The sequence below is a fragment of the Rhipicephalus microplus genome, chromosome 2 (assembly GCF_043290135.1).
Source record: "Rhipicephalus microplus isolate Deutch F79 chromosome 2, USDA_Rmic, whole genome shotgun sequence".
Lineage (NCBI taxonomy): Eukaryota > Metazoa > Arthropoda > Arachnida > Ixodida > Ixodidae > Rhipicephalus > Rhipicephalus microplus.
In genome coordinates this window covers 216,641,457-216,713,545 of record NC_134701.1, presented here as the reverse complement: position 1 = coordinate 216,713,545, position 72,089 = coordinate 216,641,457, and the positions used below count along the sequence as shown (strand labels likewise).

General features: G+C 44.0%; 2 protein-coding genes across 2 annotated transcripts; one reads left to right on the top strand and one right to left on the bottom strand.

Moving 5' to 3' along the window:
* Window positions 1-30,322: 30,322 nt before the first annotated feature.
* On the top strand, window positions 30,323-37,340 carry LOC142787161 (uncharacterized). The gene is made up of 3 exons (XM_075884734.1): window positions 30,323-30,331; window positions 35,107-35,314; window positions 36,901-37,340. Exons 1-3 carry the CDS (start codon window positions 30,323-30,325, stop codon window positions 37,290-37,292), a joined length of 609 nt encoding a protein of 202 aa, XP_075740849.1. The 3' UTR covers window positions 37,293-37,340.
* An 8,213-nt stretch (window positions 37,341-45,553) lies between these two features.
* LOC142793735 (uncharacterized) lies at window positions 45,554-63,894 on the bottom strand. Its single transcript, XM_075885807.1, has 7 exons — window positions 63,811-63,894; window positions 63,066-63,196; window positions 52,832-52,957; window positions 52,507-52,751; window positions 51,206-51,295; window positions 48,305-48,415; window positions 45,554-47,080 (listed from the first exon to the last, which is right to left on the bottom strand). The coding sequence occupies exons 1-7, from the start codon at window positions 63,892-63,894 to the stop codon at window positions 46,755-46,757; spliced, it is 1,113 nt and encodes a 370-aa protein (XP_075741922.1). The 3' UTR covers window positions 45,554-46,754.
* Window positions 63,895-72,089: the final 8,195 nt, after the last annotated feature.

Sequence of the window (72,089 nt, the reverse complement as noted above, 5' to 3'; positions counted from 1 at the left end):
AAATAGCCACTAAACGAAGTGAGAAAGTAATAACTGAGGATAATAAAACAGTGTGGACATACACGAATATAGTTAGATTGTTTGAGCTAGAGCTTGCTAAGGCACGTGACAATCACCCCGGAAAAGGAGACACAAACCGAAAAGTTGGTTGGATGAGGAACTTAAGAGAGCCATAGCAAAACGTCAGGAAGCCTCTAGGGAACACAGACGTGCTAAGCAGCGGGGTGAACTGACAGATGATGTTGAATGAAAATGGGAAACCTTTCTAAGCTGTAGAAGGGATGCATCCCTTCTGATCAATGAAAAGATTAAAAGAAAGGGAGCCTAGTGGCTGGCAGAAGTACATGAAAAAGATAGAAAAGCAGCTGCGAAATTTTGGAACCATCTAAACTCCCTAAGAAATGAGACGAGCCTAGAGCAGAGGTTTATAACTACAGCCCAAGAAACTAGGCTAGAAGGGGATGAAGCTACTGAATATATAAAAGCAAGGGTGACAGAAAAATGTCAACAAAGAAGTGCCTTATGAACCACAATAGACAAGGATGAATCAAGGGGCGCAATGGCTCCATTTTCACAACGAGAGTGGGAAACGGTTTGAATAAAGGGTTCCTAGTAGTACATCAACAGACCCAGATGGCATTCCACTTATGCTGATGAAGACATTAGGTCCGAAGTCTAAACAGGCTTTGAGAGAGGCAGTGAGCAAACTAATAATCGATAGTGAAGTTCCCGAGAGATGGAAACTTAGCAGGATGAGCACGATCTATAAAGGAAAGGGGGGAAAAGCTGACATAAACAACTACCGTCCTATAACAGTGACATCAGTGGTGTACAGGCTGGCGATGAAGATAATAAAGGAAAGACTGCAGGCATGGATAGAGAATGAGGGAGTGCTGGGGGAACTGCAGAATGGGTTTCGGAAACACAAGAGGTTGGACGACAATCTGTTCTCACTGACGCATTGCATCGAAATAGCAGAAAAAGAACACAGGCCCCTGTGGCAAGCATTTTTGGATATCAAGGGAGCGTACGATAGCGTGGTTCAAGAAGAATTGTGGGGAATACTAGACACACTAAGCGTGGAACATGTAGTCACTAATCTTTTAAAGGATATCTATAAAGGTAACAAGGTAGTTATAAAGTGGGAAAACAGGTATCCAAGCCTGCAGAGGTCAAACGGAGGCTTAGACAGTGGTGTCCCTTGTCACCCATATTATTCATGATGTACCTACAAGGATTAGAGGCCAAATTAGAGGGAAGTGGACTGGGATTCAACCTTTCTTTCGCCAAACAAGGAAAACTCATTGAACAGACACTACCAGCATTGATGTACGCAGATGATATAGTGATAATGGCCGACAAAAAGGAAGATTTGCAGAAATTGGTGGACATCTGCGGTAATGAGGGAGATAAGTTAGATTTCAGATTCAGTAAAGAAAAATCAGCAGTCATGATTTTTAATGACAATGAAGGTAGTGAGTTTAGAATACAGGAGGTCACGCTAGAGATAACAGATAAATACAAATATCTGGGCGTATGGATAAGCAAAGGGGCCGAGTACCTAAGGAAACACGAAATATATGGGACGATTAAAGCAACAGGAATGCAGCGGTAATGAAAAACAGGGCACTGTGGAATTACAATAGATATGATGTTGTCAGAGGAATATGGAAAGGGTCCATGGTTCCTGGTCTGACGTTCGGCCATGTGGTCTTGTGCATGAGATCAGAAGTTCCTGCAAGATTAGAAATTAAGCAACGTAGAATAGGTAGGCTTGCCTTAGGAGCTCACGGGAATACACCAAATCAGGGAGTACAAGGTGATATGGTATGGACATCATTTGAGGGCAGAGAAGCTAGCAGCAAGATAAAATTTGAGAAGCGATTGAGAGAAATGGGGGAGGGGCGTTGGGCTAGGAAGGTATTCAGCTACTTGTACATGAAGAATGTCGATACAAAATGGCGGTAGTGAACCAGACAATTGACTGGTGAATTCTTGGAAAACAGCAGGGGCCAAACCAAAAAGAATTATTGGTTAAGAAGAAGTTGAAGGAATCTGAGACCGATATGTGGAGAATGGGCATGATGAAGAAGTCCACACTAGAGATCTATCGAACTATTACGAAGGAAATTGCCAAGGAAAGGATCTATGATAATACTCGCGGTAGTTCTCTACTGTTTGAGGCCAGGACGGGAGTACTGCGAACCAAGACATATCGGGCCAAATACGAAGGTGTACACACAGTATGCAGTGCATGTGGAGAGGAAGAAGAAACTGCCGAGCACTTGATAATGTTCTGTAAAAGGCTTCACCTTATAGTTCAGGATGATGGCGCAGAGTTTTTCAAAGCACTGTGGTTTAGGAACCGGGAGGGCAAAATAGACTTTAAGCGGGTAGACTTAACTAGAAGGAGGTTATCTGGTTGGTGGCTAAAGTCAAGGCACGAGTGAAAATTAAACTCTTCACTTCAAAGTATGAATCCTCAAACTCACTTTTTGAAAAGAAAAATCTAGTTTTTGGTTCATTAAGTATTACGGCTTGGTGGCGCAAGCCACCGCCCGATCTAAAGGGTGCAGCCATATCCATTCATTCCTCCATCCATCCATCCATCCGTTTGTGTGCGCGTGTGTGTATGTAACAAAACACAAGAATAAGTTTGGCCAGCGCTGGAGAAACAACGTACGCGTTCCAAGAAATATTAGTTCACTGAATATTGATAGACGAGTGAAGAATCTCAACCGGAAGGGCTTACCGTAGTCGAACAAAATGGGTGTCGACAACACCAACATCCGCCTCCATTCGATCACTCTTGATCCCCTCAAACTGACATAATCCGGCGACTTTTCCTCACGGTTTTCTTTGCTGCTGGTTGCATATGTAATGAACACACAGAGCTACTCAGCTATGCAAAGTATGAGCGCGCCTGCTCGGAAATGACTTGAAAGCTTCCGCCCGCCATCGAGCCTGCGGAAATGGGGATCAGAAAGCACGTATCGATGGCACCAACTGCAGATCAATCCTCGGCCACAAGAAAACCTCACTGCCCAACAGCTCATGTTATACGATGCAACAGCCGGACTACGCATCGAATAAGTTATCATATGAACGCTTTCAGGCAATGCATTCATCGTCAACATTATATCACGCAAAAACAGGTACCCGGAAAGTACAGAATTGGGCCGGATGCTTCATGTGGTTATGCAGGAAACTTGTTGGTTCCTGCATGTAAATGAATACCTGCTCACGTTGTACACGATTGCACATTTTACCATGAATAGTACATACACTCTGGCATTAACGTGATACTGAAAAAGAATTGTTCCTCATGGATGACATTAACCTATCCCTACATACGACTCCAATGCCGAGGCCATCTTAATATTCAAAGTTGATTTATTGAACTCCCTGCGCTTCTGAAAGCTTTCTAAAGCTAACGTCATTCCGCACGGCCCCCAGGAAAATAAGCTTTTGGTATTTGCATGGTTTTACATATGTGATCGGCCAGTGTTTGACCAAACGACGATGTCTGGCGATTACGTCTCGTCATATAGTAACGTCATAATGACGTCGTCATGACACCACAATTTTCTGCGGTTTGTCCAATTATGATCAAGTGACAGAACGATATCAAGGGTGGTTAGTCGTCATGTTACAAAAAGGCCACGTGACCGTTGACACCTGGAATTTTTCACTCATTTTTACCCCTTATTTTTTTCTTTCTGTTGGCGCCAATGGCATTGTCGTGATGTGCTTTAAGGCTTCACCAAGTTTTGTAGATACAGACACCAATGATCAATTTTAACGTTCGAAGAGACATTTAGAGCTTTCACTTAAAAACAAAAAAAAACAAAGTGGAGATAAGGAGTGGTGAGAGCTTTCAGCATGCACTACTCAGGTGAACATTGATGGCAATGACTCCTTAGCCCAAATTCTTGAGTAAATCCATATTCTAGCATGCAGATTCAATCGCCCCGGTTTTGTTGTTACTTTTTTTCATTGGTTTTAAGTGAAGCCAGCAGCGTCTCAGTGGCTGAAGACTACCTAACAGGCCTGAAGGTTGCCTATAGTCTTTAGCGTCTATAGAAACCTGAATTATTAATGTTGTATGTTTACAGGCGTATTCATTACTACACTCCAATGAGAAGGCGTTCTACTCCTGCATGCCAGACAAAGTAAATTGTTTTATTTGCATTAGTCGTCAATGACTTCAAAAGTAATCTTTCAAGTATAATCTCGGAAGATTGCCTAGCTAGCACTATCCATGAAGAATTCATAATTTCTGCTGAAAGTTGTGAGCAGCCTTGATTTCTGGGAGGTGGTAATCGTTGAAGGCACAAGATGGTTTTGTAAGTACAAGGCCATCGATCTAGGATCAAGATACTACTATGTCATTTTTCAGTAAAGGTGTCTTCACTGTGACATTTCAAGACTGTGGCACTTAAAACTTGAGTTGTAAAAAAACAAAAAGCATACATGAAAGGGATACCTCAGGCAACAGGTCGTTTTAATGAAGGTGAATGCTGAAGCCAATATTTATCTTAAGGAGGGTATGACAGCTTTGTCACAACAATGCACCTACAAAAAACTCGTGGATCCTACGTGCAGTAGAAAATTGATAATATGCGAAGCACGAACGAGGGAGGTTGAATTGTCGCATGAAGATTAGCCCGACGTTACGAAGCGGACATAAATTAGGCCGTACATGTCTTTCGTATGTCATGATATTATGCTTGCGCATGGCATTTGCGCTCAGTCATCTATTCACTTCACGTAGTATCAAATTTAGTACATGTGATTGCAGCGAAACGGCCATGACCATGCTATAAGCGTAGCATGTAGTGATGTTTTACGTGACACATATGTCATAATTATCATGTTTGGACATGTCATTTACCGTCGTCGTCCATTCACGTCACGTAATAACAGAATTGGTATATGTAAAGCTAGAGAAACGGTCGCAAGTGGATCATGAGAGTGGTATGCTGTCATGTTTTTACAAGACACTCATGTCATAATTATCATGTTTGCTGCATTCTTATTGGGAACCGAAGCTCAAGCTTGCGGAGCAACGACAACGCCACACCTGGCCCTGTCGGCGTGCTCCGGAACTCTTGAGGTAAGACGCGGGAGAGGTCGCAGGCGAATCGGTGTGTTACGCCGATACGGGAGCGGGAGCGACATGCGCGCAACGCGTTCTGCAGTCGGTGCGGGAACCTAGGCGACGTACCATCAGCTCGGCGCGCTAAAACGAGACACTCGTTGTGTGAAGTTGCCTTTCCGCGATAGAAGAAGCGGCCCCACGCAAGCGCTGGCGAGGTCCAAAGTATTGTGTTGTGGGCTGCCACAGCAATGCAGACAACACGAAGGGACGCTGGCGACGTGTAAAGCTCTATCACTCTCCCCGCAAGTCAGAGCCAGGGAACACAGCCACGTTCGCGAGAGATAGAGCAAGCATGGCACGAGAGCTGAAAAAAAAAGCGAGACGAGCACTTCAATTTGACTCGTTGTGGTTAAATTTCAGCTTGCTGCTTCGCGGTGATAATAACGGGTCATGCGCCCACCGCACGGAAGACATGACTCTAAAACTTCTCAGACGTTTACTCGCATAACTGTATAACTTTAGTTTTTGATTAGCGCGCCGTAAACGTTTGCACATGACAGTACACGACTGCTACTGCTAGATACCACATCAAAACAACAATTATATGGTTTCCATAAACGTTAACACAGCACATCGATAGAGCACGCAGCTTCAAGTCGGCAGAATCAGACTCATCTCGAGGCATGCGACGTACACGGTAATATTATCTCGGAGCACCTGAGCAATATATTTCGCAGTGACTCGGGCGCCTTAGTCTTCTGTCGTCTGCGCCAAATCATAAACTTGACTAACGCGCTTTACTCCTTTTGTTAGCTTCGCTTCTCAGAAGTGCTTGTCCAGCTGAGAGACCTTTATGAAGCCGCACTGCAGGCGGTGCATTGGGAGGTGGCCCAAATGTAGCACGCGCTCTCTGCACGAGCACGTAGACGCGCGGCAGCGCATTGGAGGGAAGGGAAAACGCGCGCTATACATCCCTGGTTTCTACTTTTCTTCCAAAGATGCTGCTGCCTGTTCATAGTCACAGCGCCCCCATGCCTTTCTTTGGCTTTCTATACTTTCGTAATCCATTCACGTCACTTTGGCTTCCTATACTTTCGTCATCCATTCACGTCACGTAACTCCGAATGCGGTATATGTGAAGCTAGCGAAATGACCACGAGCAGAGACCACCAGGAGGTGCCAAGCTGTGAAGACATGTTCACACTGCGCTCCGCTTTCTCGAAGCTTTTCTAAGAGCAATTTCGTGCTAACTGATCTAACAATCTCATAGTCTGCTTTGTGAAGTTCTTCCGATTCCACGGATACCCAAAGCTTGGGCCAGGATCAACTTTATGAGAAGAAACTATCGCAAGCAAAATGGATGACCTTGTGGAGACGCTCACCTTAACAACCACGGCCGCCGTCGCGCGTCCCGGAAGGCACTCCGACGTGCGGAACACGACGGTGTTGTGTGTTTGTGGGAGCACGGACTAGCAGATTGTGAACTTTGGACACTTGCTTTGCTGCCACGGGACAGAGAATAAACTTTATTGAAGAATTAAAATTACGTGACTAATCCCGGGTGGAGCCCTCTTGTAGAGCCCCACTGGCCACAGCGGCTCGCCGGGCCTGGTCTAGGGTCACCAGTTGGCTCCCCAGTGCCAGCTCGTAAAGCCGTGCCTCCCAAGACCACGTTGTGAGTGTTTGTAGTGAGCGCACCAACCTAGATACTGCATTGGCTGGCCGCTCGGTACATTGGTAGGTTATGTGTGTAAGTGTGGCTGTGTGGTTACTACACCATGGGCATACCCCTGTTGTGTATATCTGTGGAAAAATTGCGTGTAGTTTTGATATGTGGGGGTATGTGTTCGTTTGGAGGCGGCGCCAATCCCGGGCTTGTTGGCTGCTTAAGTTCGGATGTGGAGGGGATTACGTGCGTCTTGTAAGGCGTTGGTTTTCCAATATCTGCCTGCTTGTTACACTTTGCTCTTCATGATGCCCTGTGAGGTGTCCTGAGGAGAGTCCTGCGTCTCGGCCAGTAAGTCCGCGAGCTACGCAGTTTGCCACCTCGTTCCCCCCCAGGCCGTCATGCCCTGGGCACCAAGTGACGCCATGTGCCTCCATCAACATGGACCCCAAAATATCAGTGACGCACCTTGGAAGTGTGCCTCTAAGGTATAAGCGACATGCAGCTTGTGAGTCTGTCAAAATATACGCTGAGCGCCCCCTTCTTTCGGCTTCTCTGATTGCCAAGGCTATGGCTGCTGCCTCGGCGGTGGCACTTGATCTGGAGCGTAGGGACGCGCAGGCCACGACTTTGCTTTGGTTAGTCACTGCCAATGCATATGCTTGTTTTCTGGAGCCTTGTGGTGGCGCGGGATGAAGACTGATGTCGGTAAAGTAAGCGTCTGGATCGCTACTTCTCTGCAGGAGTTTTCGTGCTCGCGCTTGACGGCGCTTTTTGTTGTAGAGCGGGTGCATGTTTTTTGGAACTGGTTCCACGATTATTTGATCACGTATTTGCTTGGGTACAATGACTGTCTCATCGCCACAATATTGAGGGGTGAGAGGGTATCCCAGCCTCTGTAGCAGTGTTCTTCCCTGGAGCGTAGTGGTGAGTCGTTCTCGCTGTGCGATTAGCGTGGCGGCGGCCAATTCTTCTTACGTATTATGCATGCCGAGTCCCATGAGTTTTTCTGTGCTTGTGCTGTTCGGAAGTCGCAATGCTGCTTTGTACGCAATTCTGATGAGTCTGTCAATCTGCTCTATTTCGGGCTTGCGTGTTGATTGAAAGGGAAGAGCGAACGTGACTCGGCTGAGAACGAAGGCATGTACAAGGCGTACCGTGTCGGCCTCTGTCATCCCATCATTACTTCGCGCAATTCTAGCTATAAGGGATGCAATACTCTTTACGGTGTGTTTGAGTTTGCCTATTGCAGTCTTTACGCTGTTGTTTTCTTGCACGTGCATGCCTAATATTCGAGCTACTGGGGTCCTGTTGATGATCTGACCGGCAATTTCTAGCTGCAGCGCGGGTGCACGGTTGGACCGAGTGCGTGGGGGTCTTATTTGCAAATATTCCGATTTGCTGGGTGCGAACGACATGCCTGCAGCAGTGAGGTAGCCTTGAATCATGTCTATAGCGGTTTGCAGTACATCTTGTCGTTCTCCATAGGAGCCCTTTGTTGCCCATAGCGTAATATCGTCCGTGTAAAAGGCACAGCCCAGGTTTGGTACAGTCTCCAGCTGGAGGACTAGTTTCCGGAGGCCGATATTGAATAAAAATGGAGTCAAGATGGAGCCCTGAGGTGTGCCTTTCAGTGGGAGGTCGTATGGTGATGATTTGGTACCAGCTATGCCAATCTGCGCCTTGCGATTTTCAAGAAAATCAGAGGCATAGTTGAATATGCGTTGTCCGCATCCTATGGCTGCAAGACCGTCTAGTATGGTAGAGTGCGCAATATTATCAAATGCTTTTTCGATGTCGAGTGCAACGAGTAGATTGTTGAGACTACCTGGCGCTGGGTTAAGCACTTCCTCTTTGAGCAGTAAGAAGATATCCTGGGTAGACACTCTGCCACGGGACAAAGATCGCAGGTGAGCGATGTTTACCTCACATTCTTGGCCTGGTTTGTGACACGACAAAATGCCGGCGGGAAAGCTCTGTCAGCCTAAGCGCTCCGACTAACTTGGCAGGAGCGGCGGTCACTTTTCCTTTGTTCTGCCAAGCATGCCTGGCCGGGGCTTATCGCCTTTTCTCGTCATATGGAAGTTGACGAAGCTTATCCCGGCCCTTCTCAGGCACCGGAATCACTCACCGCTGACACGGACGCGAGTGGCGTCTGGTCTCGGCAGGCAAAGGATGACGAACCAGCGTCTGTTGACGTGACTCTCGGAAACGAGACTGGCGACGTGACTTGTTCGGAACGCCATGGATGGACTGAGCATGCCTGGCATACCGTTTTATCGCGCAGGCAAAAGAAAAACCAGGTAAAAAAGCAGCAATTCCAGATGGAGAAGGCTGTGAAAGCGAACAAAGCGAGATGTGAAGGCTGTGTTAATCAAGAAGAAATAATAATAATAATAATAATAATAATAATAATAATAATAATAATAATAATAATAATAATAATAATAATAATAATAATAATAATAATAATAATAATAATAATAATAATAATAATAATAATAATAATAATAATAATAATAATAATATATTATTATTATTATTATTATTATTATTATTATTATTATTATTATTATTATTATTATTATTTCTTCTTGATTAACACAGCCTTCACATCTCGCTTTGTTCGCTTTCACAGCCTTCTCCATCTGGAATTGCTGCTTTTTTACCTGGTTTTTCTTTTGCCTGCGCGATAAAACGGTATGCCAGGCATGCTCAGTCCATCCATGGCGTTCCGAACAAGTCACGTCGCCAGTCTCGTTTATAATAATATATTAATATATTATATTATTATATTAATATATTATATTAATTAATATTATATTATAAATATTATATTAATATATTAATATATTAGTTAATAATAATAATAATAATAATAATATATTATTATTATTATTATTATTATTATTATTATTATTATTATTATTATTATTATTATTATTATTATTATTATTATTTAAGGGGGCTCTACTTGTTGCAACCACAATGTGATTATGAGGCACGTCATGGAGGGCTCCAGCGATTTCGACTATCTAGTGTTACGACTTACGTTGACATTGCACAGTACTGCACCGTACTGCACGGACCTCTCATTTCGCCTCCACAAAAATGCGACCGCTGTGGCCGAGATCGAACCTGTGGCCTTGGGGCAAGCAACCAAGCACACTAACGACTGAACCATAAAAGGGGACATTGCCTTAATAGGGAGACGGCGGAGTACCCTCAGTGAGCAACAAAAATCCGACCAGCCCCTTCCAGAGCAACTAATATGTTGACCACTACAGTTATAGAGAATAAGAATGCCTTTGTGTGTTCGCTATCAATAGGCCTCACGTTTCACGATGCATAGCGAGTGAGATCATGTCGAAAAGCTACATTTTATGATATACTGAGCTATAGCTTCCACTACCAGACAATGTGATCAGTATTGTAATGAGACTGTTTTATCATATTGTGTATATACGAAGACTTCATGTAACATACAAAACAAAAGTATACTATTGTTTTCTATGACGCATCATGTCGCCTTCGTGGTCGTCTCGAACTGAGGTGAGTCCACTTCTGTGGTTTATGCGAGTGAGTGGTCGCTCGCTGTTTCTACTCTTAGCCACTGGTATATTTGAAATGCCTGCTCAATCATCCCACCATATATATAAGAAGTAGTGGCTAGAAGGGGCGGCAACACGTCCCTAGTTCAGTTGTACCAGTTTTCGATGCAGTATGTTGTGTGTTTTTTTCACAGAGTGTTTGTCTTGCTTTGAGATTTCTTTTTAACTTTTGCTAATAGTGCGTTAAAAGAGCTTTGTTTCAGCCGAACCACTGCGCACCGACTTTCTCAAACTTTTAGAAAAGGACACATGCAGTCTTGGGACATCGTGATTCGGCGGCACTGGAAAGGTGCTGAGAAAAAAAAATAGAGCGCATGCTTTCTGTGTCAGGGACCACACAAACAAAAAATATACACATTCCTGTGTGCTACTGGTTAAGCCACCAAGCTCTGTTTTGGTGTTCTAGTAAACGTATGCTCAGTAAGCATATGATATCACGTTACGTTCTAATGTTATTGACGTGAACTGTCTATATTATAGTAACGATTTTTTTACCGCACATTAAAAATGAGCTTGTGCCTGTTCAATTGACACAGAAGTAAGTTGCATAGAAATAAAAAGCAGTCACATATTGTCCTCAGGCTGAAAGCAAGAGACCCTGCGAAGGAACTTCTTCAGCCAATGTGCAACGACGCTACGTGGTGCAGGGTTTTAGAAAGATGTTTCTTCTTTCCCGCTGTCATTAACATGTGTCGACTATGCTTTGGGGCACTTTACGCCTGTGTATACGGTGTATACGCCTGTATACTTGTGTAGACAAACAAATGCGGTTAGGCCTAATTTATCACCGCTGATGAGCCGCACGGAGAGGTGCAGTTTTTGTATTGTCTTCTTTCTCAGGCTGTCAGACTTTCGAGGCTTCTTACGGCTGCATCGTGCAGCCATCAATAATGCAATGCATGTTTCCTTTATTTGAAACAAAGAGCTTTTTCTGGTGTGCGTAAACGCGACCCAGTTTCATTCTAACTTCAAAGGTAGCTGAACTATATCACGGTTCCCAACTCAACTTTGCTGTGTGAGCCATCATCAGAGTACAACCGTCAACCAACATTTGACAAATTATGAAACGAGAACTATGAAGTTTGGCTGACTACATGGCTGGAAGCCTATTTGTGATACCTTCACCTAGTATTTTTTTCTTGCTTGAACGAAATACGAAGGCAAATATTTCACGCATTCCTGGTATAGCACAACGAACATAGAGCTGTTTTCTTTGTGTAAAATAAAAGAGGAAGTACAAATGCATATCTCAGCGACCAGCTTATACGGACAGTCTTGCAACCACGAGAATGCGGCAGCATTCTTGGGAGAGCTCGGTGAGCCATTACCTTCTACGAAGTCGTCTCTTCATCTTTCAAGATTGCGGTCGTTTATGTAACAGCGAAAGCAAGTCATTCGACTATTCTCTCTAGCTACCATAAAGAGTGGTAATAAGGAAAGAATATACAGCCGAATGCGTACAAAGCCTAACATTGTTTCAGCCGCACTTACAAGTCCGCCTGTAAGCAGGCGCGAAATGCACGCGTCTCAACTCGCACTGTTTTGTCAGTTGAAAAAAGAAGGGTTCAACATGGCCGTTTACTGTATTGGGTATAATGGGTTCAAAATCTGAACATGCTGCTGCCGCCATGCTGCCCTGGCGGCAGCAGCATGGCGCTGTAGACACAACCCATGTGCACATCCCGAGGTGCTGCGCTACGCGAGACATTCCTTTTTTGGGCAATCAGAGTCACCTGTCTCTATGACAGCACAAATACCACCTGCGCAGCGGCTTCTTACGCGTGATCGATCTGTTTTCTTGGCGCATTTTGAAGCAATGTCGTGTTCGGCCATGCGGACTAACTGTGATGAAACACCGCCAATGCTTAGAAGTTTGCCCCGTATTCCTCAAGAAGCTGCTGATTGCCTGCACATCCCTCCGTCGGCTGAAGAGGTAAAGGTGGCACTGAAATCGATGAAACGTGGAACGGCCCCAGGGCCGGACGGTTTACCTGTTGAGTTTTACTTGACATTTTGGGATGAGATTGGTGTTACATTTACCGCGGTAATCCGGCGATGCTACGAGGACGGTGTCTTTCCATCAAGTTTTCGAGATGGACGCATTGTGCTTATTCCAAAGGGTGATGCTTCCTCTGTTAATCCTGAAGATTGGAGACCTATCACGCTCCTCAACGTTGACTATAGGATATTCGCGGCGGTAGCCGTTCAACGTTTGAGGGGTCTGTTGAACACCCTAATAGGTCATCACCAGACTTCATCAGTGCTTGGACGAGAAATACACAGCTTGTCATATACGACACGGGATATCATAGCTTATACTTTGTCGCGATCTGCGCGTGGTATCCTTGTGTCTTTGGACCAGGAAAAAGCGTTTGACCGACTAGAGCACGCGTATATCTTTAATGTGCTCACAGCCTTCGGCTTTTCTCATTCGTTTGTGGAAATGATTAAAAATACGTACACTGGTCTGAAAAGCCCACTAGTTCTGGATGGTTGGGAAAGTGCTGCCTTTTCCATAACACGTGGGGTCCGTCAGGGATGTCCATTGTCTCCTGTGCTATTTGTCCTCAGCCTTGAGCCATACTTGCGTGCTCTTGACGCGGATTCACGTGTCCGGGGTCTTGCGCTTCCTGGTAGCGGTGTCGTGAAAGTCACAGCTTTCGCTGATGATATAACCTTGTACCTTTCAGATGAAGATAGCCTTTCACGCAGCCTGCATGTATTTTCCCAGTATGGCGACATTTCAGGTGCAGCGTTGAACATCTCCAAATCCCGGTATTTCTTCATTGGCTCTCCAAACTCCAGGCTTAGCGCCGGTGTTCCCATTCAGCCGGCCGCGTCCCTTCGTATTTTAGGTATTTCATACAACCACTACGGCATTTGCGAATCTGTTTGGTTAAACGCTCTCGAGGAAGTAAGACTGAAAATTGAGGATGCACAGGATTTTGACTTCCCGCTTCTTGAGCGGAGGTACCTTGCGCAGACTGTATTTTGCGGTCGCATTTGGTACCTTTCTCACGTCGTGCAACCATCTTTACGTATCGTGCGATCACTGCAGTCTGCTTTGTGTTCCTTTTTTTGGTCAGGCGGCACTGAGCTGGTCTCTCGCGCGGCACTAGGACAGCAGCGTGCTCAAGGAGGCTTTGCTTTCCCTTCAGTGTCCATACGCTGTCGGCTGCTGGCACTGCGTTTCCTTTTGCGCCTAGTGCAAGGGGAGGAATCTCCCGCACGAACGCTTGCATATTACTTTCTGGGTACTCACCTTCGCCATTTGATGCCTAATGCGCAACTTAACAGGGGGCCACAGTCAATAACACTTCCTGCGTTTTATGCAACAACTGTTGCATTTTTTCGCCATGTCAAGTCGAGCTGTCCTGGCATAGATGTTTTGAACAACCACATAGTTGAGACAACTGCTGCTTTGTTGCTTCCGTTGGTCCCGCCAGCCCGCCGTGCTCGCTCTAGACGGGTGTCTTGGAGCTCCTTAACGGCTTCTTTTCTGCCTGGACACCTTCGGGACTTCATGTGGCGCCTAGGATGGGGTGTACTTCCCACTCTCGACCGCCTCGAAAGGTGGAGAATAGTCCAGTCAGCAACGTGTCCGAACTGCTCCCTTCGGGAAACAAATCAGCATTTTCTGAGGCATTGTATCATTGCTCGCGTTTTTTGGAGAGCCGTACATGCTGGATTTCACTGCCTCAGAGTAAATCGGTTCGTTTCTTCTGGGCGTTGTTCGCGAGGCCGCTTCGCTTGTCTTCTCATTGTTGCCGGCGCTTTCTGCCTCTGGCGCAACCGCTGCGAGGCGGTTGCAGCGGGCCGCCGCCGCCGCGCGCTCTACCCGATCCTAGAACGATTGTACTCGGAGCTGCTGTCTGTTCTGTCGGAGGAGCTCTTCTTCCTCGGTGAAGAGGAATTTCTTCGGCACTGGTCTTGCCCTTTTGTGTCAGTCTATGACGGACGAGTGAAACTTGTCTTTCGGCCGGCCTGGTATTGGTAGGCTGATCTGTCGATGTGCCGGCAGAAATGGCATGCCAACATGTAAATATGCAAAATGTACATATTTATGTTTTATTTGTCTCTTGTTTACCTTGAAGTATTTTGTGGTTGTGTTTGTGTGAACCATCGAATGTACATGTTTTTTCAACGTCACCTCATATCCATGTTCATGTAAATGACGTCTGTCTTGTCATCATCGTTAGAGTATGTCTAAGACGGAAATGTTCTGTTGAGTGTTATTGACGTTTGTGGCAATAAATTTCTTCTAAACACGATTAGAAATCTCGGGCTCTGCGGCTCGTTTCTCTTCGTTGAACTGGGAGAAGGCGAAGAAAAGTTTCTTGTGAAGTTATACGAACATATACTTGGAACCCTGTACGCCAAGAGTCAGAATCGTCTTGTACGTAATAGATATTAGACCCAGATGAAGAAACAAGGCCTTGAACAGGATAGTTGGTGTATGTCTTGTATGGCTCTACTCTGTGTTATTCTTGTAGAACGAGTAGTCGCAATTTTTCACAGCGAAAATTCTATTTCAGAAAAGTGTACTTATTTTTTGAATATTCTCAAATCGCCTCGGGAATAGTTAACTACTCCAACGTTTGCAAACTTTGCAGATTGCATTATGATACCCTCAGGCCATTGCAGAGACGCACTTGTCCTACTCCTAAAGCTTTCAAGTCGCCAAACTCAATTTTTCATAATCGAGTTATATGTCTTCGAATTTTCATATGTGATGGCCTTCGTTCGTTGACTTACACGTGTCAATACGGTGTGACATTCAGTCAGACATTCATCCTTTTTTGTCAGCCTCCTAGAAAAGACCAACGTACATGATGTAATTTGTCATTGTATTAACTAAATATCAATGTCAAACATGAGCAGAAAGCTTCTCCTTGGACCACGTTATGAGAGAGTGCCCATTTAACGTGGGCTTCACTCCACACTGTATAATCAGCTGAGATGAAAATCTGCCATGGTTTCGCGTTTCGCATGCCAACTCCAGACCATCCAGAGAGCTCTTATATTGCAACCGAGTCATCATTTGTCGGCACCAACAGATCCGAAGTCGCCAAATAAACTGGGCATTTCTTTTGGCCTCTTCTAATCTTGTCCTGATGCATGCGTTTTTATATAACTCGAGCAACTACAATAACTTATTCATTTCTCTTTCATCCTGGTAGTTTTATTGGTAGCAGCACCGTTTACAGCAGCTTTTATTGATAACTACAGGCATAAGCAGACCTTTTACTCCGGGTTTCTCCAACACGCACCTGTATTCGATCGACTCAAGCTTGCAACTTCGTTTGCCATCCGGGCTCCCAAGATGCGCTGAAACTTTACTGTGTCGCATGAGGTTGAGCGTGGCATTTACGAATGCGTACTCCCCTCTCCTTGGAATGGCGAGCACTCCAGCATGCAACATCTGCGCCTGCGGGGAAAAGCTCTAGCACATTCTATGCCATTGCCCAGCATGCCAGTCTGAAGTACGTATTACGGAAGCTAAGCTCTGTCAGCTGGATTCACGGCCGCTTACAGAAAACAAGATCCTGGGACCTTGGCCGACGGTTTCCCATACACGCAAATCCACAAAAGCCCTCTTGTACTTTTTAAGGACCACCAGACTTCACGACCACTTGTGAAAGAACAGTGTGAGACCGTGCTGTGTAGTCTCAAGCTGACTATACATCTTTCTCTTTCTTACTCCGCTTCATTTCTATCTCTTTCCTTTCTATCATTCTCCATTTCCCCCACCCCAAGTGTAGGGTAGCCAACCGAGCCAAGCTTGGTTAACCTCCCTGCCTTTCTTCGCTATTTATCTCTCTCTCTCTCGAAAAACTCACAGTGAAATCTACTTCTTTATCGGCTACTTCCACATAAGACAAGCTCAACAAAGAAAAAAAGAAGCAAGGTAAATACAAGACTGTTGTCTGTTGATATTTTTTCTTAAACGATTATGTGCAGCAGAAGAGTATTTGCTGTGAAACATGAAGATATTCACATTCATTATATTGCGTCAACAATTATTATTGAGTATTGGGACGCGTCCCGCCAAACTTTACACGTGATGAACCAGCATGATGTTTGCGTTTAATTAGTAACGTCTACTGTCTACCGCGCATTGCTGATTTTATGTTTTGTGTTTCAATATAAAGCCTACCATAGGAGGTTTCCTACCTTGCCGTGGTGTCTCTGGAACGTGAGCAGAAATTTTAATACACAATTTTTTATCTACGTCCTGCCATCTTCTAGCATCCTCGCTACAATGCTTCTTCTAGGCATTGTATCGAGGACGCCCGCAACAATGGCTAATGCACGCGATGACAATGTTAGTGCTGCAGGATTAAAGGCAAAAACTAGAACAACATGTGGTTTTTGCAGACAAAATAGAGTTTCGGTTTATCATAAAACGGTTATTGCAATGATGATTTAGTGCTCGTTAACTTCCGAATAAAACATTATTATCGTATGTTTTCAAGCTTTGTTTAGTTAGCCTTAAAAAGTGCCGCAGTCAAGCACAGAACTGGTGTCCGTCCAAAAAACTGGTATGCCGGCGTTACTGTGAAATCTTAAGGTTCAACTCATGAAAAACGTTCGAGTGAAACGAACGTGAGGCGTGCATTGCCAAAGAGAAGTTTTTTTCTGTTGTTCAGTTGTATTGATGTGTCCTAGAATTGTTTTTATTCTAATTGGCAACGGACGCCGTGCCCGCTTTCTCCGCGGTAGGCAGGCAGACTCCAGCAGTGCCACCAGGGTCCTCATTGAACGCGTGCGCGCCACTAAAACTTGCTGAATTACTCTTCGAAGCCAGGGAAAGCTATCAAAGTGCATACAATCCAATTTCACATAGTTTTAAATGCGAAGCATTTCTTGGCGAACTTCGGCTACGTTGAGCGTATCTATCTATCTATCTATCTATCTATCTATCTATCTATCTATCTATCTATCTATCTATCTATCTATCTATCTATCTATCTATCTATCTATCTATCTATCTATCTATCTATCTATCTATCTATCTATCTATCTATCTATCTATCTATCTATCTATCTATCTATCTATCTATCTATCTATCTATCTATCTATCTATCTATCTATCTATCTATCTATCTATCTATCTATCTATCTATCTATCTATCTATCTATCTATCTATCTATCTATCTAGTCGCCTACGACTTTTAGCTCTCCTGGCCGTTTCAATTACGGTATCGATAGCATAGAGTTTCCCAAAATTAACTAGAGGGCACTCTGGTGCTGCGATCGTTCAGCGACCATGGGAATGATGGGTAGCACACACATTTGCCTATTCTTCGTACTTGCGGGTGGCGAATCGTATTTGCGGCTTCGTTTATTGCTGTGTTTTTGTTTTGTTTTGAAAGAAAGATTGAGCCCTTTTGAACTTCGTGAGCCGATTTGGAAAGTAAGTCTAAAAAATAAAATGGTGAAGCACGACCGCTGAACATTTGCTAATACTTGTTTCGTAAGAAAACAGCTCCAAGCCACATGAACACACACGGAGCCAAACGCAGGACAGAAGTACGAATATTAGACAAATATGCGTACTACCAATCATTCCCATGCTCGCTGAAGCGACGTGCGTTGCAGCTCCCATGACATTATCGCCAGAGTTCCCTCTAGCGCATATTAGGAAACTCTATGATCAATAACAAACTTGATATGGCATAACTTGACTGTAGGAAGCACACGCGGAAACACAAGCGAAACACCCTAACATGAAAATCATGACATTCGTGTCATGTAACAACATGACTCCATGCTATGCTCATGATGCGCTGGCGGCTGTTTCGCTAGCGTCACATATAAAAAATTTAGTATTACGGTACGTGAATAAATGACGAATGTATGTGAATGTTGTAAACATGATAATGATGAGATGCATGTCACGTAACAACATGACTAAATGCCACGCTCATGATGCGCTGGCGGCCGTTTCCCTAGCTTCACATAGACCAACTTTGGTATTACGGGACGTGAATGGATGACGAAGGTATGACGCTGGTGCAAACATGAAAAATATGAGATGCGTGTCATGTAAGAACATGACTACATGCCGCAGTCAAGGCGCGAATACATTTCGACGTGACGCGGTGCACGTGCTCGCCAGTGTTCATTTCGTCGCGTCACGCCGGCGTTGCGACGCCAGGCACTGGTCCTGGCATATACTTGCAGGCGTGCACCGCGCTGCGTTGCTTTGACGCATGCGCGTTTCTGCGCGTCCGGCGTCTCTCCATCACGAAAACAGGGAGACGCAGTGTTGTCTGGGCAATGCATCGACGCGAAATGCAGCATGTCGCATTTCGGACCATTTGCCGTCGGGTCGCGGTGGCGGACACTGGTCGCGCGGTTGTGCCTGGCGTAAGACTATAGCATGCTCGCGTTTTGCTAACGTAGCGTCGCTGTGCCCAGCGTGCGCGCGCGTCAACGCTACCTTGGAGTATACTGAGCCCTTCATGAAACGCTCGCGGCAGTTTCGCTAGCTTCACATATACCAAATTTGGTGTTATGTGACGTCAATGGATTACGAAAGCATATGACTGGTGCAATTATGATGATACTGACACGCGTGTGATGCCAAGACATGACGACATACCACGCTAATAGCGTGCTGACGGTCGTTTCGCTAGCTCTACATATACTAAATTGGGTATTACGTGACGTGAATAGATGACGAAGGTAAGCGACACATCCAAGCATGATAATCATGACATGGAAGTAATGTACGGCATCATTTCTCTCCACCTCCTAACGTTGTGCTGATTTTAAAATGACATATCAACCGTTCTCATTCGTGCTTCACATATCATTGATTCCCACTGTGCGTGAATGGGATCTGCCGTTTTTTTTTTCAAGGAACATTAGCCTACATGCGGAATTTTCTGGTCCTACCAAGAGCTTGAAGCACTTTGCTTTCGGGTGACGCTCGCGGCGATACATTCACCATATTAAGAAGCAAATGAATAATATGATTTTTTTCATAGACAGAGTGATATTAGTTGCCGCCAATGTGACAAATGATTTTTCCATCTTAAGCAAAATCATGCAAAGATTTCCAACTGGTTGTGAGTCCTTTTAAAAGGTAAAGCCAGTGTGCGTTCGATTCGTTTTTTTTTTCTGTTTATGAAACTATACCGCAACAATAGCGAATAAAACACTACTTTGCGCAAACTGGAGCATAGTTCCAGAGCATGTTTGCAAAACCTTGGCTTCATTTATGTCTTGCTTTGTCTCCTTGAATGATTTATTATTTCAGATAGATTTCACGTTACTTCTATTGTAGGCAATCATCGCTTGAGTGTGAGGCTCATGGGACGGCTTTATGCTATCCCATAGTAGAGTACCAAGTATAGGAAATTGTTAACCACTTTTATAAACACCACACTACAAAAACAGCGACACACCTGCGATACAAAAAAAATTATGATGTCTCGCACCACAGTCCACACTGTTTTATCTGCTCTTTTACGTCATCAGGCTTGCTTTCGTACTACCTTAAGCAAAAAAAAAGGACAGATTTCTGCATCCTACGTGTGACAGCCTCACGCAGGCCACGAAGCATAACATTATTAATGGAAGGATCTGGAATGCCTGAGGGGCACTCGATCTGCTAGGCGAGCGAGTGTTATCCTCCGAAAAACTGCGGAGTGTGGAAACACAAAGTTAAGTGAAAGCTTTGTGAGACTTGTCTGACACCAAGCAACCTCTACTTTATTTATTTGGTCACTTTTTTACCCTACTAGACCGTTTCCAGCAGTCTCCTGGAAAGTTCCAGCTATGGCATTGTCCCCGGTGATAAATATTACCACCCTGTCACCTCTTTTGGGGCCCTTCTATGGGAGTGCACAAAACCCCGCCATCAAAACTTCTATGCGCACTTGCGAAATTCTTAGCAAGCACTTGAGACAACGAGTGAAACAACGGCGAACATTCCAAACCTTTTTGAGATAGTGAGCGATTTGTCTACGTAAGCTTAAGATTGCTCTAAAATTTATGCCAGAAATGCATTGAAGAACACTCGCAAATAGGCGGCGTTTGTTGGAGTTCGCTGTTTCACGTCTCGAGTAGTTTGTCGTCCAAACGCGAGATCATCGTTTTGAAAAGTGTATTATTTATAGTGGTGGAAGCAACTCTCGTAAGTGCTGCAATTCAGACGTCTTGGATTTAAACCTGAGAGCAGCAGCGAATCGAAAATAGACGGTGACGACGCATTGGGGCAGACGAGGTACTTGACATCACCCTAAATACCAGTGTCGCGTATTTTCAGCTGAAGCAATATCTGAACTGGAAGTGCTTTCACTTTTCAGTTTCATCTGTAAAGCATGCTTTGACTTAAAGTGCAGCATTGTTAGTGCTCCCATGAACTGAAAAAGCTGGCCAGCGTAACAAAGAAAGCTAGTATAATCGATAACTGAAGTGGAACTATATCATTCCGCAGCCTGAATTGTTAGCTCCACCCAGCAAAGAAAGCGCTAAGTTCATTCCTCACTTTACCTACAAATGCATGCATTATCTTTTTGCAGTCATTTTTAACGATAACCTCGTTCATGACTTTGCTATTCCTAAAATTATTTGACTGTGTGTTCATATGATGGCAATCTATAATCTATGATTTGTATGCCATTATGCAATTCCGTTTTTTGTGTTTTCTATCATTATGACTTTGTGTAAACAAATATTCGCTTTCATATGCCCTCTCTGATATAATCGCTGATGAGATTGACAGTATTGGTAAATAAATAAACAAATAAAATGTTGACGTGGAAATGTTTTCTGGCGGGAAATTCTGAAAAGGGCCCAAACAGTTGCCGCCAAAGCCGAGAGGTTTTTTTACAACAAAGCAGAAAGGCTCCTACGTAAAAGCTAAAAAAAGGTTTTCCTGCGCCTATAAAACGACATTGAGTGTATCATATGTGTATAAATCACAATCAGCCACCAAAAACGACTCAATTTTACTGAAAACAAGATGGGCTATAGAAACCTTAGTACCCCTGCTACGTCACTGAATAGAGAAGAGAGAATTAGGCATATATAAAACTGCGCTCATCTGATGGACTTCTTTACAAAGATAGGGGGAAGATATTTAGGCATGTGCGGTCCCAAAGCAAGTTTACAGATATATTACCACTAGGATATGACTGATTGGTTCACTGAGTCAACTAATAAATGAAAAATAAACAAATATAATCGCTCTTCTACGAAAGACCTAGGCGCCTGCGAAACTATCTCAACGCGCCCAAAGCTATATCTTCACTGGGTGTGCTTGATTATATATGTTCTCCGGAAGCGGCAGGCTGCCTACTTTTACGAAAAACTTCGCATTAACCTGGATCCATTTGTTAGCTTAATCCGTTCTACTTACCACAGCTAATGTAAAGGGCCCTCGCAAGCTAAGACAACAATGTTTGGACGATAGGCGGCATCAATAAAATACCCCCTTTTATGATTTCGTATTGCTAGCTGTGTTCGGGGAGTTTCCTCATAAAGGACGGCATTGCGAAGGATAAAAGACGCACCGACCTGGAGTCTCGAGAAGGGATTCTGAGCCCACGAGTGAGCCGTAGAACGAACTGCAAGAGCCAGATGCGCCTTAACCGGGTTAACCAAACACAACGATCACCGGAGTTATACGGCTGACGCGAGTGCGATTGCCTTTCACTAAGAAGCCATATATCCCGTTCCTTAAGCGCTGCATGAGGATCCGAACTAGTCCTCCGAGTAATGTTGTCTACAGAGTTCCTGTCCTCTCTCTCTATCTTCCCTCTCACTCTTTCCCCGACATTTATTATTCTGTGTGCAACCTCTTGCCTATCTGTTTTCTCCATGAACGGGAGGAAGTGATGCTGTCACCATTTTTCCTTTTTTTTGTTATGGATGTGTGCACGTTTTTGTGCATGCCACTGATCAGGATTATGTAGTTTTTTATTGCAGCGAATCATGTTTCGTAATCACCCTCAGAACAAGCCCTACACTCTATAGTAATTCTTCCTAATGATAGGAGTAATTCAGATTGAGTAGTAACAACTTCGTATTCTTTGACCTAAGATTTTTTTTAACCGAGCATGCAATCTTCGCAAGTGTGATTGGTTGTGCGTAAATGCGTGCACACATGTCAGGCTAAACGCTAAACGGAGGGGAACCTGCACACGTGAATTATTGGTTAAACAACAAGACACGTTTTCCAAACTCTAGAAACTTATATTTAGCCCAAAGTGGTTGTGATGCTATTAATAAAATTTCTTCGTTGGCATTATTCATTTGGCATAGTTCTTTATATATTCAATGCCTGTTGCGAAAAACACCGTTTGAAAACAAAATCATTGTGTTGCTTCCCACAGTTTTCTTTCTTTTATTCATGAATCAAGTTGATGCCTTACCTTTTGCTTATTTTTATTTATTTATTTGTTTCCGACATTTTACTCCCTGACGATTCTATTGTTCCTTTTAGCCACACCTTGGCCAATTAGCGATGACCTGGCCAACTTTTTAAAAATTTACCAAACTACAGGGGACAGCAGAAGGTGCTCTCAGACTCCTGAGTCTACAGGTGAGACTGACCAGGCATATACCCCACGATCGTAGAGCTATGACGTACCTAATAAAGTTGGTGTAGTTGAGAGAAACTAACGACCACAATATCATCCGAAGTTTTCCACATGGTTCTTGTCACACGCTAGTGGCCTGTGTTTAATAGCCATATGCTGCTATATGCGACCAAATTTGCAGTTTCGGTGCAGGCCGCACTTACAAGTGGATAAGTGGACTAACACGAACGTACGCTTACTGTAAGTGCGGAAGCCTGAATACAAGAACTTGGTCTACATATGCTATTTTCATCACCCCACGCTTATTGCTTGCCCATGTTATCGATAACGGTTTCGAATCGTCACTTCAATCATGTGAGAAGGAGATAAAAGTAGTAGGCAGTGAGGTGCACCTTTCACTAGTTTTTTTCCTTGAAATAGAAGATAAACGAAGGAGTTGTCACCGTTAATTGGCGACCGCTACCTCGTTCCACTTGATTGTAAAGAAATAAGAAAAAAAATAGCATATATACAAATATATAGTCCTACACAGATGAGTGCAAAAGTTCTCGTATGGGCAGAACAAACACTTAGCTGCCATACTCGCTTCACACTTTAGTGTGCTCAGTAGTGGTCACAAATCTTTGTGCCTTCGAAAAAGCGTTGCAGCATTTTCACTAGTAACCGATTCGATGCCTTGCAAGGGGGTGGGGAAATACGGATAGGAAAGAGGGCATAGACAGAGATAAAATTAAAAAAAAAACGTGTGCGCACAGGTAGAGAGATTTCCAAAGCGTACGCCATCATCCTACGTAATGTCTTTGTGAATAACTGATTTAAATCACTCGTCTATCCCTCTTCCTTCGTGAAAGAGAAACACACCAGCACGGCATGGTGATCATAAAAATTGTGCACCATAGACTTGAACTTACTCATTCATACCACTGACACAGTCACAATTTTTTTTATACCGGTGAGAAGTACTACACATACACTTGTTCTAAAAGTTGTAGACAACATCTAGGACAGAACATCCCATGTCAATTACGTTAATTTATGTAGGCAGTGGTTAGTGTGTGGGTAAGTACTACATCTAATGAGAGATATTGGCATGGAAGTCTGTTACTGTAAGTCAATGAATGATAGCTTCGTCTTAGGTACAAGGTCATATTTGGAACCTTTTGGTTTTTCTACGTGATCCAATAATGGCTGCGTGCTCTCGCTAATATATACGTCATTACCATTAGGTGCCAATAATGTTTTCACAAGCAGTCACTGTTTCGCCTTCTTTCTGATGGCAAGAAGACCTTCTCATATAGTCACAATAAAAAAAATTGACGCACACTGATTTGCAAGTAATTAAAAACGAAAATCAACATATACACTAGAGGACAGTTAGATTACCAGAAGGCAAATGCTGCTCTTTTCTCATTGGACATAAACAGGACCCTACGCTACATCACAGCAGTTTTCTTTATCACATTATTCATAACATTACTACATTTTAACGCCTTTGTAGATACACACGCAGATAAACCAATGAACTGTATTCAGCTTACGAAAAAGAAGAAAATAAAGCCACCAAAACAAATGGAGCCATGAAAAAAATTGGCCCCATATCGGCATGTTTCACTGCAAATGTCGTCGAATAACGATAGCTTTGCGCGTGAAAAGAGTCAACAAAGCGTTTATTTGATGTTCTGCGCAAGAAAACTCGTGAATTGTATTCTGGAAGCACTGCGTTGGAGAGTCTCGATCCGTGCAGCGAAGGCGAACGAGCGCACCGAGGCACGTTAGACACGAGTGCCATCTGGCAGTTATCTTCAGAAACAGAGGAAGGCGTGCGCGCCCACAGAGAAAGTTGAGCGCCTGTCTCAGAGGCGATAAGGTGTAGAACGCAAAGCGACGGGTAGGGGCCACCACCGTGTCGTCTTAGTCTTAGCAGAACGTTTGAAACACTTGCCTTTTCGAGCATCGCGTTGCACTGTCAGCGCAGCGTAATAAAGGCTACGGTCGTTGTAATTACTTATGTGTACCTTCTATAGTATAAAGCCACACATACAAAATATAGACGTGTTATTATGACACCTCAGATATGCGCAATAATTGTTTTTCAATTGTCAATCGCACACGTATCAACGCTGAAACTTGAGCAATATTGGTGAGCGCTGAGATGGTGTTGGCCATTCGGGGTATCACTTGTTGCCGTTTGGGGTATCGTTACGGCGGACAGACAGACAGACAGACAGACAGACAGACAGACAGACAGACCAAAATTTTTTTGCATCAAAGTAACCCAAAAAGACTACCGTCTTTAAAAAAATGTCCGAATCTACATGTTACACTGTAAATGTCGTCGAAAGACTATAGTCTTGCATCTGGAAAGAGTGAACAAAACGTTTATTTGATGTTCTGCGCAAGAAAATCGGTGAATGGTATTCTAAAGGCGCTGCGTTAGAGTGCCTCGAGCGTGTAACGGAGGCGAACAAGCGAATCTAGGCATGTTAGGCAGGAGCGCCATCTGGCAGTTATCTTCGAAAACGATGGCGCGCGCGACCACGGAGAAAGATGCGCGCCTGTCACGAATGTGATAAGGTGTAGAATGCAAAGCGATGGGCAGGTGCCACCACCGTGCCGTCGTAGCGAAGTGTTGGAAACACCTTCTTGAGCATCGCGTTGCACTGTCAGCGCAGCGCGTTAAACGCTACATTCCTTAGGGTTACTTGTTTGTGCCTCTCCCAGTATAAAGGCAGACATACAGAACATAGATATGCTGTTGTGGTGCCTCAGATATGCGCAATATTTGCTTTTTAATTGACAATCGCACAACTATGAACGCTAAACCTTGAGCAATATTGGCGGGCGCGGTGGATGGGGTTGGCCGTTTGAGGCCGTTTGAGGAATCATTAGGGTAGACAAACAGACAATTGTACAGACAGACAGACCAAAATTTTTTTCCGTCGAAGGTCCCGAAGCAAAACTATCGTCTTTAAAACAGCAGTCACCAATATTCGCTATACTTGCGGGTAATCTAGGTTGCTGGAAGCGCCGCGCGGTGCTTGACAAGCAATGTCTTCCCAAAAACTTGCTGTTCTGGCTTTCCAACATACTTTACAACATGCAATTTTACTTAACACAAAAAGGAACAAGAACTGTATAAGAAACAAAAAGAAAAAAAATGGTTGACTTTATTTCGTGAATGGTCACTTCTGAGATATTTACCATTCTAAGAGATTCGCGACTTTTTTTGAGGGATTTTTATGCTTTAAAGTTATTTGTACACGTGGCAAGTCTGGGCCCCAACAAGGATTACGAGTGAAATGTTCTGATTTTTTTCTTATAGTGAAAAAAAAAATAACATCAAATATGTTTTCCTTGGAAGCTTCGCATCGTAACAGCGATGTTACATGACCCGGTCTACTAAACGAGTCTATACGGCATATACGGTGCTTTAAACTCTCGCGAGCCTTTAGTAATATCATTGCAGAAAGGGCACCGTCATTGTGGTCACCGCGACAGAAAATTCCGACAGCGGGCGTTAAGCCACAGCGCCTTACGCTGGAGTATACATGAACGGACCACAATTTGTTGCTCGCGAGAAGGCGGAGGACGGCACGCGGGCCGACAGGTCATCACTCCGCTCGTTCCACAAAGTAGAGAGCGGAGCCACTAACCGCGAAATTCAAGGAGCATGCTCGTGGTCTCAGTCGAGGAAGGCTATTGTCTGCTCGCAAAATTAATTTCCCACGACGGCACCTATTCTTTGATGTGGGCACGCTCTGTTACTGGGTATTCATAAAAGGCACGTGGACACACTCGAAAACTCTCGGACGCCGAAGAAAAGAGAGTGCTCGCGGGCAGCAGAGCTGGCTGACCTGACAGTTAAGTGCTATTTAGAATTTAGCTCACGGTACGAGAGGAAGTCTCAAGTACAGTGAGCGAAAAGGCTATACCACTCAAGTACGGGGAGAATAATTAGGAATCGTATTCACAACCGGCACTTCCGCTATTATGATTCGTTAGGGTGAACTAGAATCAAACGTCAGGCCGAGCTTACGAAGCTTTTCACTCTGTCGTTCGTCACCCATGGTGGGTCACGTTGACTAATAATAGCTAATAATCAGAGCAGCAGATAGAGCTTGCCCTCAATAACAATGCTACTATAGCATAAACTTTTTGGAAAAGTATAACCTTTAGCATAGCCAAATGCAGTTTGTGTCCTGACCTACCGTATTTACCAACGCGCTACTTACACAGCTAAGATAGGAGAGTATAAGCCAATATCAACCAAATGCTCGCTGATGTTGGTTCAATACGGCTCAAAACTTATTCACTTTGTTTTTTGTTTGCTTACTATTGGCGAATAGTGACTTGCCTTGCGAGAGTTGGGTAAATTATGCTTATAGTTGTCTAATTTTTGCCAGTTTTTGTCGTAGTGTATCACTGTCGTGCAGATGTTTTATGCTTAGAAATAGGTCAATTTGGTTAAATTTTTGCCCATTTTTGTTGAAGTGCATGCGCGCCTTGATTCTAAACAACTTGCGCGGTGGTGATTGTCGTCACTCATACGTGTAAACGACTTAGCAAGGAATAAATTTGGGAACATGGCTAGCATTCACAAATAAGGCAAGGAACAGCATGAGATATAGCTAGTGAGTGGCCTAGGTTTTTCAAAAAAAAAAAAAAAACAACTGATGTGTGTCATTAAGTACGAGTTTTTTCGCACTTTAACGGAGACGACATTGCTGTACGATATTTCTGAACCTTTCTTTTTCTGCTATGAGGTGAAAGTTGTGAACTCGCTTTAGCATTGCGCCACCCTCTTTTACCCCCCCTCCCCCCGCCATACCCAACCAAACCTTTACGTTCCAGTTTCTTGCATCTTTAGGAGCGTCCAATGCTTTTTATGGAAATAATATACGGCCATAATTTGTATTTCCTGGTTCATTTTCTTGTTTGTTCGAACTGTTCTTTGTGCTCTACCACTGATATGAATTCAGTGAAGTTAAGAGGTTTCCCTAACACCAATTCAACTTTGGAACGTCCTGATTATGTATATAATGTGCAAGCCCATTTCTTTTATCGTGAAACAATAATTAAAAAGCTAGAATTTGAACGTGAGTCTAGTGCAGTTTACGTGGCGTCTTCCGGTCATATATATGTGGATATTTCTTTGCAGTTGCTTTGATTGTTAACTTCCCAGCGTATCAACTTCACGGATCTAGGTCACGTCTATTCTCACCTTCTTTTTACGTTTAAAAGGAAAGAAATGAAAATTTAGGGGCCAGTTTTTCTTAGACATAATATCATTGAGAACTAACAGACAATTATGCCAACAAAAGTATAGTGGTTATTATTAATTATTGTCGGAGTTTGACGTTCGAAAGCCAGCCTATGAGTACGAGAGACACCGTAGTGGAGATTTCCGGCAATTTCGACCATCCGGGGTTTTCTTTTTACGTACACGTAAATCTAAGCACACGGGCATCAAGCATTTTCGCCTCCATCGACATCGAAAATGCAGCCGCCATGGACGGGATGGGTCAGCAGGCGAGGGCCTTAGCCACTTGACCACCGTGGTGGGTTTTTAGCATTTGCTACCGCCCGCCTAATTCTATCGGTTCTTTCTGCGAGGAAATTCATGATTGCCTAAGACATATCTCGGCATTGTTTACCGGTATTCCAGTTTTCCTTCTAGGTGATTTTAATTTTCTTTCAATCCAGTGGTCTCATCCGTGCCCGTTTGCGGAGCGTCCTTCAGCTGAAACTACTTGCTTCCTAACCACGTGCTTGGATTTAAATCTATCACAACTAGTCAGTCTTCCTACTCGCGTTACTTCCACTACATCATCCTTACTAGATTTCATACTAACGTCATCACCTGAAATTACATCCAAAATAACTCACTTACCCGGACTCAGTGACCTTGAAGCGCTACTTTTTTCAATCTCTGTACCGATGACTAAAAGGAGCAAGAGCTTTAAACTTATAAATGACTACAATAAGGCCAATTTTGACGCTATAAACACTGAGCTTTCTACCTTCCTCGAAAGCATTTGTCCTTTGTACACTGATGCGCCAGCTGAATAATTGTGGGCGTGTTTTGAAAACAAATTATGGCTTTTGATAAAAAAACACATTTCTGTAAGGAAGGTGTATCAGTCATCTAACGCGCCATGGTACACAAGACGCCTGAATCGGCTATCTAACAAAAAAGGTAGGCTTTTTCGTGCCGCTAAGAAATCGGCATCTGCTGATAAGTGAACCACTTATGCCGCCGCAGCAAAAGCATTCTGCAATGCTTTGAGGGAAACGAAATTTAATTTCTAAAACACTACTCCTCCATCACTATTCTAAACCAACCCAAAATGCTTTTGGAATGTTGTGAACACCCGCGATAATAGAACTATAACGCTTACTGAAGAATCGGGTGAGACAATCCCAAGCAGCCAGTGTGCTTCTGTACTTAACATGGTTTTTTCCCGTTAATTTTGCTCCACATAGTCTACACTGTAAGCAAAAACTATCCGAGTTTGGGGTTTTTGCGGCTCATGACCTCTGAAAACTCTCTTGCGTTTAAAATTACTACCTCGTGTAGGAGTAAAAGATGGTACATGACATAGTTTTACCACCACCTCTCAGGCAAGTAGTAAAAGGATGTCAAAATCCAGTTTTACCACTTGGGGAGTTTTCTATCACGTGATTTTTAACCTGCGTTTCAGAGTTTATTACCACGTGACTGCAAGGTGCAGCTGCTTCAGCGGCTTTTGCCCCATAACCCCCTTGTGACGCTCTCAGTGAATGCTGAAGGTACGCCAGGACCACAGATGTTTTTTTTTTTGTTTTGTTTTTTTGCCATCGCCGTGCCTCAGGGCTGACCTCGAGTCAACGCACTTTTACTGGAACTGGGGGCAGCATAAGCACAAAAAGCGATAACAGCATTCTGTGAACGAAAAAAAGACGGGGGGGGGGGGCTCTCAAAAAAGAAAAAAAAGAAAGAAAACCTGCTGTGGAAAGTTGTCCCGCATATTTTCGCAAATTGTTAGCTTTTTCCCGGCGGTGGCCTTGGAGACAGACGGTGCAAGAAGCTCGGTATCTGTGTGTCTGGTTGAGCTGATGGATCTCGCGTGTTTCCTACATCATCGAGCGACCGTGCACTTCCGAGCGCCTCCGAACCTGCACGTCGCGGATATCTCGCTTCCGAGCCGAATCGCGAATATCTGCCAGTGGTAACAAAATCAATCTGGTATCATCGTCCGTGCTTGCCTACTGGAGAAGCAATAAGCAAAATGCTTCACTATGTCGTCGGCACCGAGCCGCGGCCGCCAGTGATCATTGGGAGTGTGTCGCCGGGGCAGGTGAAAGAAGCATCGCATATATTTTGTTCCACAGTAGGCGATGCCTGCATGAGTAAAGTGCTGCCCGAATTGCCCGCCTCATGCACCAACTGTTCTCAAACATGTAGCACGAAGCCGATAAGAGGCAGGCGGAACCAACAAGCGGCTGCCGGTGAGCACGAAGAAAACCCGGACGGTGGTCTTTCGTTGGAAGTATGCATACACCGCCCCGTCCCCGTAAGGTTGCGGTCACGTGTTCATTTGTGTCTGAAATGACGACGAAATTCGCACAGGATATGTGTTCTGGAATCGCCAGCTGTGTTTCATCAGATAGCCGTGCTCCTAGAAAAGGCCTAGCACGCCGTCGGTAAGCAGCTTGTATGCAGGCGTGGACCGCTCTTCTCTACCCGTTTCGTGAATACGTGCTGCTACTGTGTTTGTGCACCGTCGCTCAATGAAAATCATTGAGCTACCATGATTTGTGCGTACTTAGGTATATTTTATGGACTTGTGCATCAGCAGTGCTAACACGCGTGGGGCCATGAGTCCGGTGTGCCAAGTAATTATTGAATAATCAAAAAAGTGAGATCGGGTAGATTTATAATAAAATGTCGGTGTGACATATAGTGCCCTGCAGCACACCTTAAGTTTACGCTTGCACCTTCAACCGTTGTTGTTAATCGATGCAAAAAAGAGCTCTCCTACCGGTACTACACGGCCGGTCAAAAAGTTGTGCCTATATATACCGGATTGTCGAAGTACAGTCGAGCAACGCGTGCAGTCTGTACGAGTGGTGTATTATTCTGCATTTGTTGTGTGTGCGTGTTTGTCTGTATGTGAATCAATGTGTCACCAATTCTGCCGTTCAATAAATTCAATCAACTCTGCTATTTAATAAATTTGTCGACTCTAGGCGAATACACCCGTCAATTTTTATTTTTTACCACCGGAAATAACTGCCAGAAATCACCTCAAGAACCTTGTGAAGGCAGTAAAAATTTACTCTCTCTATACTCGCTCAAAACCTCACTGGGGTAAATAATTACTACTCTTCCTACGTTCAAAAACTCAGTTAGCACGAGAGTAAGTTTTTACCTCAATAGTAGGTGGTAAAAAAACCCAGGAAAGAGAGTGCGCTAGAGGACAAATGGTTTGCCCAGTTTTTGAGGTTGTTTCAGGTCATTTTCGTTTAGTGTGTAGCATCTCTCCGCTCTTCACTGCACTTAGCTACCTTCCAATGGAACCCACTTTACTGGACTTTTATAGTATCAGCTTCATTATTAACAACATGAAACGATCCTCCTCGTGCGGTCAAAATTTCTGCAGGCCACTGTCGAATACAGTTCCATTACACTGAACCTCCTTTTCACGAAATCACTCAACATCAGCTCCATACCCAGAGACTGAAAAACAGGCAAGGTGATTCTACTTCATAAATCCGGTGATATTCACAACCCTCATAACTACAGACCTATTTCCTTGACATCAATACCTTGTAAATTATTTGAACACGTCATTTTTTGCATCTAGTAATTTTTTTTAAAATGAAATACGCTTTTCATAACAGTCAGCATGGGTTCTTTAAGTCCTTCTCATGCGAAACCAAAATTCCTAACATTTTGTAATGATCTTCACGCTTTTTTAGACGCCGGATTTATAGTGGACTGTATATTTTTAGATTTCGCATAGGCTTTTGACACAGTTAGCCACCACTTACTCTTACTAAAACTGAGCTAACTAAATATTGATCCCTTGGTCTTTAATTGCATTCGAGGGTTTCTTTCTAACCAAACGCAATATATGAGTACTAATGACACTGACTCTCCTGAAGTACCTGTAAGCTCAGGCGTACCCCAAGGCTCTGTTCTAGCACCCGTATTTTTTTAATGTGCATCAATGACCTTCCTAACCAAATCACAAGTACTATTTGTCTGTTCGCCGACGATTGCGTCATATATCGCGCGATTGAAAGCCCTAACGATACGTTAACGCTTTAGCATGAACTAAATAACACTTCAACATGGTTTAAGCTCTGGCTAATGGAACTTAACACGTCGAAACGGAAAACAATAGGGAGTTTTAGCTTGTACGTATACTTCTTTGCGTTACCGTGTTACCGGTTTACGTTTACCGTGTTACCGGCGCCCGAGTTTTAGCAGCGTTTTGCTACACATACGGGAACCTTTACGTTCGTACGTAAAAGTTTACGTTTGCCGATGATGATGATCATGGATGCACACATATTCGTTTTCTTTTAAATAAAACTTAACCAGCGCTGCGGCGCAAATATAATAACTTTTAACATGTAAAATTATCAAGTGTTTTGGTGCTATATAATCACCTAACCCATTAAAGTTGGCTGCGTGCAGAAGGCTATAAAGAGCCACCGCATAATTCTTTAAGCCTCTCTGGCTAAGCCTCTCTGGTTGAACGGTCAGCGGCTAGCCGCATTCGCAAAGAAGTGGTCGTCGATATGGCAAAGAGTGTGCTCCAAGATCCATTCCTGGCTCAAAATCTACCGTGGAAGTACATCGACGATCTACTGATTATGGATCTGCTACAGCCGCAGCCGAGGAGGAACCTTCACGAGAACGGCGTGTTGGATATCGACGCCATCGATGGAACCACCTTTTATCGTAACTTCAGGTTCCACAAAGGCGATTTGGACGACCTGATCGTTGGCCTGCTCATTCCCGGCGAAGTGATGAGTGCGCAGCGCGTCCGAGTGTCAGATCGCGAGGCTTTGTGTATGACACTGCGGCGCCTCGCTTATCCAAATCGACTTTGTGACCTGGAGACGATATTCAACCGCCACAGCTCCGTGATCTCAAGTGTGGTGTCCAAAGTAATGTCTCACATCGAATATTACTTTGGACACCTGCTTGCAGATCTCACGGTTCATGGCTGGATGAACCTCCAGAACCTGCAACTGTTTTCACAGGTAAGCATGAAAGTCGATCGAATTTGTGCGAATATCACTTTTTTTTTTGCACGAAGCAAAGTAGTAACATGTAAAAAAACTGGCAGAATATCCATAGTAGCTGGCGTGAAAGTTGAAACGACAAAATATGCCACGTTTATTTCAATTACTGATTTCGATTTCGTTGCATTGCGAGTCTACTAAATTGGCGATTTTACGGCATAGCAGCAGGACGCTGCAGTAAAAACCTTGGTTCAGGCTGGTTAAATGCATTGAAATGCGTCTGTTCGTTCCTCGAAGTTTAAAATGTTCAGTTCGCGTCGCAGCGAGTTTAAAGACATATTCGCACACGCTGAGAGAATACATCTGTACTACATTTTTGAGCTCAGACAAACATGGGCACATTCCAGCGATCACATTACATGTAAATGTGGCAGCTTGTGTTGTTTTTGCAGCCTGTTTATTCTTTTGCAACCCTGTTTCTACTGTGCAAGAAGACAATTACACACGAAAAAACAACAAACAACAGGTCAATGAGACCACAAGAATGCGGTGCAATGACCTCTTGTGCGAATTCTTTCACCGGAAATCCTTGATAAAGTTCTTCGGATCCATCCATAACGGTATTCTGTGTAAGCCATGTATGTAATACAAATATTACCGGACCGGTAACACGTGTTTCAAGAACAAGATTGAAAGTAGAGCACCCATTATGTGAGATATTGGCATCAAACAGCTGTGACACTGAGAAAGCAAATATTATGCTAGCAGACTCATGTGACAACACACTGAGGCTCATCGAGACTCTGGTCAAGCTGTGCATCTGTGTTGGTTGGTCTCAGCAATAAGTTGGCGAGTTTGATTTCAAGTGAATGCAGTGGAGAAAAAACTCATTTTGAGTCCGAGGGGGAAATTTTTGGCGAGTCTGAATCGGAGCAAGTGCCCAGAGCAAAATATATCTTTCGAGTGAGTCTAAGCGAGCTCCAATACTCTGGCTGGCTTCTCATTCTACGTTTACCTTTATATTTGTTACTAAATTGCTGCTGTGCATAATGTTTATGCTTTAAGTACTCCTAATCGTTGGCCTTCTAATGTGACATGAAACATCATTTGCATTTAGTGTCCTTTTAATTCAAGGAGCACAAGTCTAACTGCAAGTTAGGAGAGGCACGCATAATTCACCCTTCAAATATATTGCATATTGCAGTGCGTCTTTGTAAAATGTTAAGTGAAAATATTTTCAGTAATGGATTCAACACTGACGCACTGGGAACAGCTTGTTCTTGAGCACCAAGCTCATGCTGTGTCTGCTTTTATCATTGAGTAAGCTATGAATATGAATGCTTCTAGTAAACTCATAAGTGTGCTTCACAAAAGCAGCAAGCATCATAAACAATAATTGCTATTGCTTTCTCACATATGGTTACTGCTAAAATAAAAAGACATCATTGTTATATTTCGCACTGTTTACCTTTTTGGAATATAGCCTGATCCAAAAAGGGAAATGTCCATGTTTATGTATCAATCACCCGTTACTGTAACTGCTACTGTGACGTGCATTCCTAGACTGCTAAGAACGTCATATGTTATTTTGAGTTAGCTTATTCACTGCCTGGCATGAAATGATTCAACTTTTGATGCCCCTTAGAGTTTTGAAAGACAGAGTGAAACTCTGCTTTCTGTTATGGTACGAGTAAAGTGCCCTCCACTGCGGGTGGTGGAAACAGTAGCGTAAAACCAGTACAAGAACAGCTAGAAGGCAAGTGAGAATATTTCGTTTGGTCAAGCTTGTTGTTTGTTTGTGTGTCTCGGCTGTCCATGTCAAATAAAAGAGCAAGGAGAATGTTTTTTACTAAGATTATATCTGAAAACTGTACTTGTGCATAAATGCTATTGGCAGCTGCTTCATCTGTTCTTTTGTTATTCTTTTTAGGCCGTGCACCAGAAAGGTGCTCCACTGAAGAACTGCTGGGGCTTCATAGATGGCACGGCACGACGAATTTGTCGGCCGTCTAAGCTCCAGCAGGAGCACTACTCTGGGCACAAGCGCTTCCATTGCCAGAAATATCAGGCTGTTATGTGCGCCAATGGAATTATTTGCCAGCTAGATGGCCCATTCAGGGGACGGCGTCATGATGCTGGTAAGTGCTGCGAGTAAGATTTTGCCTTTGCAGAAACTCTGCTTGTAGCTGTCAAATGGCAAATCGTCATATCACAAACATACCTAGGTCATAACTCATGTGCTAAGAACCTAGCTGAACAGTGAGCTTTTGGTGTAGTGTTATTGTTATTTGTCTGGGGCAGTATAATGTCAGCATACTGAGATCATATTTTTGACTTGCAGACGGCAGGCAGCTATCCTGTGAATAGATATGGCTAAGATCACTGTTAGTGCATGAGGAAGCCTCTGTGGCACAAGCACATAGAACACTGTTTCAGTTTTAGGACAGTCGCTGAAGGAAGCAACCGCAGTAGGTAGGTAGCTGCGATTGCCACCACTCCCCATGCATTGAGAATAAATTACTAATAATATACCACTCACTTGAGTTAGTTCTGAGAAATCTTTTTCAACAATATCGATGAATAAGTCTCCTCATCTAAAAGCCATCTTAATGTTTGACCGTGTGGCTGAGTACAACTCCTGGATTTTTTTTTTGTGTGTGTGACCACTGCTTCACAGTCAGCCTAAAATAATTGCATTCATGCAATTAAATGTGATGCCACATGGTCAGTGACATTCCAAAGGGTGTTCATGCACACAGTTGCATGAAGTACAGATTGCTGAGAAAGAAAGCTACTTGATCTTGCATAATCTTTTTCAACCAATTTATCTGTATATATAGTGACTACCAAGATCTTTTCAACCAATTCATCTGTAAATATAGTGACTACCAACAATGTAAGCCAAGATGCCATTCCAGCTACCAAAGTTTTCGTTTCACAGTACACCAAATTTTGCAATAGCGTGAAACCAGACTTCTCCACTGTGGAATACAGTCGGGAGGTGAATGTTCTGATTTCAACATTAACTCAAGATTACAGGCCACATACAGGTACTATGTTTGCATCAGCATTGTTCACTCCACTTGCGCTATTACTGGGAAACCATTGTTTGTCATTCAAAAAGTTCTTTATTATTATTTTCTTATAGGGTTTATGGTAGTGCAGTTAAATATTCTGATGATTACAGTGCAAGCTAAACATTTCTTTCTTACATGCCATGCAAAAAAGTCACACGTAGTATTTTCACATCTGTCACACAATAATCTAATCAATTGCACTGTATACTGTTCCTTAAATGCAAGTTAAACACAATAATTTTGATCTGGTAAATTTAACTTGCCCAAATTGCTTCAAGATCCTACAATGTGAAAAATTACCTCCTTTCTTGGAGCTGGCTTCAAGGAAACTTTGTCACTTGCAGCCATGTGTAATGAACTTCCCAACTTTTCATGTTTTAGCTGAAATATTAGTTATTTTGCTAGAAAGTTGTTAGATTAGCTTAAATGGCATATAGTGTCAAATGCAGGTATGCAGCATGTCTGGGGAGAAGACACGGTGTAGAGCCAGCATGGCATTCTCTGCCATTCTTTACAACCATGTTGCAACAAATGGACACAAAAAATACTGTCGACACTGAACCTTGTGTTAATGCTGTGCACTGACTTTCATGCATCAGCCAAGTTCTGGCATAAGAAAACTTGTGACACCTTTTGTTTTGTTGCAGGCATCCTGAAAGACACCAGGCTCTACGAAAATATTGTCAAGGTAGCCAGGGGTAACAAATATGTGATTTATGGAGACCCGGCCTACCCATTAAAGCCTCTCCTCCTGAAGCCTTATGGAGGCGCCCGCTTGCAGCCCTACCAGGCGCACTTCAACAAGTGCATGAGCACTGTACGGCAGGCTGTTGAGTGGGGCTTTGGTAAAGTGGCTGCAGACTTAGCATTTGTGGACTTTCACAAGAACTTGAAAGTGACGCGTCAGAGAGTGGGAAGGATGTATAAGGTCGCTACACTTCTCACCAACTGCCGCACCTGCCTGTACGACAGCCAAGTGTCTATGTACTTCGGCCTTGAGCCACCCTCACTCAGTGACTATTTAATTCCATTTAACTGATGCAATCTTATGCTTTCATTTTATTTCTTTTCAATTTACTGTATTAATATTTTTTTTCTTTATACACAAGAACATTTGATTTGTGCAGAAAGTCTAGTGTCGAATGATGTTATGGTATTGTATTCAAGTGTGTGCCGTGATATGACCCTGATATATTGATATGTGGGGTTTCACGTCCCAAAACCACTATATGATTATGAGAGACGCCGTTGTGGAGGGCTCCAGAAATGTCGACCACCTGGGGTTCTTTAACGTGGAACCAAATCTGAGCACATAGGCCTACAACATTTCCGCCTCCATCAGAAATGCAGCCGCCGTAGCCGGGTTTCGATCCACGATTTGCGGCTCAGCAGCCGAGTACCTTAGCCTTTAGACCACCACTGTGGGGCGTGATATGACAATGGAGGACAGTGAAGAAAAAACTGGCACTGGCGTGTAGAAGCACAAAAAAATTAATAAATGAAATCCCACTTGGAGAAAACCACGGCTATAGTTCTGAAGCATGAGAAGAGAGGGAAGCAAACTAAACTGAAAAAAGAAGAACCTGAGGTAGGAAAGCACCAAGATGACCGGCCATGCATCTCAGTCGTTGGGTTTTCTGATATGAGCCAAGGCATCTATTTTAGTCTACCAGAGACCTGGGCACCTGTTGTTCTTGGCTGTGGGTTGCTGGTGTGCTGCTGCTGCTGGGAAAACGTTCATGTGCCCTTGGACTAGTGTAAGCAGTCGGGCTCTGTGCCAGAGCTCAGATTCTGCTGGAGTCCAACAGAAACCTATTGGCCGCGAGATCGAGCAAAGTCGTCGCCTGGTGGATTGCTCCGTGCGTCGTCTGCTAGCCACGTCATGCTTCTATGTGCGCGTACGTCTTGGAAATTTTCAAAGTGTGGTTTGTCCAGTCATGTCAGTGCGAGTGTAACTGTTTTACCTATGCCTATAACGACGTACGAGAGCATTTTATCTTTCGGATGCTTATGCGTTGTAATAAGATCAGCGAGTGCAACTTTCCAAAGTGTCGTTTATTGTCGTTGTACCCTCCATTCACTAGAATAATTTCAGAGTGGGTGCCGCTTTCTGTTTCAAGCATATCACAAAATGCTCTGGGCATCCTCCCAAACATGAGGACTATTATATAGTGTATAAATGCAGCGTGTTACTATAGAGACTCGGTAGCAAAAAAAAAAAAAAAACAGGCTCTAGGCCATACATTTGGGTGCTGTTGGTAGGTGTACAATTACAGCACTGTAGTTTATTGATCGTGCTAGGAGCCTTAGTTGTGTTTATCTGGCCGTGGTATCGCTACATAGGAATATTACTACCACATAAACAGTGACACATCGGTACTTAAACTGTACTGAAAACAGAGTTACCGCGTGCAACCGTGTGCTTAGATTTAAGAATGCTTTAAAGAAGCCAGACATTGGAAATAATTCAGACGGCATGCCTTATATGTAATGTCGTGTAACTTAACTGAAAATTTCATATTTGTTACATTGTCTTCAGCGTTTATGTGGGATTGTTAGTGACTGAATGAAGGCAGTAATAAATTTTGTCTGAAAAAAAAACATGCTTGTCTAATTAATCAGGCTTTTGTTGTAGCACTATCGTGCACGTAATCAATCGATGGAAGCTTTCTGCTGAACTCTTATATAAGATTTTTATGTTATTACTGGTGCGAGAACATGTGCGTACATGTGGTAAATGCAGTATAGTGTCAGCCCCTGAGCCACTGAAGGAAGCGCGGCTGCAAGTATTTGTATATGCGCCGTCGACCACCTATCCACACTTGCGCGGGTGCGGTGCTGGCACCTATAGCCCGATCTTTGGGAGGTTGCCCGATATGACAAATCCTTGAGCCGCTAGACACCAATGGCTAAGGTACCATTTATTGACTGCTGTGCTTCGCTTTAGGCATCTTCTTCATAATTTACCTTGATGAGATCAGCTCCTGTGTCATCCCTTCTCTCTGCACATAACAGTATGTTAAAAACAAAGTAGTGCACAACTGTCTAACACTAGGCATGTAGCTTATGCCTTTCTTCATGACTTATCTTCAGATGAAGGGGCGATTATTTCTACACTGTTATCTTCTGTCTTTTTAGGTGTTATGTGTTCTGGTTTAAGTGCAGTTGTTCTCTAGTGGTGTCAGTTCTTCAAGGAGTGTTTAGAAGACGCCTCTGACATTCCAAAAATAACAAAACTTGCTCGTTGTGCCAACAGAACCTAACAGCTACTCATGTCTGCATTTTCCCATTAGTCTATTGTAAGATGGTCTGTTGAAGGCCGCGATTAAGTTTGGTGAACTACATGTGTGTGTGTGTATGCACATGACAAGGTAATCATGGTGGTGTTATCGGGTCGCTCCACACCTAAAAATCTCCAACTTTTTTTATGAACCACGATGTAATGAAAATACGGGGATGAGAGCCAGACACCTTGCTATGTGGAAGGAGTGAAAGCAACTACCTGTAGCAGCACCCTCTGCCGATGCTCGTGCTCTAAACCCATTTTTTATTTATTTGCAACACACCTTAAATGTATTTAGAGCAAACTTTTATGCCCATTTTGCAAAATATGCAGATATATATATCCATTTTGATGCGCATAGCTGGGCAATAATGGTCAAATATTTTGCAAAGGTTGCTTGTGCTAAGTCTGCGAAATAGCGAGTGCCGAAAATGAGACACCCAATCAAAATTACACACCACGCAGAGTTTCACACCGATGGCACGCTTAATTATGCTTGTTGAGTGCTTCTGATAGGACTTCGTTCACGACTTTGAAGACTTCTGTTGTGTCTGTTTCAGCATATCTTTCTTGTTCACGCATACCCAACACACATAAAAAGGCCCTTAAAATACTTTGTGCCGTTTAGGTTATGCATTTTTAGGATTTGTGGTTACTTTGATGTATATTTTGATGGGATGTTTGCAGCTGCATAGATGTATATCTGTTTGGTGCTGAAAGATGTGTATGCTTTATGCAGGTTTCTGCAGCTGTGTGAAAATGAAGGATTGTTCAGTATCTCACCCAGTGTCGATGTTTTGAAATAGCATACAGTAGTCTGGAGTAGAAAAATCACGGCCTAGGGTAGAGACTCATTGCTCACTCAAAGTCGCAAAGTGTGCATGAAATTGTGACATAAACCTGGTGAAAAAATATTTGGTTTTATTTTGTTTGACATATTTCATTACTAAAGTCACTACTCCGCTGGGGCACTCAAGGTTTCTAAAGCATCTTTGTAAAATTTCAGGTACAACAAGCATCACAGAATGTATCACATGAGACCACAAAATGAAAACTATTAGCCTAGCCAGAAACTTTGATCTACAAAGTGAAAGCAAGAGGCAACATCTGAACAAGAGCCGGCTAAGCAATGTAAATATACTTGAGTTTATTGTCTATCCCATAATTAACCGACTAGATTTATTGAGAAGTAGCTCGGGGACATTCAAGATCTTAAGTATATGTAACAAATTTCAGGTACATCTAGTATCGCAATAATATATCATGATAGCCCCTGCAATGAAGACACTTTCTGCACAGCCAAAAAATTTCATCTAGCTTTTGACCAAGCTGGGTATGCACAACACCTTAAAAGAAATAGCCAAAGCACAATGCATTTCGCAGCTTGAATGCGTGTCAATCACTACCATAAGAAAACAAATTATGAACAAACTTGGCACAACTTACTACCAGCATGGCCAGAAAATTTATATCTCAACAAAAATTGGAAACACCGTTGCAGTGGCTAATATTCATGGACACGTGCACCTCGACTACAACAGAGGCCGACGAAAGGCCAAAGCGGAGGCTTGGCTTTGTTTTTTTAGCAGAGAGAGAAATGCATGCTTTGTTGACGTGACCGAGTAATGCAATTGTGACAAGGGTCACAATTACACTGCCATAAGAATAGACAGGTTTCAAAGCTGAAATTACATGCAGCATACGCATGGAACATTTGGAAATAGCAGACGAAGTAGCCATATTGTTGCAGGAAAAAAACATGCACACGAGTGCAGAGTTGGTGTTTTGACAGTATTTGTAGTTATTGCGCAGATGGTGATCAGTCAGGTCAATTTCCTGCAATCTAAGCGAGCTTTCTCGTTCTTTTTAGTGCAACATCATCCTCCTGGCAAGCGTAGCTCCATCCGGGTACAAATCATGGAGCATTAGTTAAGGCGAAGTATATATGATTTGAGCCTGGCGACATGAACGTCACTATTGACGTGACGTAGCAAAAACACGTCAGCTGGTGCTATTTCGTATACCATGTCACAAAATTGGCGTAAGGTCTTGTACGGACCAGAATGACAAGAGAGCAGTTTTTCCGCCGAGCTAACACGGCACGAGGGCGTCCAGAGCAGTACAAGAGAACCAAGAGGCAATTGTGTCTTTGTGCTGATGATCATAGCGTCGCTTTTGAGAAGCTTGCGACGTTGCGAGGTCTTGACGAGCGACCTCTCGGGCATGGACGGCCGAAGTGATTGCATCGTGGGCGTAATTGGTCATTGAGAATATAACACCAGATGGTAGGAATGTGTCGAACGGCAAGACAGGGCCGCAGCCATACAAAAAAAGAATGGGGAAAATCGAGCGGTTTCGTGACAGGACGAGTTGTAAGCAAAATGATTGTTCAGTAAAGCGGTGGACAAAGTGATGGGGATTGTCGGAAACGTACATGGCCAGCATGTCAGTTAAGAGTGTGGTTTAGTCGCTCAGTGAGCCCCTTCCTTTGATGGTGGTATGCGGTAGCAATCTTGTGTTCAGAAGCTCAAAAGCGGAAAGGGCCATCGTCGACCTTTGACAATAAGTAACGGCCACGATCCGTTAGTAACTGTGGGAGGGTGCTGTGGTGTAGAGTAACATCGGGGAGTAGAAAGTTCACAACATCTGCTGCACAGCTGGTCGGCATTGCTTGTGCAATGGCGTATCTTGCTGCATAATCTGTCACAATGGCAATCCACCTGTAGCGAGAGAGGAAGACGGCACTGCGGCCAACGTGGTCGTGTCAAACTCGCTGCTTTATTCGATTGCCGAAGTGGAGCGGCGGCGGCTGCCACGCCAAAACCGCAAGGCGCGTGAGCTTGTTCTAATCCTCACGCAGCTCGAGCTAGCATCAGCTGCGTGAGGGGCGCGGCGCGGTGATCGAGAAATGACAATAATAATCATGCGTATAGGCCCCCCCAGCGCTTTGCGCGATTAGAAGTGTATATAACAAAGAAAGAGACTATACACGTGAACGACAATCCGCAAGGTGTCCGTTTGGGAAGTCCAGTTTGTCAACATGTACTGACCATCGAGAACCAGTGGGTTTCTAGTGGGCGACACTGGGAGTTGCGCAGTGGACGAAGAAGTAAGCGTTCGGTCGCTGTGTTTGCAACACAAGTGGGTGACAAGATGACCAGCTGGGGCCAGCTGGGAGCGCACAGGGTGTCGCAAGTGAGCATTGCAGGTAGATGTGCGTTCAGGGTGAGATGAGGGCGGGTGTACAAAAGTCGATTTGGCCCCTGCGCGCGAAGCAGGAACTCAGTAGGAGGCATGTCATGTGATCCAGCAGATGTGAATTCTGGAGGAGGCTCTGTGGGCGTACCTTGACTTGGGGAAGCACCTTCAGTAGTCGGTGCACGTGGGTTCGTGCGCAGGTCAGTATGGAGACGGGTGCCTGTATGGCAGGCGTGAGATGTGCGGTCTGCTGTGACATAGGCGGACCAGCCACATCGTCCTCAGGAGCGTCGGTCATACTCGCAGCGTCTCGGAAGTTTGGCCGTGGTCGATGGCTGGTGGCTTTAACTTCGGCTGCGGGAGACTGTAAGGGCGATGCTGGTCGCTGCTGGCAGGACGCCCAGAGCGTTGAGACTGGTAGAGAGTCCCCTTCGGACCTTGGGGATGGTGAAGGTTCAGTGACCGGGAGGTGAATAGCGGGTGGAAGGATGTCTGCGCCAGACTCCGAGGCGTGCAGCCAGGTAGCCATCGTAGAGTCGGATAGGGCCACGGTGTCGTGTGCCGTCGATGTCACGGAAGATGTGCATGTGGCAGGCACGTGCCACGAAGCTGCGCATGGGGGCTCTGAGGGAATGTACCTCTCAGAGTGGAGGTAAGTCGCAGTGGGGCGTCTTCTACCTTGTGGTCATGGTCAGATGCAGGAGTGGATGTTTCTGCGACCGGATCAGGGGTAGAATTAGTCGAAGCTGGGGTACCGAGGTAGCAGTCAATGGAGGGCTGCGGACCGGTTCGTACCTTGCTCTGCGACGCCTCGGAAACCTGCCAGGTTTCCCAGGCGCATTGACCACTTTAAGCGCTACCTAGTTTCCGGAAGTGAAGTGATCTGTGTATGGGGACAAAGAGTGGTGCATGAGCGGCGAACGTGTCCGATGACCTGGCGAAGACGGGGAGTGGTAAGATTTTGGCGAGAAATTGATCTGGTTGACGATAGTGATCTGGTTCGGCGTGTAGGGCGAGAAGGTATGATCATCGAGCAGCAGGTGGTTGCGACTGGCATAACCGTTGACGCTTGGTTTGCCATTGTCGCTGACTATGACATTGGCTGTCGGTTTTCCAGGGTGGCGGCAAGCACATGACGTTTACTGCAAAGCTCCATCGTGGTACCCAGCACATCCACCAAATGTTGCGGGAAGAGTGCAGAGGCACACGAGTGCATAGTTGGTATATTGACAATAATTTCAGCAGTTGTCCAGGGGGTGACGAGTCGCGTCATCTGCTTCCAATCTGAGCGAGCTTCTTCGTTCTCTATATTGCAACAATATTCCACTGGCCCTAAAAAATCAGGTATGCGAAGTTGTCTAATGCAAATCCGAAACAGCAATAAAAAAACTACGCTAAAAGCACGATTCCCAAGGAAGCCTTGGACATTCTGGCAAAAGCGGGCAGATCCCCAAATGTGAGCTCGACCATCTTGTAGTTCCCCACTCACATCACCACAGAACGTGATATCCTCCCAAATAAAAACGAGACTACACACTTGATGGCCAGAGACATGCTGCGCTGAACACGGACATGCCTCTCGTACAATAAGGAACATACCTCATGTATAAGGATAGGATCACTAGCTATAATGAGAAAAACAAAAGCATATGTTAACACAAGAAGGATATTCCCACCGCTTAGTCCCAAACAAAACAGCAGACAGGCCATTTTCTGGGGGTAGCTCTAGATGAACAACTTCCCTAATCCAGTCCGTCTAAGATGGATATATTCGAACAACCATCAGGACGACACGTAAAATTCGTACCAGAAAGGACGTGCAACACTCTAACACATGTTATAGGGTTGTAGTTATGTTGCAGAATGCTTGCAGTTACTCTGGAGACCCTTTCATTGAGGTTGGCTACTGCTCTGCACATCTCAAACTTTGGCGTCTAAATGTGAGCAGTCCATCAAGCTCACGAGGCGGCTTTGAGGCAAAGCTTGGACGTTTCCTTGTGCGAGACCAAGCCGATATTCCATTAAACCTTCATAGACATTCGATAAAGTTGTATCCATAATGAAAAAATTGGATGCGCAAACCAACGGGACACAAGAGAAGACACAAACAAGCCCGTTGTCCCGTTGGTTTGCGCTTCCAATTTTTTCATTATGAATTGAAACAACGGGACACAAGAGAAGAGACAAACAAGCCCGTTGTCCCGTTGGTTTGCGCTTCCAATTTTTTCATTATGAATTTGTACCAACTAGCCCGCCTGTCAACCCTTCTGAAAGTTGTATCCTTTGAACCATAAAGTGAGAGAAAGAGGCAACATCTGGATCTGGAGCTTATGCCCCATAGCTAAAATGTCTCAGCCTGAAAAAAAATTAGGGAAGCAACAAATTCAACAATGAAGAGGAGGCTGTAACTCAATGAAAGCATATATGCACCTGCAGGCATCATATGAGGTCGGTTAGAAAAGTATCCAAACTTTGGTGGAACAGCAAAAACGGGCATTATTGGAGCATTGTAAACCTAAACACCCTCAAAGTAGTCCCCTTGGGACTCTAGAGACTGCTCTTAGAGGTGCTGCCATTGCTGGAAGCATTCTAGCACTGCTCCAGTCGCTCCCTCATTTTCCTTGCAATGAAAAACCAATGAGCACTGTGCATACCTCACTCAAACACTGCATCCCAGCGACTGACGAAATTGGCAGGCGGGAAAAAATTCACACGTGCACACGAAGGTTCAAAATCGGCTAATGCAAGCGCGCTTGTTCGAAATTCATGAAGTGCTTGCAAAAAAAAAAGGTCGGCTACTTTTCTAACAGACCTCGTACATTTTCCACTGGCCTTATGTGAGACAGAGGGGCAATGTATTGGCAACAGCAAGTGGCAAACGGGAGGCGCTATCTGCAGAGCTTGTTGAACAGCTAACAGCAAAGCAAGAGCAGCTGTTGCAGTTTTGTACAACCATAAAATTGTTCATAAAATATGCATAAACCTTCATGTAACAAAGTACGAAACATCACCGATACAAATCATCGCATTGAAGGTTCTTCGCATAAGAGTTGGTACTTCTATGGCGAAACCCTCTGCAGTGCTATTCAAGTGATTTTATGACTTCTGTATTAGATTACCACACTGCATTTTTTCTACTTCAACTCTTTCCAAAATTTAGAAATATGTATGCCCCTTCAACTGTAGTGGCTGGTCTCTGTTGCACGAAAGATGACTTGACAAACGCTAAAACTACATGTTTTGACCACTGGCACTAGCATATGTTTTAGTGTATTGCCTTCCTTTATCGATTTTTTTATAAAGCGCATGGACATTCAGGTGCTAAATAAAAATGAAACTTCACCATTAATTTTCTCCACGAATAATTAATTTCCAACTGTGAAACATGGGGTTAGAGTTCTCAGAGTGCAGTTTGTCAACCTAAAACCAAGTCATTGTATCTCTTTAATGTTCATTCCAAGGAGCCATGATAAGCAATTTTCATAATCTGTATTAAAAAAGTTGGTCCTTTGCTGTTGACAAATGAGCTGGTGAAATTTCAGCACATTTGGCTGAACACTTAATTTATAATGAGGATTGTTATAAACACGCATGTGGCCCGGTAGCCTCATAACAGTACATGTGAACCATGACATAATAAGACACTTGCTTTGTGAGTGTATCTACTCCGCCCAACAACTGTTTCATGGTCAGTTGCGGTACAATGGAGCTACTTCAACTTTTGTATGCCTTGGAATTGAAAAATTGAAGAATTTGCACTGGCTGAAGTTCGGGAGAAGACAGACCTCCTGCATGAAACACATGACGTCCCACACCCCATGGCAACATAACGGTAGCTGGCAGTGGACGGAGTTTATAGCTGGAGACTTCTATAGCTGACTTAGCAATTAGATATTATTTTTAATGTCTGTTTTTCATACATTTACAGGCACAATAGACGCTCTACAATTTTTAGCTGAGAATAGCAGTACGGAGGGTGACCTTGTCATGGCCCCGAATAAGTACTTAGTTATGGCGGACTTAGTTACATGGAGGTTTAAACGGATACATATACTTATTTATGAATGACTTTATGATTTCAAGCTGCGCTTCTTGATAGCCCCTGTTGTGCCTGCGCTCCTCAGCTAGCGCCTCTAGCTCAAGCTCCTTTAGCTTGAATTTTGCCTCCTGCTCCGCCTGCCTCTGTTGAAGCTCCATTTCTTTCAGCTTCATTTTCTGCTCATGGCGCTTTATCTCGAACCGGAGCCGGTTCTCTTCAAGTTGGAGGCGGCGGTTCTCGATTGCAGTGTCCCGATCACAGCGGGCCTCAATGAGGGCATATGTTGCCTCAGCGTACCGCTGTGGATCTGCACAAATTTACAAGGAACAGTTAACTGTCTTAGGTTCAAATGGATGAGCAAGTGCAACAGTTTACAAAGCACCATGATATTCTACTGAGCACACATGGTTCTTTTTAACACAGTAGACTCTCAGTAAACTGAAATTTATTAAAGGGAATTGTCGCTTAAATGAAACAACTTCATTCAACACGGTTGCTTTCGTACTTAGATTCTCCACTTTTTTTTTATCTCAGAGCTACTGTTAAATGGAAAACATTTTCTAGTCTCTTCACATTCCATTTAACGAGAGTCTACTGTACAGTACTATTCCAAAACACTAGACTTAGTAAACACAGGCAGGTAAATACTGTAATAATAGTCAAGCTGCCTCTGTACACACAAAATTGCTTGCAACAAAATGTTGCTATTACTTAAAAAAAGTATTGGGAGAAATCTTATAAGTTGTTTCTATGCATCAAATGAAAGGTCAAGCCCTCAAAACCAAGAAAGTTCACTTATACACTTGACTACACTTTAAAAAGCAAATGCAACACGTTTTTAAAAAGCTGGTTCTGTTTCATATACTGTATACTGACGTCAAGACACACTGTAGCCACATGAGTTGGCGACATGCTCACGCTAGATATGGTGATATCGTGACATTACACGGACGTTCCATCATCTATTGCTATACACATATGGGTCAAAGAAGGACCAAGTGTTGTTCTGGCTGGCATCCAGTTGCTGCACACTTGTTGTAGCACCCAATAGTGAACGAATCTATGGAACTTGTATCTATTGCGGCCTGTTTTGCTACTGAAAGTTTATACGGGGCAAAATGTTGCTGTCATGACAACAAATCACAATAAAATTATTTCCTTGCCTTGTGATCAATTTAGACGATGTTGGAATGCACACACAATGACAGAAGCCATGTTTTACTTTGCTCGATTGAAAGGTATGATGAACTACTGCAATCGAACAGCGAGGAGAAGTGACAGGAAAAGCAACATGTAAGCAGCGATTTCCTATGCTTGGGTATCTGACATCGCATGTGTTCATTTGGGTGTGTGAAGTCACCAGAATTGATACTGTAGCCTGACGTCATGCATGTACCATTCAAGTCTTAGCAGCACTTCCGGACCTTTATATTCGCTCAGAGACGTGTCTGTACACAGGAGATTTGTATAAGAGAGTAAACCCAGCTTTGAAAATCGGTGTTGGTGCACTTACAACTGCCTACTTGCATACCTCTGATTGGAGTGGCTCGGGGGCGCACTGGTGTTGAAGTGCGAGTCGCAGCAGTCAACGGTGAGCATGGGCTACTTTGAGCCCTGCGCTGCTGCGAATCAACTGGCAACTCTGAAAGGGCAATCAGTAACTGAGTCATGCGAATTTATGCAATACATTTCAACCCCCCCCCCCTTTTTTTAACTGGCTGATTCTGTCCGATTTCTGATACAGTAAAAGCTCGTTAAGTCAAACAACACAGGACCAAAAAATGTTTTAGTTATTTAATCTTGAATTATCAAAAGTATCAAGAAAACGAAGAAATGCCTGTTATACCCCTATCACACCTGGCAATATAAGTGCACTTCGAGCGAGTACACTTAGCTGCGAGTGTCATTTGCGCGTTGTCACACGAGCAAGTTTAGTGTCACTCGCCGCAAAGTACACTTGCTGGCAAGCGCGTTCCCTAACCTCACTTCGCTTTGACCAAGTTTGTAGCCTCGGTCCCAGTGGCTTGCACAGAAATACGCTGTTGCCTAAAGCGGTCCTCATACTATTTTTGAACTATTGTTTTCATTATAAGGAATTCTGCTATATACTAAAGCAAGTCATAAATCAACAACTCTTGCTACTCTCTCCCTCAGGCAGTTTGCGGCCACATCCGCTGTGGGGATGCGGCACCTCATGCTTGGTGGGCTTCGCGGATCATTCATATTACCCACGTTGGAACCAAATGTAACCGAATCAACAGGTTTGATGGCAATAAACTATACAAATACTGGCCGGGGCCAGGAAAAACTCCCGAGTCATCCAATTTTCTTAATAATTCATTGAGGTCAAATTAACGAGCTTATTCTGTATTACTCATGAAGCTGCATAGACTTGTGCTAAAAAATCATGCCCAAATTTCCAAAAAATTAATCTTAAAACAAAGATGACCTACTCTATGTCTATGGCTCTTTAAAGTTAATGCAAAGGCTCTCTGGCTACACACATTATATATTTTCTGGCAGCGGAGCAAAGGTGATGACATTTTTATTAACAATTTAGTTCTGGAATATTTACTGGAATAGTTCCATTGTCTCCTAGTGCAGCAAATGCTTCATATCAATTGTAATATGCAACACTTCACTGCACTAAAAAGTAGCACCTTTTATTGCCACCTTGACTTCACTGCAAGTTCACATCATTGCAACCGACTGGAAGATGATTACGTGTGCTCAAACATTTCTCACAGTGAGAGTGGCCACATGTCCCTGAGAGTGTGGATGTATTGAAGGCCAGAACAGCACGCAGACAATGGCACACCTAAGCACATGCCACGTCATAAATTTGCCTAACATAAAAGGACACTTGAGACATCAGTTTGCCCATGTCTCCTTTCCTGGCCAAAACTAAAGATGCGATAAAGCCATATACTCGGAGATTTTAGGGGACAGAGAAATAAACTTTCTCAAAGAAAGATTTACTACACAATTAAAGTGTTTTTTTTACTCTTGCCTTCAATAGCAAGCATCTTCATTTACAATTGTGTACCTGCATTTTGAATGATACTCTTGTTTTCAACTAGGCAAAATACAAGATACACTGATATGACCAAGCTTTCTTTTTTTTTTGTTACACACCTTGCAGAGGCACACGAGTGTTGGCCACCCGTCTGGTTTCACCAGTGTGGGAATCAGGGGGGCTCCCATGCACAGTTGCATTGCCTGGTAGTCCAAGAGATCACAAGTAAACAAGTTCAGAAGGAGGCTGCTACTTGAGTCTAATGCACATAAAGCAGACTTATTCTCAGGGAGACAAAGAAAAGATAGAAAAGCAGCAAGGGCAACTAAAAGAAGTGGATCCATGATGAAACTATGCAACTAGTTTTTGAACATACTGAAACTACTTACACTTATTAGGTACTTATTCTCTTATTAATTTATTATTGCATAGGACAAAAATATTGTACTGAAAAACAAAACAATGTCCTTCGCTGAGCTCATATTAATTTAATTAAGCACTTGGTGCAAATGTTAGCAACAGCTAAAATCTGACCCTGTATTTCTTTCTTAGCACAAAATAGAATTTTTCAGGCCATCTTGAATGATTTCCTAGACTCAATAGCTGCACCTAAAGTCACTTTTGTTGATGTTGAAAGCACTAATGTCGAAAATCATTTGAATCTGTAGGCATGCACCAACAAAACTAGGGATTACAAACCTGCAGCAGCAACATCTGAAGGACTAGATGTTGGGGTTTGAGCCCGACTGGGCGCAGCAGTTGTGATGCGGTCAGGTGCTGTGCATGAGGCCGTCCGGTTGTCTTCGAGTTCTGTACATCACAAGTGAACCAACATAAGAGCTGTGCTGTGTGCTTTGAGCTTGAACCCAGCTTTCCTTTCCAATACACATCGGCAATAACTCCTCTCATGCAGCAGCTCTTTTTATGAGAAATACAGGCTCTTCCTAGTGCCTTATTTACATGCTGGAGGCTAGGGCTCAATAGTGCTGGTGCAATTACTTGAAAAACCTTATTTTCTATGATCTTCCAGGTATAACATGGACCCAAAAAATGACAAACAACACAGGGTGATGCACAAGCTATCAACTAGTCCCTATTGCCGCCTTAGTAGCTTCAAAAACCCACTGCAAGGCTAAAAATGACAGGTAGGAGAAAAGAGAAAAATAATGAAAAGTAATTTCAGGCCATGCTGAGAGGCCCACCTGACTGGAAATGACTATTTAGGACTATTTTAAGGGGTCCATGGTGTTGCCATTTCTTCCGTGTGTTCGTGTACGTGCATTTTCCAGTCTTAAAATGAATTAACACCAACTATCCCAATTATGCGTGCTACAGCATCCACTAGTTTATGCAACAGTGTATTCAGCACGTGTGTAATGAAAAACTTTTAGTGTTTCTCACTGTATTTTCACTCACCACAGTCAGGCAGATCCATGTGAATCTCTATGTTCTCCGGCTCATACATTGAATTAAGAAGTGTCTGAGCCTGTGACGTGCTTGCACCATCTGCTGGTCAGGAAGAAAACATAAATTTTTATTGAGCTCTACTTAATATAGCCAGCAGAAATTTGATTTGTTATAACATAAGGGCTCTAAACCAAGGAACAAGAAACAAAAGAGAGGGAATACAAGTACTTATAGATAATGAGTAGGTTACACATAAATAAGAATAATTATAGAAAAATGGAGGACCATGCTAAAAAACATCTACAAACTCCAGCTAGACAATTATTTCAGGTACACTTATAAATAGTCTATTTCAGCCTTGTGCAAAGCTGTTGAAGGCAAAAGTGTCACCTAATTCCTTGAAAAAAAAATTTCATCACATTCACATGTTGCTTGATCCTTAAATCTAGCCAGTACCTCAGCCCAACAATCTGTCTGACATTGAATCCCACTGTTTGGTTCAGAAGAGTGAAGTTGTTCTAATATTTGCTAGACACTAAATGGCATATCACAGCCTTCTTTGGTGAGACAGCTATTCCTCAACCTTCGGCAGAATAGTTCAAGCTCTGACCTAGTAAAATGTTATGTAACTGGTGAAATGATTATGTAACATAGAAAACAATTGCATATTCATAAGAATTTCATGTCTACTGCAGGATGAAGGCTTGCATGAAGATATTCCAATTCGCCCATGTTGTGCAAGCAGACTGCATGCCATGTCTATAGCATTGTCAATTTTGTCACTTGATATAACTCATGTTTAAGGTTCTCTGCGTGACTCTTTTCTGAGCATGTGTGTGTTTGTGAGTAGACATATCTTTTTGCACATGTGATCCTTTTTTACATCACGGTAATCACCTGACACCAGAAGTAGCAAGCTAGGCAACCAAGCAAACATTTCCGAGAATCTTATTAAACATTGCTATATCTCTGTCTCCACCTATCTGGTAAATATACCACAGTGCCACACAGGTAGCACCTAACTAAGTCATACAACAGGCCGCAAAGTGTGCTGCAAGCATGGCTGCTGCCTTCAGATTTCACACAGAAAACTTCCAGAGGTTGTGCCTGCTATGATCGTGCAGAAAGCAAACGTTTACAAATATTTGTCCAGTTTGTTATACTCTCTTCTTAACTTACTCAACCGGTGAAGCACTGTAGTATCATGCAATTGATCAAATGACACCACCTGTAAATTCAACGCAGGCCAAGTGTACGGCTCCCTATCAGTTAAGTACGAGTAAGAATTGCGAAATCAGCACATTTCTTACCAGGCTCAACACCGTCCCCCGCTGTTAACTCCGCGTAGGCCGCCAGGGCATCTTCTTCCCTGTTGTCGACGCGACGTTTCGCTGGCGGGCGGGCGACCGAGTTTCTTGTGGCTCTTTTTTTGATGTCGCGTTCAGCGAGCTGTCGTGCGGTTGACGGCGGTGGCGTGTAGCCGCACTCGCGCGCTATGTCAGCCGCTTGCTGCAGGAGGTCCTCCAGTTCGGACTGCTCCTCTTCTGTACCGGAGCTATTGCGGAGCCAGTAATCACAATTTTTGTCAATGGGAAAGAACAGTACATAACAAAGTTCAATACGAGACGCACTTACCTCTTAATTTTCTTCTTCTGATCTCGCAAAAAACGCAGGAGGATTAAGTTAAGCCTTTCCCTGACACTGCGAATGCTGAAGCACCTGCCGAGCACCTCGGAGAGCCGATCGGCTTTCTTCAGCCACCTCGCAGGGTCAAGGAAAGAGTTTACATATAATACCTCTTTTACTAGAGCGATGTCATCGCTGAGAGTAAATCGCTTGCGCCCAGACATCGATTCCGCTGATGACAGAGCTAATGTAGACAACGTGTTCGCCGTTGGCGCTTCTGCTTCGGCTTGTCTTGACTCGGTGGCTTGCTCCGGGCCGTGAACGTAAAGCCTATCCGGCGAGTAGTTTACGTTACGTAAAGGTTCACGTTTCGTAAAGACTCGCGCATGCGCAGATTCTATCCGGTATCCGGTAACACGGTAACGTAAAGAAGTATACGTACAAACTAAAACTCCCTAATGAGACTTTCCGTAATATGTCAGCATGCCCTACTTACTTACTTAACAACACTCCCCTTGTTCAGTACAATCCTCTAAATACCTCGGTGTGCGTATTACTAACAATCTTTCATGGAAAAAACACATCGAGCACATAACGTCGAAAGCTAACCGCATGCTTGATTATCTTAAACGAAACTTTTCTTTGACTCCACTGAAACTAAAACAACAACTTTACATCACTTACCTTTGCTGTACCCTTGAATATGGATGCTTGATATAGGACCCTGGCCATGCTACTCTGAAAAATATAATCGATAATGTGCAAAATCGAGTGGCCCGTTTTATCCTTAACAATTACCATGGACCTGCTAGCGTCACTAATATGAAACTAACACTTGGCCTTCCTCTCCTTTCTTCTCGTAGGAAGTTAGCCCGTCTTTTCCTCTTTCATAAAATCGATTATCATAACCATGAGCCCAAGTCCCGATACATTACACCAGCATCTTATAACTCCCCCCGTGTCGATCATCCTTGTAAAGTTCATGTACCTTCACAGCGCACAGCCACCTACTCATGTTCTTTCTTGCCGAAAACTCTTCACGAGTGGAGACGCCTGCCTGCGTCACTTGTCGCTATCAGAGACACAGATCATTTCCGCAAAGCATTGACAAACAAATTATGAGCCTGCACCAAGCAGCTTCACTACTGCATTTGCGATTAATTGTTCGTTTGCCTCTTACTTTTTATGCTACATCTTTTTGTCGTTGTTGTTAGTCAATATGAAATTGTGTTTTGCTCTAGTACTTTGTATTCATTTTTTTCTTTTTTGTCATTCTTAATACCCGGTATGTTTTCGTTTCTCTTCTTGTACCATTACTTTTTGTAGCTATATTTTTGCACCAAAATAGAGAATTTGATTCTTGTATTTTATTATCCACTGTCATTCTGTGATATTCACTGTTCTCTTTATCTTGCGTCGTATTTTCGTTAGAAGATGTATAAATATATTTTCTTTGTTACTGTTTGCACTTCATTACCTACGCTATTATATTCTCATTTGTAATACTGTTTTTCCTGCTTTACATTTTGTTGTATTATAGATAATTTTTTGCATGTATAGATGTCTATAATGCTCCCATCTATAATGCTCCTTTTAAGCCCTGAGGGTATAAATAAATAAAAAATAAAAACGTATTATTACAGTAGTTGTAAAGTAAACGTGACAAAAAATCATGCCATATTCACGGAATGAATGATGGTAAGTGGGTGAAGCTAGAGAGGGGGAAATCATCGGTAAACCATAACTCTCCCGTGAAAAGTAAGCCCATTACATCATTAGACAGACGTAAGACTGAGCGTATACTATACAAATAAACTTTCATCTTGTTCTTGTTTGTTTTTTTATTTCATTTCTTCGTTTGTACTTTTAATTTTTTCGTTGTCATGACGGCTGGATTGCGAGGCTCCTTCATTATTACCGCTTTATGGACCATGAAATGTAGCGAGAGAGGTTCTTGTACTGGCTGCAGTGGGAAGTTTGCAACCACAAAGTCTATGCGTGTCCCTGGGATCGTCGTAGGCTGTATATGGTTATATCTGTGTGCGTACTTGGAAAGCATGTGCGGCACTATGCAGTCATCGGCAATGTGATCCGTCTGTTTGTCCGTCTGTTTCTATGACTGTCAGTCTGTCCATCCACCCATCCATCTGTCTGTCCCAGACATACGTCTGTCCGTCCATCGTTCTTCTGATTGATTGATATGTGGGGTTTAACGTCCCAAAACCACCATTTGATTATGAGAGACGCCGTAGTGGAGGGCTCCGGAAATTTCGACCACCTCGGGTTCTTTAACGTGCACCCAAATCTGAGCACACGGGTCCATCGTTCTTCTGTCTGTCTGTCATTCACACTAGCACCACCAGCTAAGTGAGTCATAGAACTATGTGGTAATGAACCGGTCACAAAAGACATGTATGGACAAACCCATGGCTTTCGGAGCGTCTTCTCTGAAAAAAGAAATGTGCGCAAAATGATAACTCGCTGGAGGCAGCGACCAAACATGCGACCTTCAAATAACACGCCTGACGCTCCAACTGAGCTACCAGGTAGTCTCGCCGCCTCCCCCTCACCGCCCGTACACATTACCAGATATACATGTGCTTTTAAAACTAAGAATATATTAGCCATTGCCACCAGTAGTCATGACAGTGAGTGTGGAACATTCTTTGTTCCGCCTGTTGACGCCACGTAGCACGTGATGTTATTACGAGTGGTAGCTGACCAATAATCCTTCGCATACTACTCGATGACCCAAAGTCTGCCAGAACAAGACCCTCGTCATGAGTGCATGAAAGATGTGGAAATATAATGGTTTGTGCTGCTGAAACTAACACATTTCGAGCGGGTTGAGTCAACACTTGTGGCTCTGCGCTGCAGAAAAATCACAAAGAAAAAATTCGTTTCCGTATTCAAGGGCATGCACAATCATCTGTAAACTAGGTCACGCAATGAGGCCATGCCGGCACGTGTCTTGCCAAGACTGACATTTGTGAATGAACGCTACTGTCTAAGAATACCTGCACACAAAAGCGAAGTGCAGGAAGCCCCATACAACGATTGATAGCCTTCCATTGACGAAGCGTACACGCCACTACAACGTATCGCGTGCACGCGTGAGCTGCTGCGTGGACACCCATTAGCGGGCAGGGCGTTACCAAGCTTTTTTTTTCATATAGATTGATTCGATTATTCAAATGCAGCCTATTCGGGAGCTATCAAGCACAACCCAAAAATACACCTTAGTTGACTTATTGCGGACTTGCGAGGACGTGTGCGATTCGATTCCGCTATTTGAACTGCGTGCGTAAGTTGACGCCAAAAATAAGAATCGTTGCGTAATAGAATACATAAAAATGAAAGAGCTGAGCTTCTGCAGGGGCGTATTTCAGCTGCATGAATAATTGCTTCTGCCAGCGCAGTACCGATGAAAGAGAACCTGCTTTATTATTCTAGCTTTATATACTACGAAAATGATTGAATCATTGCGGTTGCTTGATCGATGCTTTTATGGTGCCCGTACTAAATTGCTATACTATTAAAAGCACTTCGTAGCACATAAGGGAAGAATTTCTGGAAGCTAAATGACTGGCGAGAGCTAATTAGCAGATTTTTGGGGCTCCACCATGTTGAGAGGAGTATGTACAAACAGCTGGTAACTAACTTTGGTGCTAACTTTCCAGTCTTACTTGGACTTCCAGAAATCCTACTAAGTTAGCTCGACTTCAATGCACTGCGAAGCAACTGTGTATTATGAGACAACGTCACCAAAGTACGTTTACAACTTACACGCACCCAAGCCATTATTACCGAGCAGTATCTGCAAGAAGTAAAACCTAGTCTATGGGTGAACTATTGTTTCCCAATATTGAACCACATAGCTCTTTTTCCGTCAGACGCTTTGAACATTTATACCGAAAACCGGAAAGCCTCACTAACCTATTACTATGATGCATGCTACTGCTGAAACGTTGCAGTTGCGTGTTAGAGTCCGAGTGTGTAGTCTTGCATATCTTGGGCGCTGGAACTTACGCTTCAACTTCCACAACGAAGAGCAACAAGCAGCTACACACGATTAAATCCACGCTTTTGCTACCCAGCAGTCGGGCGAAAATATCTGAACGAGGTCTAGACCTGCACGTGCGTGGGAGGTAATAAAAATGCAGCGGAACATTGTTGAAGCCGACCAGGCTCTGTCCCTGCCAATGATTGTGCGGACGAGGCTTATGCATGAGTGTGGGCGTATTGTTTTGTTCTTTCTGTTTTTTTTCGTATTGCTTTGGTGGCTTGCTGTGTCCCTTATCTGACGTAGAGATGTTGAAACATGTGGGGCATCATTAACTACACTACTTCTTAATATCTCAGTTATTCTCAATATTTTCTGTTTCCTTAATTTCATTTATGTCAGCTGCTTTCCGCACCCGTCTAATGAGATTCAGAATAAGTTCCACTAGATGCTTATTCCTTCACGCCCAAAAAACAAAAAAACAAAACGTATGCAGGCATAATATTGTTTATAACACTTTTTAGTAGAAGTTATCTTCGAATAAACTGTCACGAAGCAGAGGTACCAGTGTAGCCTGTGGACTTACGTATGAAATGAAGCCTGCCTAAGTACATATGCCTATGTAGTACGTTCGATTTAGGTGTCGGTGAAAACATCAATTTTATTAAATGACTTTTTCTTGTCTGTCATTTTGTATAGTAATTCTTATTCCTTGATCTGTTTACAGGTGTTTGTTTGATATTGATGATGACAAACATCTGGAACACCACTAAATCATTTCTTCTTTTTTTCGCATCCCTCTGCAAGTAAATGCCGCATATTTACCAACGTGTGATGAATTTAATATTGCAAAACACGAAAGTATTTGCAAATATTGTTTTTAGGTATCTTTTACAAAACAGCCGTTTTGAGAACATTTCTTCCCATTTTCCAGGCTGAACGAGTGCTTTTTTGCATACAATATATATGTGTATTTTCATTTTAACTAAAAAAGTATTAGGCGAAAACGCGGTATTTTAGTAATTTTATTACGCACCTGAATTTAAACATTACACCTCCCTTCACCTGAGACATCCGGCTTCTGTCCTTTCCTCTCCCTAAAGCATGTGGGACTCCTGATAGTTCCTGTGTTTATACGAACTATATGCATTACGGAATTACACATGCCACCAACATTATGAGTTCCTTATAACCAATCTACCTACATTACACATTCATTTGTTAGCGCGGGAACGTTGTGATGCCGGCTTTAAAACAGGCCTGTGCGGAAAGCGCACCAAAGACCCAGCGAAAGCGGGAAGAGCAGCATTTCTAAACCCGTCGTACTTACTCCTTGGACAACGTCGTGTTCGGTTTGTGTTTTGTGCCTTGCTGCACTCCGGAGAAATATGCGCCCTTGTACTGGGGGTGAATTAGAAGATGAAGAGAGAACGTGCCGATTTAGGCTGATGATAAAATCATGTCACGACATTTTACGCCGACCTAAGAAGAGCTTCGCTGTATCAACTAGGAATATGCAGCACTTACTACAGCCTGCGAATATTGCTGCAAGAAAAGAACTGTGATGCGTGTGTCAGGAGGAGATGTATTTACAGTGGTCCAACCACCCTAGCAACCATCAAATTACATCAATTTGGCGAAGCTTGAGTAAGCAGTTTTTCTGTAGTGTTTAACAAGCTATTCTACTAAAGGCAAAACAACTCATATTGAGAGAGGCCTACCGATGTAATATTGTGTCGGAGAGGTTAGCCTGGTTGTTTGTTTCACTGACCATTAGAGGCACCACGCAATAACTAAGGTATATACAATGATCTGACTGACAAACGAGTAGCACATACACTCACTAGTGCGCCCATACATAAAAGAGTAACCATAGAAGGTTTCGCTGAGCACAGTAGTCTATACAAACAAAAGCTGTGCATTTGCGGCACGCTGCACGCTTTTAATGACCATGCTTAGTAATGGCGCGATAATTAGCTGAAATTCCAAGCTCGAGCCGCATTGCAAGTAAGGTAACACCTTCACACACTATCTCTCTATCGCAAATATTGACAATGATCATACAAAATGTGCTTCAGGTCTTTTCTTGAATTGCTTGCAGGGCGTACTGGCGAGTATAGGTGTTAAGTTTTGTTTATAAAATAGCTCACGCATACTACGTCAACTGTTATCAACTGTTGTCCTTAGCGCAGTCGAGTGCCTCTTATTAGGTTACTTTGTTAACAGTCTATTTTCCCTGGGAAAATAACATTTGGTTTTATTTTATCTGTTTAATAATTTTTTGTTAGCGTTACTATATTCACACGCATTTTTTGTATTGCCTGTTCACAACAAGTATTACTTTCATTTCTTTTTTTAGATCCTGTTAGTATCACTGCTTGTTTTGAATGTTTAGATGCTTCTGTGTTTCCACTCATACTTGGGCCTTGTGGCCTGCAGTATGTTTTTAAATAAAAAATAAATCAAATGAGGCAAGGGTGGAATGATTGACCCTTTTTGTCTTGCGAGCTTAATGTGAAGTACATTGCGGGACTGAAGGAAATATTAGCAATGCCTTATGCAAATATCGCAAAAGTGAGGTAAGATCAGGTGTCACACATTACTGCTACAGCACTTGAATAATTGGACGACCAAGGTTTTCCATGCTGAGTATGCATTAACTGACGAACTCCGTAACAACGTGTACTTCAAACAGTGGCTTCTTAGGCTAGTTGAAACAGCATACAGCATTTTAGAGCACGCTTGAGGAAGACCAGGTCGCAGAGCTCCTTTTCTGTGTGGCTTCCTGTGCTTATGTGACAAGAAACGCACCGAATATAAAGCATGGCAGGAAACACTGGCATAGCAGAGAATGTCGTGTGTTATAGTAAAACTAGAAGTCGACGAAGGATAAGAAAATACTCACTTTTACGCAAGAAAAACCACATTACCGTTACGAGCATAATCAACGGCACCGACACGCGATGTCGAGCGAACAACGTGGAGCTATGAGCGATGAATGTGTTGTGACTCCTACGCAAACTTTGCAAAAACACGGCGTGACAAAGCACCGTTCCTTGCAGGCAACGCACCGCTTCGGTTCTGATTGATCAAGCCAATACCAGCACTGCCGCTGACTGCCCTTTCAAGAAAGAGAGGGCACGTTACGCTGACAGAAGAAGAAACATTGAAACGTAAGAAGCGTTAAAGAAGAGTCAGGAAATCTCAGAAGGCCAAGTCGAGGCAGTATTTGAGGGAAGAAAAAGAGTTGGTCACACGGGGAACATTCAAAAGTGAGTAGAGCAAGTGGAGCGCGATCAATAGGCCAACATCTGGAACCGCTTGCTGCGTCTCCTTCGTTTTTCCACTCGAAGGCTTCTCCATCCAGGCTGGAGTTTCGAGCCCTTTTGATCAAGCGACCTGGGCTTTATTTTATTGCATATGCCACGGGGGGAGAGTAGCAGAAGGTAGAAATATCTTTACAGTCTGTACACGGAGTACACAGTGTCCTTGAGCCAAGATGGCGGAGTGGCAACAACAACAAAGCTTTTCTTCAATCGTCATCTTAGTCGCCTTTATGGTCCATTTGTTGATGTTAATCATGGCTTGTATCATATAGCCGCCGCCGGTGAAAGCGCCGTCTCAACGCTTAAGAAAGCGTGCGATTCTGCGCAGAGAAGTATGACTTAAGGCAGGAGAGGTGTACGAGATCAGTGGACGGCAGAGATGATCATGATGGAGTGTCCAAGAGGGCATTCAGTTGGAGCAAGTCTTTGTAGGGCTCGTTGTAGCGAGCGACGAACTTCGAGGACGAACCAACGTGACCGGAGGGAGTCCAGAGCAAGACGAAGGATCCTGGGGAGTAAGCGACAGCTCTGTGACGGCTGTCGTAGCTATCCTTTTGAGAGAGCTGCGAGGCAGAAAGGCGATCCCGAGCAATCTGGTGGGCCGCTCGAGCCCGAGTAGTTGCATCGCGAGCTTACTCAGTAAGAGTGTAAGTATGCGGCGGCAGAAGATTGTCAAAATACAACGTGGGGTGACGGCCGTACAGGAGGTAGATGGGAGAAAAGCCAGCGGTGTCGTAGCGTGACGAGTTTTAGGCAAACGTCCCGTAAGGCAAAGTGGCATCCCAATCACGATGATCTGCGGAGACATACATAAATATCATTGTCGTCAGTGTGTGGTTGAGGTGCTCAGTGAGTTCATTTGTTTGCGAGTGGTAGGCACTGGTGAGTTTATGACGTCTGGAACACGAGTGAAGAATGTCGTCCACGACTTTGGAGAGAAATGAACGACCACAGTCGGTTAGCAGTTGACGCGGCGCTCCATGGCGGAGAATACCGTCGTGAAAGAGAAAGTCCACGTCATCAGTGGCACAGCTTGTTGCACAGTAGCACAGCTCGCGTGATGGCAAACCATGTCGCGTAGTCTGTAGCCACCACTACCCACGTATTCCCACTCAGAGACGTTGTAAATGGTCCATTGAAATTGAGGCCGACGCGGTAAAACTGGACTGTAGGAATGTCGATTGGCTGAACTGGGCCAGGTGGTGCCGAGGAAGAATTCTTGCGGTGCTGGCAGGACTCACAAGATGAAACGTATTGGCGCACAGAGCGGTAAAGGCCGGGCCAGAAGAATCGACGCCGTACGCGGTGATACGTGCGGGCTGCTCCGAGATGTCCAGTGGTTGATGCATCATGAAGTTCGAGCACAGTGGAGCGGAGCGATGCAGGAACTACCATTAGAACGTCTGGGCGTTCGGTGCCTGGGTTGCCCCGATAGAGAATTCCGTCATGAAGCGTCAACAAGCGAAGGGAAGGATCCAAGTTGCCAGAAGCTAGACGGCGTATGATGGACCACAAATTGGCATCACTGAGTTGTTCACTACGTATGTCCATTAAGTCACAAATGGCGAAAACACAGTCATCGTAATCGTGCGCTGACAGGTCAGGGGGATCAACGAGATGGTGAGATAGACAATCGGCATCCTGGTGCATTCGTCCAGACCTGTAGGTCACGTCAAAGCTACATTCCTGTATCTTTAAAGCCCAAGGATCCAGTCGTCGAGAAGGATCTTTGAGGGAGGACAACAAGCAAAGCGCGTGGTGATCCGTAATGACCCAAAAGTGCCAGCCGAACAAGTATGGTCGAAATTTTCCAACTGCCCATACAAGAGCGAGGCACTCGGGCTCAGTGATAGAAAACTTGCACTCGGATGGGGTGAGTAGGCGACTTTCGTAGGCGATTACATCATTTCGACCTTGTTGCCACTGGTCGAGGACAGCGCCAATACCGTGTCCGCTGGCATCGGTGCGAACTTCAGTGGGCGCAGAAGGATAGAAATAACCCAAAATGGGCGAGAAAGTGAGGAACGCAGTAAGTCGGTGAAACGAATTGGCTTGCTGGGGACCCCAAGAAAACGGCGTATCCTTCTTCAGTAGCTGTGTGAAGGAATGGGCAATGTCGACGAAGTTGTGGATGAAACGCCGGAAATAGGAAGAGAGGCCAACAAAGCTCCGTACATCTTTCCTGGAACGTGGTGTGGGAAAATCTCTGACGACGTGAATCTTGTCGGGATCGGGTGGCACGCCTTGAGCACTGACAGGATGGCCTAGCACAGTGATCGTTCAGCGGCCGAAATGGCATTTGGAAGAGTTGAGCTGTAGGCCCGCCCTTCTGAAAACCTTCAGAACAGCTGACAGACGGCTAAGGTGACTATCGAATGACGGTGACAATGCAATGACGTCATCGAGATAACAGAGGCACGTTGACCATTTGTAGCCCCATAGCAGGGAGTCCATCATTCTCTCAAATGTAGAGGGAGCATCGCGGTAGCCAAATGGCATGACCTTAAACTGGAAACGTTCATCCGGTGTAACAAATGCAGTCTTTTCACGGTCTAATTTATTGACGGAGATCTTCCAGTATCCTGAACGCAGGTCGATAGAGGAGAAGTTGGCAGACCTGCGAAGGCAGTCGAGGGCATTGTCAATTCGTGGCAGTGGGTAGACGTCCTTGTGTGTGACCTTGTTTAAACGACGGTAGTCGACGCAGAAGCGCCAGCTGCCATCCTTCGTTTTTCTAGAACAACTGGGGAAGCCCATGGACTGAAAAATGATTCAATGACGTCGTTTGTGAGCATTTTATCAACTTCACGCTGGATGACTTCACTCTGAATGTTGCTCTGCATGTGACACGCGATCAGGACGTTGTCGGATTAGGCTGGCGTCTGCAGTGTTGATCCTGTGAGTAACAACTGACGTCTGACCTAAAGGGCTGTCGCCAAAGTCGAAGATCTCCCTGAAGGATTCCAAGATAAGCCGGAGATCGGCTGCCTGTGCTAGAACGAGGTCCGGTGTGATCATCTTGTCAAAGCTGGCATACGTGGGGCTCTGGGAAGAGGGTGCTGGAGAGGGCAAAGGAGCGTCTGCAATAAATGCAGAAACAGAATGTTCACTGATGGAAGAGACGTTGGCTAGAGTCATGCCATCTGGAACAACTTTAGCATACCAGCTGAAGTTCAGTGTCGGTAGCGACGCCACATTATTCGTAATCGTCAACAGAGTATGAGGAAGGGCAAAATTTCTGTCCAATAACAGGTCCAAAATCGGCGCCAGCACATAATCGCCGACTGGTAAAGGAGGAAAACACCTTATAGTTACATAGGTAACGGCTTGGGGCGCTATGCCAACGTACTCGACAGAACACAAACATGGTGGAGGAGTAGTTGAGTGTCATAACATTAAGGTAGGTCAAGCTGAAGTAAGCCTGTTCCACAGTCAATTAAGGCAGATAGCGCGGCAAGAAAGTCCATGCCGAGGATGAGTTCATGAGAACACTTCTCGAACATGGCAAAAAGCACAGTTGTGGAGTGGTCAGCAACACTAATACATGCGGAGCACATCCCAAGCACAGGAAAAGTTCCACCATCGGCGACTTGGGTGTGCGGCACTGTGGGCGATGTTAAAACCTTTTTAAGGCGGTGGCGAAGCTACAAGTTCATCACCGAAATGCGGGCCCCTGTGTCTACAAGGGCAACAACAAGTACATCATCCACTTTATTGTCTAGGAGGTTGCATCGTGTCGCCATGGTCAGAGAATTTGACAGGCGAATCATCGATGCAGCATCGCCTCTGGGAGCTGCATCGTCTAGTTTTCACGAGCCAGATGTGCAGTCGGCGAAGGAGGACAGGAAAATTGGGAGGAGCGCGACGGTGGGTGGTGAGACAGCGCTGAGCGGGGCTGGTGGCCGTGAGAGGTTGGTGACCGACAATACAATATTGACGAACCGTCAGCACCGGCTGGCCAAGGTGGCTAGTGGCGAGTTCCAAAGTGGCCATTATCTGCCTCTGGGCGATGGTTGTAGCCACAGGAAGGCTGATGCCAATACCGCCTGCAATTGAAATAGTGGGCCACGTAACCAATACGGTCACGTGGCCCGCTATTGATGACCAAATGGGCTAGTCATCAGCAGTCCTCCACTCTGCGGGATTGCGAGAGTGCGCAGGGAGCCTCTGGCCGTGGGCGTAGAAAACTGGCGGACGACGGTAAGTTGGTCGGGAGGGGGCGGCGGTGAACACAGATTCCAGGCCAATGCTTGAAAGCTCTTGGTGAACGATGGAATGCACTAAAGGTGCCATCTTGGAGCAGGACTCACAGGCACGAGAGAAAGTTGAAGCGGGAGAGAAAGCTTCGAGTTCTCGACGGATAATCTTCGTGACGTGCTCTGCCGTCAGTGGTGCCTGTGGTACAGGCATGTCTTCACTCGATCTTGTTGCTGCGGTGTTGGGAAGTCGAGCGAACTGATGGGAAATACGTCGGCTTTTGGCAGCCTCAAAACGCTGGCACTCTCGGATAATGGCACCTACTGTGTCACACTCCTTGCAAATTAGTAAATTGAATGCGTCATGGGCAATGCCTTGGAAATATGTGCGCTACCTTCTCATACTCCACCATGCCGTCGTCTGCTTTGCGGCAAAGAGCAAGCACGTCCTGTATGTAAGACAGGTACGACTCCGATGATGTTTGAGCGCGAGATGCCAGCTCCTTCTTGGCCGCTGTCTTCCTGTCAGTCGATTTGCCGAACAGTGCATGCATCTTTTCTTTGCACGCATCCCAGCTGCCAATTTCCGCTTCATGGTCCCCAAACCACACTTTGGCTGTCCTCTTAAGGTAGAACAGGATGTTCGCCAGCTAGAGTGTTTCGTCCCGGCAATAATTTCTGCTTGTCCGCTCGCACAGTGGCAACCATTCTTCACTGTCGACGTTGCCGGTCCCGCAGAAAGTGTCAGGGTCTTTCAGCTGGGACAGAACAACTGTCGTCGTTACGGTTGCCGCTGCGGGAGCTGGAGCCGGACCCTCTTGTGCCATCATGGAAGAAACCAAGCGCCAGCCGCTTCGTAGCTCCGTTATACCGTCTTCTTACCCAGCACCTCCACCAAAATGTCACGGGGTGAGAGCATACAGAAGGAAAAAAACTATCTACAGATTTTACACGGAGTAAACAGTGTCCTTGAGACAAGATGGCGGAGCGGCAACAAAAACACGAGCTTTTGTTCAATAGTCACCTTCGTCGCCTTTATGGTCCATTCGTTGATCTTAAGCACAGCTTGTATCATATATATCCTTAGATAAACAATGTTACGGCATTTGCACTGAAGAGCCCTGCATGGTGTTTAGTGTTCCCTTTTTTAGCAGATAATAAGATTCTAGTGTTTTGCATGTTGTAACGTACACATGCATATAAAGCATGATTATGAGCATGGGAATACACAGTATGCGCGACGACCTTGGGTTCTTTAACATGCGCCGGTCCTCTTGTAGTGGCATGTTGCTATATTTCAACTTGGAAATATTGCGCACATCAGGACCGGGAATCAAATCCGCATCCCGGCACTTAGCCGAGCGACACACAGGTTCTTAAGCCACAACAGCAGGCATTTCTAGAAACAGTTGGGAGCGCAATATATAGCGGTATAAACTAGGTGCGGTTATTCTTCAGAATGTCTAAAACTGATTTGTTTTCCTTCGTACTGGTAACGCTATTCAGTGCTTCAACAGCATTAATAAAAGTAGGACTATTCAAGCCGACCATAAATCCTTTGGTGTGAAGCTGGGTGACTGAAAAACTTTATTGGGGTTCCGCAGAATACCGCGAAGTGCTACGTGGGAGACGAATTGAGCAAGCATCACTGCACAGCAGGTGAAACTATCGAAGCATAAGAACACATGGAGACAAAGAAAAAAAAGGAATAGATAATGGACAGTAGTAACAAAAAGAAAGACAAAAATTATGACGGAAGAGAAAGATTGATTGATATGTGGGGTAACGTTCCAAAACCACCATATGACTATGAGAGACGCCGTAGTGGAGGGCTCCGGAAATTTCGACCACTTCGGGTTTTTGAACGTGCACCCAAATCTGAGCCCACTAGCCTGCTACATTTTCGCCTTCATCGCAAATGGGGCCGGCGCATCCGGGATTCGAACCCGCGACCTACGGGTCAGCAGCCGAGTACCTAGCCACTAGACAACCTCGGCGGGGCGAAAGAAAGAAAGAGAAAAGAAAACAACAAACAAATAGAGGAAGAGGAAGAAAGAGAAAGAATGAAATATAAAGCATCAGGTACAAAAACTTATGCCTGAAAACGAAAGGAACTGAAAGATAGAGAATAAAGCAAAGAAGGATAAAAAAATTGGGTGATCCCACGTGCAGTGGGAATAGATGATAAGCGAAGCACGAATGAGGAAGGTTGCTATGTTACTCTAATATCAGAACAATGTTACGAGGTGGAGGTAAATGATGCCGTACATGATTTACGTGTCATGATTATTATGTTTGAATGTGGCGTTTAGCTTCATCTATTCACGTCACGTGATACCAAATTTAGTATATGTGGAACTACGAAACGGCCCCGAGCACACTATGAGCGGGGTATGTTATCATTTTCTTAAATGACATGCTAGCATCATCATATTTGCACCAGTCAAATATTTCCGTGATCCACTGACGTCACGTAACACCAAATTTGGTATATTTAAAGTTAGCAGAACAGCCGCGAACACATCATGAATGGCCCATTATACTCCAATGTAGCATTGACGCGCACGCACGTTGCGCACAACGACGCTACGTTAGCAAAATGCGAGCACTGCTCCAGGCACGACAGGCGCGAACAGCGTCCGTCGGCGCGGCCCGAAGGCAACCGACGCGAAATGCGACATGCTGCATTTCGTGCTGGTGGGTTACCCAGACAACACTGCGTCTCTCTCTTTTCGTGATGGAGGGATGCTGGACGCGCTGAAAGGCGCATGCGTCAAAGCAACGCAGTGCGGTGCGTGCTTGCGAGTATTTGGCAGGACCGGCGCCTGGCATGGCAACGCCCGCGTGACGCAACGAAATGAACGCTGGCGAGCACGCGCACCGCGTCACGTCGAAATGTATTCGAGCCTTGACTGTGGTATGTAGTCATGTTCTCACATGACACGCATCTAATGATTATCATGTTTGTACCTGTCACATACCTTCGTAATTCATTGACGTCACGCAATACAAAATTTGGCATATGGGAAGCTAGCGAAACGGCCGCAAGCGCATCATCAATGTGTCATGTAGTCATGCTGCTACATGACACACACGGCATGATTTTCATGTTTGGATGTGCCATTTATCTATGTCGTCCGTTCGCATCGTGTATTACCGAGTTTGGTATATGTGAAGCTAGCGAAACGGCTGTGAGCGCATCATGAGCGTGCCATGTAGTCATGTTGTTACATGACACGCATGTCATGATTTTCATGTTAGGATTTGTCGCTTGTGTACGGCATGCAATCATGTGATACCATACCAGTTTTGCGACATGCCATGTGAACGAAACCGACACAAAATCTGGAGGACTCTGAAATGTAAATCATGTCATTCATGACATACATGTCATGATTTTTATGTTATGACTAGTCAATATGTTTTTCATACAGTCATGTTATGCTATACCAAGTTTGGTATCGATACCATTATCCAAACGGCCAGGAGAGCTAAAAGTCGTAGGCGGATAGATAGATAGATAGATAGATAGATAGATAGATAGATAGATAGATAGATAGATAGATAGATAGATAGATAGATAGATACGCTCAAAGTCGCCGAAGTTCGCTAAGAAATGCTTCGCATTTAAAAAGGAAAGCCACCCTGGGGCGCTCTTCTTTTAGGCTTCCCACCACTGGCCCACATTCGCCATAATAGTTTACGTGCGGCCATATTCATTTAGAACGCGTTCATTTGTACCATATAATAATAAATGACGAGGAAGAGACTACAAAGTATGTTCCGCAATGTGCCAATCTGTCAACAGAGGCAGAATGACGCGGTAGAACGTAAACACAAAAACTAGAAAACAATGACTTACGCTATTTTGCCGAGTATTAGTTTCATGATTAAATCAGCTGGTATTTAGTACAATTGTCCTTTCTCGCTTCGAAACGGCAACACTCGGGGCTGGCATAAATCACAAACTACTAAACTGCTAAATATCTCCGCGTTTCTTAATACTTACTGCTTTCGTTTGTTCTTTCTAAAGTATTCGGCTTAAACAAATCTGGAGGACGTATTTGTGCTCGAGCCATCACCCATTCATTGAAACAACGCCTAAAGTTAGTTAGATCTTGCCGGTATCAGAGGAAAGTCGTCACTTTTGTTTCAATTTTTCGTTTCGAGCGCAATGAGTGCTTCGGTTGCAGGATAAGAAATGCACCCCATGTGAACATATTTGCACGGATAAAGCATTTGCGAATAGGTTTACTTGCAGCGATAGACTGGGCAACCTGCTTCCATTTGAAGAGTAGTACCTGCACGGTTCATTTTGAGCGCTTCTCGTGCGCCTTTGGGAACACGAGGCGGTGCATTTCAAACGTAGCTGTACGCTGAGATCAATTCTTCCCTTTTTCGAAAACGCCTGCTCGTGGAAGACGAAATGCAGCGCAATAAAATATTAGAACTTCCTGCAAAACCGAGCGTGAGAAAATAGCACCTACGGCATATTTGCTGATATTTTCCGAAATGCTCGTACTGCATAGTTTCATAACACTGCTTTTACTTCGACAAATCAAGGCGAAGAATTTCGATGCAAGAATAAAAGTGGCGTTAAATGTAAATGAAATATTTGTTGAATTTTATTTTCGTTTGCTTCCAAGTCAACAGGAGCAAGTTCTGTCGGTACCGTTTGATGTCCTAAGAATTCGTATTTCTGCAGACAACGTAAGTGTTCCTAGCGAAAAGCTGTTATTTATTGCAAACAATGCACTTGCTTTCAGAAATGGGTTTATTCAATGGTCGCTAGATAATATTAAAAAAATACTGATAGGCAAGAAGTTGGTGCACACCCTGACTGCTTCACTCAACACGCCACTCACGTACGAAGCAATCCGTATTCAGATAATAATAATAAAGCATGTAGCACCGCTAACATCCAAAATATGTTTGCCTGTTCCCTTTTTCTTTCTTTTTTTGCCTGTAGACTAGGCTTACTTCAAAACACTTAGGAGAATCGGCGTCAAAGTAGTTGGAAGTTCTGTGAAGATATGACGAGTACCTTTTTAAAGTAACATAAACTATTTCAGTAAAATATTTCAGTAGGATGACTGTTTTTCTATTTATAGCATGCGTAAGAGCCCATTCTAAATCATTATATTGCTATATGAAATTCCTAGCATAATAAAAGTGAATAAGTGGTTGTGATGTCCCGTCTTGGTGAACATTGTATAAACGTAGCGTCGCCCGTTACTCAAGGAATGCAGAGAACTCGGTGAGATACGAACGCGTGTATTTGGTGTTCGCAATCATGGCGCTTTTCTAGAAATGAATAGGCCATTAGTTATTTTCTCGACATGCCTCGATAAGAGCGACTTCCGGCAAACACCTTCATTGCCAGGGCTTACGACAAATCTTGCATGAACGAGAGTTAGAGAAACGCTCTTAAATACTTCTTGACACCACTCTCATGCAGAATACTATAACGCTCGAGGTAGCGGACAAAGAAACAGAACGTTTCTTCCATTTTTTCGATATATTGCCGCGGCATGTTTGATATTGTCTAAATAAATATTTAATATAATAATTATACTCTGCTTTATTTTCCTTGAGCAACAGATTAGGGTGAAAAGAAACCTTACGAAGACGGCTTGAGAAGCCTCATTTTTCTGCTCCACTGCGAATTTGGTCAAGTCCATCCTAATACAATAGTAACAGTGTGTAGTGGCACCTTCCTACCAGCAATTTATTTATTGGCCTGGCCACGTAGTATTCTCAATTTTGTACAACGAAACCCATCGCACGTACAGCTAAACTTACAATCTTTCTTTTAAAAACATTTTTCGCGCATGAAAACTGTTTTATCACGTCAAAGTAACGAAATGCGATCTCTTCAGCAAAGTGAGCTTTATGTTAGATCATATGGTTATTACTTCAATCGTCTTGGTCTTCTAATGCTCCTTGATTTCGTTTTATACGACATTTATACATGAATGTTGTCCCAATAGGCGTACCACATGGTGCACATTTAGAGGAGATACCTTACTGCTCTTTACTAAACTACAGAACGTTCTTAATTTCCTTCAAAATGTCGCTGACAGACTTGAAATGAACACATAAGGGCCTATTGTGCCACGTTAACTGCCCTCTGCCCAGCTATATAAAGCGCGAGAATTTTTGTAACCCATTGTGAAATATCTACATTACCTTGCTTTATTTCACGAAGAAACACTGATACATTTTTGTCGCAGAGTTTTCTTGGACAAATAATCTGAAGACTAATACCGTTTATCGCCATTTCAACCAAATGACGAGTACAAAATGTTGGTGGACCGTATGTTTTGCTCTTCATCGGTACGAAAGTAATACCAACGGGCATTTCTCCTATATATGACGGAGGCGCGAAGAAAGATGGAAGGTTCAAGCGATGCGAAATCTTGAAACGGGGAACGTGTAGCCACAGCCAACACTTCTACGAGATAACTTGTCCTGGTGATGTGCTGCGCTGAAGAACCTCTCCACAGTTAGGCAGAATATCACAAAACAGAGACAAGCACATTTCTCGAAACATTGGCTCCTGCAAAATTTTCTCTTCTAAGGTCTACCACTGACAGGTGTGTCAGCACTTTGACATTAAAGCGGTGCTGAGAAGAATCCGAAGTTATATTCTTGCGAACAAGTTACGCTCGGGAAGTGTTCACGGAATTTTATGCAGGGTTCAGCAGTTTGTCGCCTGTTGCATGACCTGCAGGCATGCAAGTACAGTACAAGTTCGAAAAACTGGCTGTCTTCAGAACACACTCTTTCATCTTTTGTCTCTTGCGCAACGTTTACTTCGTAGCCACTCGCTGTATCACCTACGAAAGCGGCTGACCTGGTGTGAGGCAAGCAACATGCTCTAGCGAACAGTGCCCAGAAGATTGATTACGAACATCAGCAACTTCGCCTTCTGCAGGCGTAATTGAAGCCTCTTGATTGATGACACTTACGTCGCCGATGTGCTCGCATGATAGACGTAGTCAAGCCATTCTCTAAACGGTTGCGATTCTGCCTTAGATGGAGCTGGAGCCTAGCAGATAATGTACTTTGCAGAACAGTAAGATTGTCGGCGTCCACTCGGAGCATGTTTAACGGATGAACTGAGATCGCTATTGGGAGCTGATGGTGCGCGTAATTGACTTCCTTCTTCTCTTTTTTATTTGTAGGCAGAGGTTCAGATATGTCGTGTATGCATGCAGGCGAGGCTAAGTAACACTTTTGACATTATGAAGGCTTGTCGTGTCAGTTGATGCAGCGGTCAACCAATGAAACTCCTGCTGGTACTATAGAATCAACCGGCAGTCAGAGCAGGGCACACTATAAATAAAAAAAGTCATTTGGAACTTTTATAAGTACTGCCTTGCCGCATATATATGCAATCGTATATCAGTGCGTAACGAGACTATATTGTGGACAATCCATCACCGCTGGATGGATGACTATATTAACGTGATTTCTTTGAAACGGGAGTAATTCTGGCTAACTTGTGCCCACTGATTTCACCCTTCTATAGGTTAGAAGATCAGATATCTTCATTCAGGGCTAAGTAGTAGTAGTATTTGTTTTTGTAGTATTGCCCATCTTTTTGTGCACCGAGTTTTTCTGTTTTTGAGTTCTTGTTAATTATGCTACACATTAGCCTGTGCTATTTCTGTTTTCGTGCATACCGCAGTTCCGATGTATCCAGCGCGAAGGGAGCAACGTAAAGCCGCGACTGTGTG

Coding starts and splice junctions, on each gene's coding strand:
- LOC142787161 (XM_075884734.1), top strand. Junction 35,315..36,900: donor GGGACGGCGTCATGATGCTG/GTAAGTGCTGCG, acceptor GTTTTGTTGCAG/GCATCCTGAAAGACACCAGG.
- LOC142793735 (XM_075885807.1), bottom strand. CDS start 63,894: ATGGCGACACGATGCAACCTCCTAGACAATAAAGTGGATGATGTACTT. Junction 63,197..63,810: donor ACACAGGGGCCCGCATTTCG/GTGATGAACTTG, acceptor CCCTCTTCCCAG/AGCCCCACGTATGCCAGCTT. Junction 52,752..52,831: donor CAGAAGAAGAAAATTAAGAG/GTAAGTGCGTCT, acceptor GCTCCGCAATAG/CTCCGGTACAGAAGAGGAGC.